At 41.7% G+C, this 72,089-nt stretch overlaps 1 protein-coding gene and 1 long non-coding RNA gene across 2 annotated transcripts; one reads left to right on the top strand and one right to left on the bottom strand.

The window, feature by feature from the left end:
• Positions 1-26,545: 26,545 nt before the first annotated feature.
• LOC120371320 lies at positions 26,546-48,667 on the top strand. Its single transcript, XR_005584271.1, has 4 exons — positions 26,546-26,654; positions 28,672-28,831; positions 44,579-44,663; positions 48,532-48,667. It is a non-coding gene; the product is annotated as an uncharacterized LOC120371320 (long non-coding RNA).
• A 152-nt stretch (positions 48,668-48,819) lies between these two features.
• On the bottom strand, positions 48,820-53,512 carry SLITRK4 (SLIT and NTRK like family member 4). The gene is made up of 2 exons (XM_039486941.1): positions 53,447-53,512; positions 48,820-51,563 (listed from the first exon to the last, which is right to left on the bottom strand). Exons 1-2 carry the CDS (start codon positions 53,463-53,465, stop codon positions 49,000-49,002), a joined length of 2,583 nt encoding a protein of 860 aa, XP_039342875.1. The 5' UTR covers positions 53,466-53,512; the 3' UTR covers positions 48,820-48,999.
• Positions 53,513-72,089: the final 18,577 nt, after the last annotated feature.

Here is a 72,089-nt window from a genome sequence, read left to right as displayed (position 1 = left end):
AGGCCTTTGCAAAGAAGCTACATAATTATCCTTATGCTTTGGGGATAATCTATGAATAAGTGTTGGACAACTAGAGTTTTTAACTCAAATTAACTGATTGCCAGTTCAGTCTAGTTTAGCTAACATGTGTACTTGCAGCCTGGACATTCCAGGGTACATCTCAGTAGGGGGGAGGGATAGCTCAGTGGTTTGAGCATTGGCCTGCTAAACCCAGGGTTGTGAGTTCAATCCTTGAGGGGGCCACTTAGGGATCCAGGGCAAAAATTGGTCCTGCTAGTGAAGGCAGGGAGCTGGACTCAATGACCTTTCAAGGTCCCTTCTAGTTCTAGGAGATTGGTATATCTCCAATTATTACCTATCTGTGTTCTGGAAGGTTGGTGGAGTGGCCAAGCTCACATACAAAGTGTGTTACTTAATGCAAATTGATTGGCAAACAGTTAACTCTAGTGCAGACAAACCCTTAAATAACCTGTTTTAGGGGAAAACCTTTTTCTAAGTATAGGTTATTTCATTATAGACTTTTTTGACCTTCTACTGAAGCACCTGCTGGTGGATATTGTCAGAAACCGTGTACAGGATTTTAATCTAATCTGGTGTGCCGGTTCCTAGGGTCCTTTGTTATTTCAATATTTCTGCTTCTTTTCATGGATGAAATCAGGAAGCGCAGAAGCACACAAAAACTTTAAACTGCCCAAGACAGATCCTTTCCATCTACACCAAGCATGTGGAAAGCTGTGTTGAGTGTATAGCTGAGGATTCCCCTTGAGTAGAAGGGGAAAAAGGGGTGGCATGAAGGTGTTTCATCTGCATCTATACATCAGTTCCACTCCCTGCACTCTCCTTAAAATATGGGGGATGTGTTTGGATAGACTGGGGGAGAGCGAGGATGTGGCCATAGCATGTTATTCTCTGGTTGTCCTGGGCCAGTAAATAAGCACCGAGAGAGCCAGTAGTGCACTGCTAATGTAATTTAGAGCAGCCCCAGGGTTGCTTTAGATTATATCTGGGATTTAACTATTTCCCTCAGGTTTCCCAGGATTGCGGGTGGAAAGGTTGCTTAAACACAGACTTCCTTCCTCTTTGGGGCCAGCACTGAGTAAAGCTCAGTGCTCATGCCCAGTATCTGGTTCATGCTTAGCTCTCTCATACACGTGAATGAACCAATATTTCCTCAAACTGCCCCAAAGTTTGGGCTCAGTTTCAGTGGTGGCAAAGCTTTGGGGAAAGGGGATCTTATTTTATCCTATAGCATTTCACCCCATATTTCCTCTGGATGCAAGAAGTCTAATCTGCAGCTCTGAACAGTTTATAGTTTATCATTGACTGATTGGGCAAGTTATGCCGTTTTAGTTTTAAATGCACAGAGCACTTACTAAGCGGTACTTCTCCCCATGAAGAAAAGTTCCACATATTGATTGAACGAATACATTTGTTTCATAGCATTCCATCTCGTAAGACAACAGATGGACGCCCTAAGCCTTTAGTAAATTCAGAAAAAAAAACCAATATGCCGTCTGTCTGCTCCATCTAAAAACATAAGTCAAACCAAGATAAATGTGTCCCACTTGTTTAAATAAGTGGTGCATGCACAGCTGCAATAAAGTTTCTGGCATTTAGTAATTCTCAAATACTTATAATCCTAGACAGACTAAGGAAAGAAAATATTTGTCATGTTTTAATAGATGTTCAGAGTTTTTGCTAGCTGCACACAGAACTATTTTGACAGACTGCTGGAACCAAGGAAACAGAGTGGACTGCATATTGGAGGGGAAGTCATTAATTGTACAGACCACATCTTTTTGTGTATTTCCATATGTATCACTAAACTAGTTTTGAGTGATGATTTGCATTATTATTAGCATTGCAAGAAGAAATGAACTTATTTGATACAATTTCCCTCTTTGCCTGAATCACAGAGTTAGCACTTTAGAAGGGACTGACAAATAAATAACCATATATTTGAATTGGTAAAGTGGATTGGGAAAAACAAGACTCACAAGTACAAGCCTCCTGATCAGGGGCGGCTCCAGGCACCAGCACGCCAAGTGCGTGCCTGGGGCGGCAAGCCACGGGGAGCGCTCTGCCGGTCGCCGCGAGGGCGGCAGGCAGGCTGCCTTCGGCGGCATGCCTGCGGAGGGTCCACTGGTCCCGCGGCTTCGGCGGACCTCCCTCAGGCGTGCCGCCGAATCTGTGGGACTGGGGACCTCCCGCAGGCAAGCTGCCGAAGGTAGCCAGCCTGCCGTGCTTGGGGCGGCAAAATACCTAGAGCCGCCCCTGCTCCTGATAGCCAGAATACAAAATGTAATGCAGCCACTCTCAAATAAGGCTGAGGATTAAATTATGAAATGTTTGACATTGGCTAATGAGCCATAATCATAATCAATAGGGTGTTAAAGGGAAAAGAGGGAATTGCTATGGAGTGTTGTGGCGGGGGGGGTTCTGACTAATTTTTACATTTTTGTTCTGGGTACTTTTCCCCCTACATACATCTGAATTGCACTTTCTTGCCAGTTTGGAGCTGAAACTAATGACTTGTGACCGTATAATGAGTTGTAATATTTAACTTGGATTCTGTGACCCCAAACATACTTGGAAGTTTTGTTCTATATGTGGGGAAATGGCCTCCTACTCAGCTGGTGTTTAGAATGTAGCCAGCAGTGTCAGATGTTCATTCTGCACTCTCACCCTTTCCTTGTGTTCTGCTCTCGGGAGAAGGGAATATAGATTACTTTCACTTAATTTTTTCTGGGTTCTGTTCCTTTGGCTCTCAGCAATCGTCTAAAGCCTTTTCTGAAAACATCTCTAGCCAGGCAGCGCTGTGTGGGGGTTAGATCAGGGTACTCAAATGCCGTTCCCATTTCTGCCACTACTCTGTTCTGATACCTTGATTAAAGTCACTTAGGAAGAGATTTTCAAGAGTGCTCAGCATTGGGCCATCTCTGCTCCCACTGAAGTCAATGAAAGGCTCAGAGATATCCTAACTCTGCTGCTGTAGACGTCTATGGCAAAACTCTCATTGGCTTCAGTGGGAACAAAGTCATGGTTATCCTGGCAAATCCCAAAGGGATGTAGCCTCCATTAAGATCAAGCACCACCTAGCTCAGCCACTGACATGCAGGGCCCCTCTGGAGGTCAGTACGTTCACGTCATGAGGATGTTTTTACGGAAGCCAACTGCCTGTGACAATTTGATCAATTGCCCTTGTAGCTAAAATGGCGAAGAGTTTGTCAGCTGCTAAGACAAAAATGACCAAGGAAACCTTGTGAAAGGGCCATTCGAGGAGTAAACTTAGGCCGACATTAAATGCTTTTGAAAATCCCACCCTTAGCTGCCCAGGCCTCAGTCTGCCCATCCATAAAGCAGGGCTAATACCCACATTACAGGGGACCCTGCAATGCTGGAACAATTATCCTTTGGAAAATACTATTGCATGCCTTTACTTTAGCTGGAGGAAATGTGCTATGTAAATGCAAATACTATTAATATATTATTCTCTGAAAATATGGACACTGATTTTTCCAAAAATGTCTGCTCGTAGTGATCTCAGTTTGAGATGACAATTTCTCATTAGACATAAGGACAAGTCAGGAAACGCTAAGCAAATCACTCTGTTAATGAGTCTACTCAGTCTCCCTCTATCTAACTCATTTATCTTATTCCCTTATTTTGAACGAAAATTCCCATTAACAGCTCTGCTCATCAAACAATAATTATCCTAGGAACTCAGCTTGAGGATCTCAACAGTACAAAAGTGTAGCTTTTCTGCAGCTCTTTGTTTTCTCTGGCTGGGATGCAGCTCTGCATTTAAATTGGGACGCTACCTGGAAGGATCACTGTTGTTATTCCTTCCTAGAAAGAGCAGCTATTTCTTTTTCAGAATCACTTCCACTCTAGAATTATTTCTTCCTTGATTCAGCTATTTTCTTAATCTGAGAAGACTGGCAATCGCAGGCTGTCTGGCAGAGATGCCCTTGCATTTGCTAAAGAAGTAATTCTGCTGTCAGGTTCAGGTCACACCTCTTATTTTCACCATAGTGTCATCATGGTTCCAAACACTTTTCATTTATTGATGCCCCAAGGTGATTTTAGTAGTGGAGTATCTGCGCCTTCCTTTGCCATCTTGGCTCTGGTTCATTTCTTCCAAGGAAGGTCTCATCAATATTCCAATTCTCCCATTTTTCAGCTCCGACAAATATCCGTTTTTCATCTACTTATCTATGGTACTTAGATGGCCCCATCACTAAAGTATCTGAGCATCTTCCACTAGTGCATTAAGTAATATGACTGTTCTCTCATGCTCTCACCAGGGGGAAAATCATGTGTGCAATTTAGTGTTTTGTTTTGGTAGTGTTTACACACACACAAACACAAACACACACACACACACACTTTTTCGGTGTTTATGTTACAGAATGCAAGTCAAAGACGTGCACCATGCACTTGGCAAGGAAGATGGTGAGGTTTGTGATGGTCCTTTGTTCCTGCTGGAGTTCGTTCCACAGTTTCAGACCAGCTCCTGAGAAAGCTCTGTCTCCTGCACAGACAAGATTTATCCTTGTGGTGGAAAATTCTATTGTGCCTGAGGAGTGGAGCTGTTGAGCACAGTCTTTATCCTGGAACTTCAGGAGATCTTTCAGATACCCTGGGCCCATGCCACAGAGCCTCTTGTAGGTAAGAACTGAGGGCAAGGTCCACAAAGAGTTTGGGCATTAGATCCTTTAGTGCCAGGGATCCCTATGCAATGGATGGGGAGAGTTAGGTGCCTAAGAATGGGATTCAGTGGGAACCAAGTCATGGTTATCCTGGCAAATCCCAAAGGGATGTAACTGAGTGAGGAGACCATAAAATAGTCAGTAGGAAAAGCTGAGGATAGGTTTGGCCCCTAGCTCTGAGCCAGTGGGAGGCACCTATTTTTGCTCAGGATTCACAGGTGTGATCCCTCTCCTGGAGTTAGTGGTGAGCTGGTTTAGCTGGCTTTCTCATAAAAAATGAGACAAAGCCCCAGCACATTAAAGCCAACGCTCAGGGGTTAGAGCACTCAGCTGGCAGATGGAACAGTTGGGTTCAAGTCCTTGCTGCAAAACCGGCAGAGTGGGGGTTCCCCCACATCCCAAGGGAGTGCAAATCAGGATTATGACACACATCCCCAAATACTGCCAGTCCAGACATCCCTTGCTGTCTCTTGTGTGAGGCCTGCTCTGATAAGTAAGCTCTGAAAATATCTACAACATAGGGCCCCACGGGCAAGGTAGATGGGGGAACAGCTAATCTGAGCATTAGGTGGCAGCTAGGATGCCAAGCAGCTCAACAGTGTCAGGACTTAATGTAGTTTTGTGCATGCCCACCGGCAGGAACTTAGATGCCTCTAGGGTTAGGCAGAAGCATAGTGGGGGTTTTGAGGATCTATATTTTGGACTCAGCCCGTAAGTCCTTTTGTTGATCTAGCCCTGACACCTTGGACTCAATTTCTATGAGAAAGCCAATGCAGAGAGCAGAGGAGGCCTTGGGTCTAGCTGAACTGTGCTCATTGGGATAGGGCAAGGAGAACTTCACATAACACATCTGCCTGCTGCCTTGATCCTCCCCCAATGGGCACATTGACCTGGTAGGTTATGGTAGATGGTATATACCAGTAATGACATAGGTCGACGAATATTTGCTCTGCCTGCTCAGGGACTTCTGAATCTTGCAGAGGTTCCCACAACATCTGCATTCATGGTTACCTGAGTACAGCATACTACATTCTCCATAATGCATCTAGTTGCGAGCACGTAGCAATCAGGAGGATCAGCTAGGAAATGGGATTATTAATAGGGTAAGGAATTTTATACGTCTATGTCACTAGTTCACATCCAACCCAGATCAGTAGTGAATGAAAGTCATTAGCACTTAAAGACTGGGGAATGAGGTAATGACCTCAGTCCAAAGCTGATCACGTTACAAATAGAGATCTCCTTTCCCGCATCAACAGAAGTGTCAGTCCTAGAGCCTGGAAGATGCTTTCCCTTTAAAAAAAATGGGCAAAAACCAGGTCGAAGGCAAACTGGTGGAGGAGTGTGTGAAACCTTCAACTGCTGCTATTTCTGCCATATCCATTTTGTGGCTAAATAGAAGACGTCTATCCGGACCTATCAATCCGGCACATCTCAGGAGCGCTATATTCATTTTGAGAAAAGATGGTTCAGATAATGACAGATTAAAAGAACATAGTCATAAATTATTCATGGTAATAAATGCCAATAATTGAAGCGTGCCAAACAGTGAAAACATTGACAAATGACATTGCTTGCCGCATAAACAGATTCCGGATCAATATTAAAGAGAGTGTTACATTTAGATTAGGGAAGTGGGAAGAAGAAAAAAAGGTGAAAAAAAATAATCAAAAGCAAACCACAGGCTAAAATCCATAAATCACTCAGTCATAAATAATTAAGGGACCACAAAGAGAACAAGCCTCTTTCTATAGGCTCTAGAACAGACTGCCTTCGAAACATGTTTGGGTTACTGAGTAAAGTATTTTTAACCCATTCTTTTCCCTAATATTAAAATCACGGGGAATTTAGTTTATTCTAATTTAGATAAACCGCTGGGCCAGACCCTTAGCTGGTGTAAATCAGTGTCATTCCATTGACATCTCTGGGTCTACACCAATTTATATCAGCAGAGGATCCGGCCAATAAATCTGGGCAGAATTTAAAAATTTCCCTCTACCTGCACTATTGAAGTTCCTCATTGCAGGGGAACGTCTCATGCAATTGGTCTGGTCCCTCTTTCCCCTAGTACTGTAGTACCGCCACCATGGCAGCCTATGGGACTTATAAACTCGAGAAGGCTGAGAATCTTTGCTCATGGCTATTCAAGACTTAGAATACTGACATTTTGGCCAAATTAGGGTAATGCACGCATCCAGATTCAGCACAAGTAGTTGCAAATTTTGCTATGTGAGAAATGGATTTCACCCCTCTGGGAGTTTGGAGATGGGGAAGGCACCTTTATAGATAGGCATAAGAGTAAAAATGGACCAATAATGTTTGTAAAACCTCCCTAATATGTTTCTGAAATAAATGTATGTCTCATAAAGGGCACATACTGGGCAGGAGATGGCATAAAAAAGTGGTTCTCAACCAGCAGTATGCAGATGTCTGCCAGGGGATAAATCAACTCATCTAGATATTTGCCGAGTTTTACAACAGGCTACATGAAAAGCACTAGCGAAGTCAGTACAAACTAAAGTTTCATACAGACAATGACTTGTTTATACTGTTCTATATACTATACAATGAAGTGTAAGTACAATATTTATATTCCAATTGATTTATTTCATAATTATATGTAATATGAAGAAGATAAGCAATCGTTCTGTACTAGTGGGCTGTGACACTTCTGTATTTTTATGTCTGATTTTGCAAGCAAGTAGTTTTTTAGGTGAAACTTACAAAGCAGACTCCTGGAAGGGGTACAGTAGTCTGGAAAGGTTGAGAGCCACTGGCATAAAATGTTAAGACAACTGTCTGAGACAGAGTAAATAACTCTCCAAATGCATTCACTCTCTGCGGGTGGATATTTGTGTCCATAATGAAATGACTCCACAGCAAATTGAATGTGTTTAAATATTAGTAGTGAGAAATCTAATAATAATTTGAATCCAGAAAGCCAGATGTGTAACTACTAATATTTGCACCTGCAGTTTAATGCTACAGGCAAAAATGTGAATATAGCTGCAGACGCAGAATTGTGCCTGTAAAAACAGACCGGTGTTTGGGGAGCTAGGGTGAAAGTAGCATTTTAAATTCAACGGAAGTGTTGCAACTGACAGCATCCACTAACACAGCAAGAGTGCTACGAATTCACCCTATATTTTATGTCTGGATAACTGACATTTAGACTTAAATTTTCAAAGTTCCCTAAGGAAACTGATGCCCAGTTCCCACTAAAATTAATGGGAAGGTGACATCCAATTCCCAGAGGCAGCTTTGAAAATCTCAGGCGTGATAATTTTTCATTCAGTGGTTTAAATTCTAGTCCTACATGCTACGAGCAGAATGTGATTTTCAACCATGCAGTTTCCTCTGCTCTCAGGGAAGCGTGTTTAAACTGGCTATTTTCTGCCCGTACATGGTCACTGGGCTCATTGTCATTGCCAATGCATACACTTTTCTTGTTTCAGTTCTGTCCAATGTATCCTTGTTTCCAGCGAAGTACACAGTTTAGTAACAGAGTATATTCCTCGCAGAGAAAGGCATTCGTGCATGTAACGTATCCGTATTGGTTCTTAGCATGGCAGTAGCCTTAAATGTATTGTAACAAGACTCTCTTCTTGCGGAGTGTGCAAAAATATTTCTTAATTTCAGCTGGAGTACGACTACAACAAATAATTCACATTATATGGTGCAGATACACAAGGGGAGCATGCCTCAAAGGAATGTGTCTTTGAGCGTTACTGCAAACTTCAAATATTTTGGATGCACACATGTTTTTTAAGAAGAAAAAGTGATATTTTTAATGTTGTGAAGGGTGTTTTCTTTCAGGTGGTCTAGCTTTTATATCTTATTCTAGCTTGTCTTTAGGTACAGGATACAAACCCATTAATAGAAGGGATCAGGAGATGGGATCAAGATCATTATAGGTAGATTTTGTTTGTGTGTGGGTATAGGGGACATAACTCGTGAGGCTGGTCCCCAAAGAACACTTCCTAGACACAGGATTTCAGTCCCATTTCTTCAAAATAAGATTATGTAAAACAAGTTCAACATCTCAGTCTTGGCCTTGCCCCCCAACCCATGGTCTTCTACTTCTATGCGCCCTACAGATTTATGTTTCGTACATCGTCTACCTGGAGCTAAAATGAGCCTGTCTTCTCACCTCTCCTTCCGAGCTCATGCCTCACAGCACAGGATTACACAAAGCATTTCAGGTCGGTTCAAAAACTAAAATATTCCAATTCAGGTTGAAACGATACATTTCATTTCCATTTTCCTGATGGAAATTTTCCAGCTAGTTGGCTTCTGAGTCATCCTCCTACCCTGCTTCTTCCTTTCGCATACCGGGTAGTACTTTACTGCTGCCCTCCACCAGCAGCAAATCACAATTCCTTCCCTACCACTCACTCTGCCCAGTGAGTAATGGGGGAGCCAATGCTCTGTCCACTTCCTTCCCACCTCCTCCAGGGAGAGAGTAGGCAGGTAAGTAGCCTTACTCCTATACACATGGACCCACGGTAGCCTGTACTGGGGTGTAAGTGTAGGGGCTTTCTTATTGTTACTCCCTTGCACTAGCTGATAATCACCGTATGTGAAAATTCACAGTAGAATTTGAGTTAATGGATTGGGGAATGTGTTAATATTAGAGCTGCTCCTGCTAGACATAGAATCATAGAAAGGTAGGGCTGGAAGGCACCTTGAGAGGTTTTCAAATCCAGCCCCCTACACTGAGGCAGGACCAAGCAAACCTAGACCATCCCTGGCACATGTTCTTAAAAACCTTCAGTGATAGGAATTCTATAACATCCCTTGGAAGCCTATTCCAGAACTTAACTACCTTTATAGTTAGAATTTTTTTCCTAACCTAACTCTCCCTTGCTGCAAATTAAGCCCATGACTTTTTCTCCTACCTTCAGTGGACATGGAGCACACCTGATTACCGTCTTCTTACAACAACCTTTAACATATTTGAGGACCGTTATCGGGTCCCTCCTCAGTCTTTCGTTTTTCAAGATTAAAAATGCGCAGTGTTTTAAATCTTCCCTTATAGGTCAGGTTTCAATTAAGGCTGTCAAGCAATTAAAAAAATGAATCACAATTACAGTAACTCCTCACTTAAAGTCGTCCCGGTTAACATTGTTTTGGTGTTACATTGCTGATCAATTAGGGAACATGATCACTTAAAGTTGTGCAATGATCCCGTGTAACATTGTTTGGCAGCTGCCTGTTTGTCCACTGCTTGCAGGAAGAGCAGCCCATTGCAGCCAGCTGGTGGGGGCTTGTAACCAGGGTGGACTGGCAGCCCCCTCCATCAGCTCCCTGCTCCCCTAATTTCCCTGTGCTGCAGCTACCCAGCAGGCTATCAATTGCCAGCAATTCAGCTGTCCCTCCCTCCATTGCCATGTGCTGCTCCTGCCCTCTGCCTTGGAGCTGCTCCCAGAGACTCCTGCTTGCTGTGCAGGGAGGAAAGGAGGGGGCTAATGTCAGGGTGTCCCCCTCCCCCTGCTCCTGGACCCCGCTTTCTCCATATAGAGCAGGGAGGGGACACGAACGGAGAGAGACATAGAGAGCTTGGGACAGCAGCTGCTGTCTCAACTTCCTGATCCACTTAAAAAGACAATGCACTTAAGAGTGGGTCAGCTTACTTAAAGAGGCAGTGTGCATCTCTCTCTCACACACACACAAGGGGTGTGTCTGTCTCTGTCTGCTATGCTGTCTCCCCTCCCTCGTGTTCGTGCTGCCTTGTGTGAGAGGCTACATTAACAACAATGGGTTAATGAGCCCTTGAGGGCTCAGCCGAGTGCTAGTTCATCATTTATCAGCAAGGCATTCCCTGGGAAATATCCCTCCCTCTTCTACCCTCTAACTTCACCACCTCAACCAAGCTGCACAATCATCATAGCTGTGAACAGTATTCAATTGTTTGTTTAAAACATATACTGTGTGTATATCTATATAATGTATAGTTTTTTGTCTGGAGAAAAAAATTTCCCTGGAACCTAACCCCCCTATTTACATTAATTCTTATGGGGAAATTGGATTCACTTAACATCGTTTCACTTAAAGTCACATTTTTCAGGAACATAACTACAACGTTAAGCGAGGAGTTAGTGTAATTGTGCGATTAATTGCACTGTTAAACAATAATAGAATACCATTTGTTTAAATATTTTTGCATGTTTTCCACATTTTCAAATATATTGATTCAAGTTATAACACAGAATACAAATTGTACAGTGCTCCTTTTATATTTATTTTTATTACAAATATTTGCATTGTAAAAAACAAAAGAAATAGTATTTTTCAATTCACCTAATATAAGTACTGTAGCATAATCTCTTTATCATGAAAGTTGAACTTACAAATGTGGAATTATGTGCAAAAATAACTGCATTCAAAAATAAAACAATGTAAAAATTTAGAGCCTACAAGTCCATTCAGTCCTATTTCTTGTTCAGCCAATTGCTCAGACAAACAAGTCTGTTTACATTTGCAGCAGATAATGCTGCCCACTTCTTGTTCACAATGTCACCTGAAAGTGAGAACAGGTGTTCACATGGCACTGTTATAGCCAATGTCACAAGATATTTACATGCCAGATGCACAAAAGATTCATATGTCCCTTCATGCTTCAACCACCATTCCAGAGGACAAGCATCCATGTTGATGATGAGTTCTACCCAATAACAGTCCAAAGCAGAGTGGACCTACGCACGTTCAATTTCATCATCTGTGTCAGATGCCACCAGCAGAAGGTTGATTTTCTTTTTTGGTGGTACGGATTCTGTAGTTTCCTCATTGGAGTGTTGCTCTTTTAAGACTTCTGAAAGCATGCTCCACACCTTGTCCCTCTCAGATTTTGGAAGGCACGTCAGATTCTTAAACATTGGGTCAAGTGCTGGAACTATCTTTAGTAATCTCACATTGGTACCTTCTTTGCGTTTTATCAAATCTGCAGTGAAAGTGTTCTTAAAATGAACAACATGTCCTGGGTCATCATCCGAGACGGCTATAACATGAAATATATGGCAGAATGCAGGTAAAATAGAGCCGGAGACATACAATTCTCCCCCAAGGTGTCGAGTCACAAATTCAATACACATTTTTTTTTTTAACAAGCCTCATCAGCATGGAAACATGTCCTCTGGAATGGTGGCTGAAGCATGAAGGGGCATACGAATGTTTAGCATATTTGGCACGTAGATACCTTGTAATGCCAGCTACAAAAGTGCCATATGATTAATCAAAGTTTTAATTGCACTGTTAAACAACAGAATATCAATTGAAATTTATTAAATATTTCTGGACATTTGTCTACATTTTCAAATATATTGATTTCAATTATAACACAGAATACGAAGCGTACATGGCTCACTTTATATAATTATTTTTATTACAAATATTTGCACTGTAGAAATGATAAAAGAAACAGCATTTTTCAATTCAACTCATACAAGTACTGTAGTGCAATCTCTTTATTGTGAAAATGAAACTTACAAATGTAGATTTTTTTTCTTACATAACTGCACTCAAAAACAAAACAATGCAAAACTTTAGTACCTACAAGTCCACTCAGTACTACTTCTCATTCAACCTATGAGGTTGAATTACGGGACATAATGCTGGTCACTTCTTATTCACAATGTCACCAGAAAGCGAGAACAGGCATTCACATGGCACTAGGGCTGTCGATCAATGGCAATTAATTCATGCAATGAATTTTAAAAATATAGCAATTATTTTTTTTAATTCATTGCATGAATTAATTGCCATTAATTGACAGCCCTAGTTTCTACACCTTTAATCATTTTGTCTCTCTCCTCCAGGCTCTTGCCAATTGATCCATAACTTTCCTAAAGTGTGTTGCACAAAATCGGACACAGTTCTACAGCTGAGACCTCACCTGTGCCAAGCAGAGCAGGACAATTATCTCCCACATCTTAAATATGTAGCCTATATAGTGACTGAACTTTTTCTGACTGACACTTTTGTGTCAATGGTGAATTCATTATGTCGTTGGCTAGCCATGCACTAAAAACAGCCTCTATAGCAAATACATCCCAGTGGTTTGCTAATGCTATGGATTAGCTGACAGGTTGAAAAGCAAAGGGAAGATAGGTTGTAGCTTTGGTGATGTGGAAGCAGCTATAAGGAAGCTCTCCAAAGTGAACCTAGAAAAAGCTGGATCTTTTTTGTAGAATAAGCAATAAACCCACACTTTTACAGTGCATGAAATTTTAATGAGGAGTAGCTGCTAAGCAGAAAAAAAGCCCTCATTTATATTTCTTTCAATTAAACTACCTGATAGGATTTGCTAAAGACTGTGATTTCAAATATTAATCTGTTTTGTTTACAAATATTTGATGGCACCAAGGCAGGTAAGTTTACTTCTTAAAATTAATTCTTAAAAAGGTTAGGTAATGGTAGTAATGCAATGAACATCTGTGGAAACATAAAGTTTTTTTACACATAAAAGGAATGTTTTGGGGATTCGTTGTCTATAAACACCTGCCTAGTGATAATGCCAAAGACAAAGCCCTTGATTACATTTGACAGATGACAAGGACAACATAATATCCTTGATTCTGACAGACAGCTCATTTGCTTTAACCATATAAAAATCTGTCTTGCTAATTAGAAAAATAAAGCTGAGACTGGCTTTTGAAGACAGAGACCTAAATTAGTTTATTTGTCAGTTTTCCATGCAAGAATGACCAAGGCTTTTGACTCATACAAAAGAAGAACCTTATCCTGTAAAAACTTTAAGCACATCTTTAGACTTTAGAAGTAGAGCTTTAAAGAAGGCACTGTGTTTGATTTTATTTCTTTTTCACATGAAAATATATCCAATAGAAAAAAGTTATAAATATCCCTGCTACTTGTAAAAAAAAAAAAAAAAATGTTATCCCTGGCACTAAAAAGCTCCTGGAAGCATGAGTTATAAGCAATTGCTTATTAGGCTGTTTTTCAACTCAACAGCACCTTTTGAAACGAACGTTAGACAAGCAGTTATGATTTATTCAGAGTTGTGCCTTCAATTTAGTTGACACATTTCCATACTTTGCTTTATGTTTATGATTAAGTATTGTTTTTAACCACTAGAAATGAAAAACTAAAGCTTGTTCAATATTTACATTTCATTTCAGTAGATCTTATTGGTATTCAATTTAGTGATGTCGTTGACTCGTTTTATGATTTCTCACTTGCATGAATATTAATAGAAGTGGAAAATGCCTCAGTTGATTTAAAAGTTTTCAGCAAGACATTATTTGAGCAAAAATACTTTAATCAATAGTGTATTTGTCTTGCAATATCAGTTTTTTGGTGGAAATTGACACTGCTGCCCCACAGGTGTCATTTGAAAACACCAATCCATAGCAACTTCTTCTTTAGTGTTCTAACAGCTAACTTGAAAAAAGAAGAAAAGTGTCTTTAAATATTCTGGTTTCACCATCTTTACTTTTAGTTCATGAGCTCTCTGTTGTTATTCTCTAGCAAATTAGCATTGAAATTTGAGATTTATTGCCAGAGATTATAGACATGTTGGAAGCTTTTAACAGAACAAGTCACAACCTCAGCTGGTGTAAATCAGCATAACTCCAATGAAATGTGCCACGTTACACCAGCTAGGATCTGGCTAAAAGTTTGTAGAGAACACAGCTGGACACACACCCACATTTTCTTCACTATGCTGGATATTAAAGCTATCCTCCCATGAAACCCCAAGCAATACCAAGGCTGGTCCATATCCCCTTGTGAAGTTACAGGTACTCAGTGTCTTTCCAGAATTCATGAACACCACTGTCATTGGTGTGGAAATAGATGAAGATTGCCAGGGGGCACTAGAATGAATTGTCAGTGACACTGTAAACAGGGTCGGTGCAAGGATGTTTCGCGCCCTAGGCGAAACTTCCACCTTGCGCCCCCCCGCACCCTCCCCCGAGGCACCCCCACAGCAGCTACCCCTTCTGCCTTGAGGTGCCCCCCTTGCGGCAGCTCCCCACCCTCCACCCTGAGGCACCCCCCCCGCCCCAGCTCACCCCTGCTCCACGCACGAGCATGAGCACCCTGAGCACGCCGTCGCTGCTTCACTTCTCCCGCCTCCCAGGCTTGCGGCACCAATCCGCTTAGGCACCGCAAGCCTGGGAGGTGGGAGAAGTGAAGCAGCTCACCTCTGCCCTGCCTCCTCCCCGAGCACGCCGTCACTGCTTCACTTCTCCCACCTTCCAGGCTTGCGGCACCAATCCGCTTAGGCGCTGCAAGCCTGGGAGGTGGGAGAAGTGAAGCAGCCATGGCGTGCTCGGGGAGGAGGTGGGGCAGGGGTGAGCTGGGGCGGGGAGTTCCCCTGTGTGCTGCCCCCCCTTCCCCTTACTTGCTGCAGGCGGCCCTCCTTGCACTCCCCTGCCCCAGCTCCCTCCACCTAAATGCCGTCGGCAACCGGGGCAGCCGCAGATCTGGCCGCCGTGGTCGCTGCCGAATAAAATGGCGCCCCCCAAATCCTAGCGCCCTAGGCAACCACCTAGGTCGCCTAAATGGTTGCACTGGCCCTGACTGTACATAGAATCTCTTACCTCTAGTTTTTCATTTTGAAGCTGGCCTAGGTTAATTCAAAAGTTGTTGCTACCATCTGATGGCTGGCTCATGTGAAATGACTTATGGGTCTAGTCACTAGTTTCATACAGGACAACTTCCTATTGATCTCAGAAACCACCATCACAACTGGAACCTTTGTTCACAGTCTCAAGAGATCGACTGTCTGAACATAGAGAGTGACTCACCCTCCAACCTGCCCCTGAGTGGTCCTTTTGCAGGACCAGGATGCAGCAAAGCACTTAGGCATGTGCTCAGCTTTAAGCACATGAGTAGTCCTTGACCTCAATGGGATTCATCACGTGTTTAAAGTTAAGCATGCACTTAAGAGCTATGATGTATCAGGGCCGAATGGAGCTGGGGCACATCAGCAGGTAGCATGGAGAATGCTTGCACTGCTGCCACCAATGCTGTATGTTTTCAGTGTATTGAGGATTTCCATCTTGGGGAATGTTAATCAAGCACCTTTCATGAATGCTGACTTCACTAATATAGAACTATCTCTCTCTCTCTCTCTCTCTCTCTCTGTATATATATATATATATCAGTTCTGAAACTCTGACTTCAAATGAAATATTCTTTCTTTTTGCCTAGTTTTTCATACTATCCTATTCAGAACTTCCTGGGGTCTTAAGCATGGAGAAATTGCTGTGGTACGTTATATCACTACTCCCATAAATTGTTCCTACCTGCTATACATGGGTTTCCTTAATGAAGCAATATTCACCAGTGGAGGCTGTAATTTTCAAAGAAAGCTATGGAGTTAGGTGTCCAGTTCTCACTGGATGCTGATGGGATTTAGGAGTCAAATTTTCTAAAGCTTCAATAGGATCGAGGTTTCTAAATCACCTGGGCCCTGTTGGAAATTTTACCACTAGGCATCCATCTCCCTTCGGCTCCTTTGAAAATCCCAGGTCTTTTTTTTTTTTTTTTAGAGAAGCAAAGTTTGGAGCTAATAATGGTTAGTGCTGAAATTGTTAACCTTTGTATCCTTAAAATGCCACTTACACCAGAGAAATACAATGCCAGATTATTGCTGCTTAATCTGGCTGCTTTGCACAAAGGAAGCTTTGGCTGAGGAAGAGCAAAGCTACTCTGAAAGACCAGTTGAAGTTTCCATCTTGGCATGTGTGGCAGGGAAGGGGTATGGATAGGCGTGAGGCAGAGTCACGCTGCTCCTTGGTTAGCACAAGGTCCCTATGACACTGCTACAGCTGGCATCAGCTGTAGGAGAGCTTAGGACAGCTCAAGTCTGGGGGAGCAAAAAATTGGCTTAGATTCTCTTCCTCTAATCCCCTCTCCAGGATTGAACCCATTCAGGCTCATTTGTATGTACAATCTCTTTGTTTCTCAGAACCGTATTATTATATTGCTTAACTTACACTGAGTTAGTAAATCAAGTTATAAAACGATTTATGGAAATTGCCATTGCCAATGAAGATAAAATTAAGAAGTTCCTGCCTGGAGCTGGAAAGTTTCCCCTGAGTCCCCATTACCTTGTAGCCAGCAGGATTGTATTTTGGCAAGATAACTTTCATTTGCTGTTAATGGAAACAAATCCTTGATACCGCATTTGCTGCAGCTCAGTTGCTATTTTTGAGATGCCAGACACCGTCTCTCTCACAACTTTAGAAATGTCTTTCAGACGCTGACAAATATCTCCCAGGAAACTTAACTCCAAGTGCACTTGCCTCTTATGGAATGAAACACAGACTGCTATTCACAAGCAGATTCCTTTAGTGGCAACCAAATATGCCAAACAAGTAAAAAAAAAAACCAACATGCAAATCTCAGACTCAGCATCCTTTTGGACTCCAGCAGAGCGTCACACATCACATGCAGTATTCTTATAACACATAGTACTAATTCCCCTCTTTTTCCATGTAATGCAGTCTCTTCAGAAGATGTTGAAATGTTTTAACACAAATATATATTACTAAAAATAAGGGCTGTTGATTAATGTCAGTTAACTCACGCGATTAACTCAAAAATTAATTGTGATTAATCGCAGTTTTAATCACACTGTTAAAAAATAGACTATCAATAGAAATGTATTAAATATTTTGGATGTTTTTCTATGCTTTCATATATATTGTATTCTGTGTTGTAACTGAAATCAAAGTGTATATTCAACTATTTTCACTGCAAAATGATAAACAAAAGAAATAGTATTTTTCAATTCACCTCATACAAGTACTGTCATGCAATTGCTTTGTGGTGAAAGTGCAACTTACAAATGTAGGTTTTTTTGTTATATAACTGCACTCAAAAACAAAACAATGTAAAACTTCAGAGCCTACAAGTCCACTCAGTCCTACTTCTTGTTCAGCCAATCACTAAGACAAATAAGTTTGTTTACATTTACAGGAGATAATGCTGCCTTCTTCTTATTTACGTCACCAGAAAGTGAGAACAGGCATTTACATGGTAGCCACCAATGCAAGGTATTTATGTACCAGATATACTAAACATTCATATGCCCCTTCCTGCTTTGGCCACATTCCAGAGGACATGCTTCCATGCTGATGATGCTCACTAAAAATATAATGTGTTAATTAAATTTTTGATTGAACTCCTTGGGGGAGAATTGTATGTCCCCTGCTCTGTTTTTACACACATTCTGCCATATATTTCATATTATAGCAGTCTCGGATGATGACCCAGCACATGTTGTTCATTTTAAGAATACTTTCACTGCAGAGTTGACAAAACACAAAAAAGGGACCAATGTGAGATTGCTGAAGATAGCTACAGCACTCAACCCAAGATTTAAGAATCTGAATTGCCTTCCAGAATCTTAGAGGGAGGAGGTGTGGAGCATGCTTTCAGAAGTCTTAAAAGAGAAACATTCCAAGGCGGAAACTACAGAACCTGAACCACCACAAAAGAAAACCAACCTTCTGCTGGTGGCATCTGACTCATATAATGAAAATGAACATGCATCGGTCCACAGTGCTTTGGATTGTAATCGAGCAGAACCCGTCATCAGCATGGATGCATGTCCCCTGGAATGGTGGTTGAAGCATGAACAGACATAGGAATCTTTAGCGCATCTGGCACATAAATATCTTGTGACATTGTCTACAACAGTGTCATGCAAATGCCTGGTCTCACTTCCAGGTGACATTGTAAACAAGAAGCGAGCAGCATTATCTGCTGCAAATGTAAAAAACTTGTTTGTCTGAGCAATTCGCTGAACAAGGAGATCAGAATCAGTCCTGTTATTTCTTGTATATGTAAATTGTGAAATTAAATTATTTTATATGATACATAATGTCAAATAAAGCAAATAAAGGTAAAAGTAAGCAAGGAACAAAGACGAAAAAGTCTCTGATTGCTTAGTAGTAATGGACCTCAGAGCACACAAGAAATTGAGAGTATTTTTCCAACAATATTTTCAAGAGGTCACCTTTTTTCAGCCTGTTAAGGGCCTGACATGGCTATCCTGAAGTGAATGAGAGCTTTGCCACTGATTTTAATTGGATACAAGATCAGGCTCTTAGATAATTATTGGGTATTTTTTTAGTAATGATCACACCAGCATTCTACATGCTGGGCTACATTCAGATCACTCATGCAAATGGTCCCGCTGACTTCAGACATGACATGCAGTATCTCCCTGTTAGAGCGGGGTTCTGTTCTCAATGCTGCCTTGCCTTGGGCCTCTAGCTGTTGCATCTCTGGGTTGCTCCTTTTCCCCCTCTATAAAGTAGAGACAGCAATATTTGCACACCTGTGAATAGTGCACTGAATTATCCTTGGACAGGATTCTTCCGATGACAAGTTTATTCAACACTTTTGGTCCGATAGTTGTGAATTCAACACAAATCGTTCTGGACGTTTGCCAAGTGGCCAGAAGAGGTCATGCTGCTTTATTCCCCTTATAACTTTTAGCCTAGTCATCAGCGCACTCACTTGGGATGTGGACAACTCATATTTGTCTCCTCACGCTGCAACCGACTGCAAACAAGTTTTTTTCAATTCACCAAAAAGTCGGGCAAAAAATAGATTCTGTTTGATCCAAAGCTATTTTGGGGGGGAGGGATAGAGGGGTTGGAACTGCAGCTGAACTAATGAATGAGTTATTCATCTAGCTCCCAGCTCTACACTGAATTCCCCTGGTGAAAATACTATATAAGTTATTATTTTTATTATAAAAAATAACGAGGAGTACTTGTGGTACCTTAGAGACTAACAAATGTATTTGGGCATAAGCTTTCATGGGCTAAATGCAGTGGAAAATACAGTGGGAAGATGTATATAGAGAGAGAACATGAAAAAATGGGTAATGCAATAAGAATATATTAATTTATTATTATTATTTATTATTATCAGCAGGAGGGAGAAAAAGCTTTTGTAGTGATAATCAGAATGGCCCATTTCCAACAGTTGACAAGAAGGTGTGAGTGACAGTAGGGGAAAAATTAGCTTGGGAAAATAGTTTTTACTTTGTGTAATGACCCATCCACTCCCAGTCTTTATTCAAGCCTAATTTAATGGTGTCCAGTTTGCAAATTAATTCCAATTCTGCAGTTTCTCAATGGAGTCAGTTTTTTTGTTGGAGAATTGTGACTTTTAGGTCTGTAATTGAGTTATTATGTAACACACAGCACTGCACCTTTTAGATATTTTAAAGCTGTTTATTTGCCTTAAATTTGTTAGAAAACACTGAGGGGTTTTGGTTAGTGGCGAAAGTCATGAATCCTCCATCCCAAAGCATCACAATCCAGTGGGGAAGCCGAAGTCACTTTGTGCTTGACAGTAAAGTTACTGCAGTCACATTCTGTGTTGTGCATGCCTAGCAGTGACCCACTGCCTTGTGATGCCCCTTATTTCTGAAGGTGGGAAGAGTTTCTAAATAATGTGACAATCTGACTCTGGCTTTCGTGGCTGTTTTGGGTGAGATGTTTATTTCTTACCTCACCATTGAAACAAAAGGCTTATATACAAAGTTCATCATTTTGATGGTTTTCTGGTTCACCTCCCCACAGTTAATTTAATTCTCCTCATAGTATTTTCAGATGCCAAAGGAGCTGTGCAGAGATTTAAAACCAAGACGTGAAGAAGAAATAGCACAACAACGCCATCATTTACAATGATAAAAGTTACAACCATCACATCAGAGAGAAGGACCAGAATAGTACAGAGAAAGGCACATTCAGCAACCCCACTTACTTCCTGCCTATGGAGGGAGCTTTTCCTTTTCAGTAACTGACAGAAACACTTGCCATCTACTATGCGAATCGGAGGGAGTAGGCCTTCACAGCAATCTAGCATGATGAGTGCAGGAAACGAGATGCCTCTTTTTCCTTCCTTTGTTCCTTTTCTGGGGCTGGAGCAAGGGATTTGAATGATGAATCACCTTCTGGAAATCTCTAGGTAGCAACGGAAATTCTTGAAATCATCCTTCTCTTTCTTCTGGAGTGTTGTAGAGAGCAGGTTGGGGCCCAATTCTGACAACCTTAATTGAGTCCAACTCCTTTTAAGGCAATAAGCCAAATAAAGATACATGATGAGAGGTGAAAAGGGGGAAAATGTCTCAAGGTGCTCAGTGGTCACAGGGCTCTGATCATACACATTAAACAGAGCAGCGTGTGGGGGCAAAGTGTTTGGTCCCTGTTGCAGGTACAGCAGCCGCAGTAATGCTGCACATAACAATGGCCATACGGGGGTCACACGCTAGCTAAGTTTCCTGTCTTCTGACAGTGGCCAGTGCCAGATGCTTCAGAGGGAATGTACGGAAGAGGGCAATTATCGAGTGATCCATCCCATTGTCCAGTTCCAGCTTCTGACAGTTGGCGATTCAGGAGCACCTGGAGCATGGGGGGTCACCTCTCTGACCATCTTGTCTAATAGCCACCGATGGACCTATCCTCCTGTAACTCCCCTTAGCAATATCAGAACCTCAAAGGTGTGCAGTGTCAGTGGGATATTGCTGGAGCCCAGCACTTCCTGATGCAGACATGTGAAAGGCATGGAGCTGGCTCTATCCCCGCCAGAGCTTCCCCTGTGCTGGTGAAAGGGTAGCTCCTTTTGTGTCACTCGAGTGGAGTAAATGGACTGTAGTAGCACTGAAGATCTGGTCCTCTGTTTCCAGATTTATTTATTTTTCTGCTTGTCACCTACTCAAAGAGATATACCGTATTGGTAGACTTGAGCCTGCTCTGGCTGCAGTGAGTACAGGTTTCGCCACTGACTCAGTGGATACAGGACCAGTCCCAAAGATGGTTTTATTTTCCTCATTGAATTCACTGACTGTTTTACTCAGCTGAGGGCTGCATCTTATTGTCTTGCCCATTCAAAATGGCACAAACAGGATGGGAGGAGAAGTAATGAAAGTGGCAGTGGCTGGGTGTGTTGAGGTGCAGTATTCATGTTCTGAAGCTTTCACTCCAGCCGGACACCAACCCCAGGAGCTGTATATACTAACCTGGTCTTTTTTGCCTAATGGTCTTGTATTAAGCTTTGCCAGATGTATTACATTCGTGTTTTGAAACACAATATGCATCAAAAATAGGCAATATAATGTTAAGGAACTAGGCTGAAGCTCTAGGTCCATTCCTGACACAACTGTAGCTTTCCTATGGGATCCTAAGAAAGTCAATTCTCTTCTCTGTACCTTGGTTCCCCATCTGACCACAGGGGATAATTATCCTGCGTGTCTCTCATAGCCATGGGAACTAGGAGTGCAGGGGGTGCTGCAGCCAGGGCTCTGCTGCTGGCTCTGTGCCCAGGTCCCAGCCACCACCCCCGACACACACACACGACTGCTGTCCAACATATGTCTGGGGTCCTGGCCAGCTGCCACCCCTATTCTGGGGTCCTGGCTGACGGCCCCGGGCCTCTGCTCCTGGCCCGATCCCCACCCCCAGCTGGGGGCGAGGCGGCGGCCAACAGGGGTAGTGGAGCTGGTTTTCAGCACCCCACTATTCAAAGTGTTCCCACGCCACTGGTGTCTCCCACTCCTCAAGTGTCCTGTCTATTTTGATGGTGGGCTCATTGGGCAGGGACTGCCTCCTATCATGTATTTTTTTGAATGGATAATCATGGAGTCCTGATCTTGATTGTGGTCTATTGGCACTACTGTAAATCAAAATAATGTTTAAAAAGGAAACATGTTTTAACATTTATTCTGACAGAGCCATTAAGTAGGTGCTTGGTTTGACAGTAACATGTAACCGTTAAAGGATTAAAACAAGATTTCATTGAAACTCCTCTAGGTACCTTGAGGTTACAGTGCACTGTGATAACCAGTAGTTTGCAAATGGTAGCCTGAAGCCATAACAAAAAGCTTGCTTGATTTTGCGCTTCAAAAGATGGAAGAATGAAACAATAAATATGCATTGTGCTTTGCCTCCCTGAACAACAAATAGGAACAGATGACAAAACGTGGGGTAAGGCCTACTGAAACAGAGCCAGATTTCAGGCTGAGGGCAGTCTTCTGCCATCGCTTACCCATGTGCAGTGTTGAGGCTCAGGAATCTTGCTCGGCTGAACAATTAACACCCATCTCTTTAGCGGATGCGTGGACCATATAAGACAAAATGAGAACTGGCTGAACATTCGTCGCTCCTACACTGAACTCAGCTTCCACTTCCAGGAGCGGCACGGAGCCAGGGCAGGCAGGGAGCCTGCCTTAACCCTGCTGCATCGCCAGACTTTTAGCACCTAAATTCTCCTCCTTTGCCATCAGTAGCCTCCAGGAAATAAAGGGAGGGGGAGCAGTTGATCAGTAGGGCCCAAGGACCCCTTGGAGTACCCTCGGGGACACCCAGGGGTCCGCAGACCCCAGTTTGAGAAATGCTGTGCTAGAGGAAACCTTTGATTTTCCATTAACACAGAGAAATCCATATCCTTTCTTTCACACTCATTGGCATATAGAATCATACCCATCTGTTACAGAATTCATTCACACACACTTCCAACTTCCCAAACAAATACCATACAAGGAAGTAAATACACTCTATCTAAATTAAAGAATATATTAGTTTATATTTCACTTTCCGCTTGATATATATTCATGGCCGTTTCCCAGCCTTCCTTCTTTTCACAGGAACAAAAAGGTTACTAAGTGAGTATCTGGAGAATTTACTACAGGAGGAAACAGCTGTATGAATGCATACCTCAAAGCAATTTAATCTGCCTATCCAAAAATAGTTGTAATGCTGCCTAAATTGAAAATGGAAAGATTCAGTACAAATCAAGATTTGGGGCAGAGTCAAAGACAGTCACTTGAGTGGCGTTGCTCTCCCAAGTTGAAGTGCTTAAGATTTCTTAATTCAAAAATATAAAAGCTTCTTTCCTGTGGGCACTGCAGAGTGGGAGACTTAAAATCTCTGAAAGAGCAATAAACAGCATGGGTTTATATCAACCCAGATAAACTCGCTTGCTTTTTATTTTTAATCAAATAAGTGGATTAAGGGAATGGAGTAGACATAATATGGCTGTGCTTTAATAAAGCATTTGAGATAGTATACCACAAAATCTTACTTGAAAAATTAACAAAAATATTGATATCAACTCCGAGGCATCATATCAATTACACATTTTGGGTCTACGTACAACTTTGACTTTCCGACTGTGATGACTGAAGGCTAATGTGATAGGATTGATCATGATGAAAAAATGCTGAGATAGGATAAGAATAACCCAAAACTGAATATTTGTATTGGAAATATTTGTAACGATCAAACAAACGGCAAAAAAACAGAGTACCAGTGTAGAGATTTTATGTTACAGATTTTTGATGGGTGTTCTGCTGCTCCAACAGAGAGATCTGAGAATCCTTTCTGCACTGTAAAGAAACAGAGATTACATTTTCTCAGTCTTTTTTGGCTGTTCTGCCACTGTAAGCCATTGTTACCATTCTTAACTATTACTGAGTATTTCACAGTGCCCAAATGTGTGCCAGATGCCTCACTGTGAAAATAAAAGACATAGAATCATAAATTATTAGGGTTGGAAGGGACCTCAAGAGATCATCTAGTCCAACCCTCTGCTCAAAGCAGGACCAATCCCCAAATCCCTAAATGGCCCCCGTCTACAATAGAATTTATATTTCATTATAACTGCAACAGATATTTTGTATTGTATCATACTGTTGCCCCCACTTCCAACAACAGAACCCCATTAAGACATCAATATAGTCTCTCTGCAGAGCAGAAGAGATGTTTGGGACCTTGCACATTAGCTTCTCATTGGACAAGAAACCAATGATGCAAAACTTGAGTATAGTCTGAGTGTAACTTATTTTATTTACACATATATGCCAGTCCTGGAACAGAGATGGTCAAACAGCATTCAGGCTATCCCTTCTTTCAGAAATTGCAATCCAACACCATTTCCAGAGGAGCAGGACTGCCTCAAGATTTGGCTCCATTGAGAGACCAAGGCAGCCAGTAAACTCCTGCTGCTTACTCTCCCCCAGCCACTGCATCATCACCGAACTCTGCATGACAAAAAAAAAAAGAGAAAAAACAACCACACAGCATGTCTTCCCAAGACTGAGCATTTGCTCGCCTGTTAAGAAAAAGGAAACTGAAAGTGTAACACAACCACCTGGTGATGCCTGGTATGCAGTAAAATCATGATGCTAACTAAAAGTATTGAGGCCCGGTATCTGCAATGGAGTATCTCAATGAGGTTCTGTGTAGGCACAGGAGTCCTCTGGCTTTTTGTCTTCATTGGGGTCCTAATCTGTGAGTGGGGCTCCCACAATACAAATAACATTAATAATTAATAAACGCACAGCGACACTGAGAGCCAGACATAGCTCCATGCCAAATACACAACGTTAATTATTCATATGTTCAGCTTACAAAGAAATTATTCAGGCATAAAACAAAAACAGCAATTTGCTCTCCAGTCTCTGCTTTTCAATGGGCAACATATTTGCAGAACACCCTGAATTCTTCAGGGGCGGGTAGGTCGGAAGGCAAATAAACAAATGTCTTCCTCTTCCAATCCACGGTGCCAAAAGAATTGTTTATGGTTTGGTTTGGTTTGTTTTTGAATGTTTGAAGTGCAAAAATTCTCATTGGCTAAGAGCCATCGCCTGCCCCCTGACACTGCGTATCAACGCTGGCCCTTATTTGCAAATTCTTATGCACATGCTTAACTTAAGCACATGAGCAGTTCCATTGACATCAATGGAACTGGTTACATGTTACAATCTAAGCATGCACAGAAGTGTTTGTGAGTCAGGGACTTACTCTTTAAATAGCCCTATTGATTTAAAATGAGCAAAGGTGACTGGATTTGTTTCTTTGCCTGAATTACACTGGGCTTCAGCTGTTAATTCTCCCTCATTTTTAAAGTTTCAGTCTCCATTTGCTTCATTGTAAAGCCCACAGGCTACTGTTATAAAGAGATGGTCGATAAATTGAATTACTTTTTACTGTTTAAATGTAATTTCTTCATCTGACAGGTTTTAATGCACAATAAATATATTAAAAGCATGCAGTACTCTTTTCCCCTGTATGTGGATGCAGGATTTGTAAGGGTAGATGGGACTTTGTACATATATGCTTACACTTAAAACAATGCGTTCTGTTGCTCAGTAAGATTAGCACGTACCAGATCTACATCTCTGACAGAGCTTCTTTGTTCATTTCTTGGAGGGCATTAAACCTTCATTAACATCTGACTTATCATTCTCTAGCTAAGCCCATTTCTAAGTGAAAATCAAGAACTATTCTGTGCAAAACATAACTGGATACACAGACGTGGCATGCTGTTATATTCTTCTACTGTGCTGCATCGGATAGTCTAGAACGAGAATGAAATTAACAGCTGTGGATCCTAAATATTTGCTCACTTGCGTCCTTGCCTTGCTACAGCTATATAACTTGGGTCTTCTGGAGTATAAGGCTATTTGCACACATGGCTAATGTTTGTATTTTGAGGATTTATTCCTTAGAACACCAAGAAAAAAGTAAAATGTACTGTCATTTCATTCAGTTGCTAATGAAATAATTTGTGCTGAATTATGCCATCTGAAAAAAACTAGTAGGGTCTAATTTAACATGGCCAGATGTGATCTGAGAGGTACCATAGTTATTGTAACGAGAGCTAGTCAAATATGGCTGGTGAACTCTGAATGATAATTTGGCTCAGTGAGAGTGGTGTCCCAGTATATTCACTATTTATTAGCAATTGTGTAAACAGGCTTTTGTTCACAGTGGTATCTGGGGGTGACTGTTCTTCATTTTTTGAACAAGAGAAAAATTTTGCCTTTTTTTTTTTTTTTTTGGCAGGGGGAGCATATTCATTGTTCATAAGTCTCCTCTGTAAAAAAAGGACATCCTCCAACCATGCTGCAGAAACAATATCATGTGACTACAGAGCAGCGACTGAACACTCCAGGTGACACATTTCCAGCTACCAGTTGATTGCCACTTATTCACATAAATTGTTGGTTGAACAATAAGGAACAGAAAATAAATCTGTAAAAAAACAAAACTGAAAACAAACTGAGAATTGTGAATGGGGGAGGGGAGAGGACCAGAGTAAAACACCTTGAAAAATGTAAATTCAACCATCTTCAACTGTAATATTTGTCTCAGCTCAATGTTTTTTTATCTGTACCTAGTATATATTCTAACCTGATAAAAATAAAATCATACCTCATAGACCTTCTCTTCAAGTCACTCAGAGATAGCTTAACTTTCAAGCGATCAGGAGTCAAGAAGGCTGAGGGGAAGATACACTACAGAGCTACCATTGTGGAGACAGTCTTTTAATTGCTCATGATTACTCTTAGGCTTCACTTTATCCCCATAGTCTCGTGATTTCTTTGGCCACCAAAGACCTAATCCTACGCCCAGTACAAATCTCGCTATTGAGTCTACATTTTAGAAGCCAATATTCTGTCCTAGCCTGTAGCTGTAAAATCTTCTCAGAATGCCAGAGTTTAAAAACAATGTATGCAGTGGTGTTGTAGCCATGGCTGTCCCAGGAGAGGTGTTGCGATATTATAAAAATTGAGGAGAAAACGCTGCTCCACCAATGCTTATACCATTTGTTTTCAAATTCATCATGAAGCCAAAGTCCATTTGGTAACAGGTGATACACATTCAAATCTGCAAAGGAAAGTGCAAGAACACCCAAGTTCACCCTCAGTATGCACTGGGAAATATGCTTTCCACTGCTAAATCTTCAGGTCACTGCAAACATGAGCAAAATGGCCACAGTTACGCATCTAATCCTGTTGTATTAGAGATGAGCCTGAGCTGCAACATAAGAGCTGAAATTCCTACCTTTCCTGAAACGTAGAACGTGATTTGAACTTTGGGCTTTGCCCTGTATAAGACTGACCTGGGCCATCAAATCTGAAAGGCCCAAACTTTGAGGAAATTCATCTGCTTAGCCCCATTTGGTTCTGAACTTTGTGACTTGACTACAGTGCTAATGTGTACATTAAAATTAAAAATAGTCTTAAATGTGTCTCTCATGAGTATAAGTACAGTGGGGGAAATGGACAAGTTTAGGCCTGAATTACAAAGTCTCATCCACCTACGTGGTTCATACAGCACTTAGAATCATAGAATCTCAGGGTTGGAAGGGACCTCAGGAGGTCATCTAGTCCAACCCCCTGCTCAAAGCAGGACCAAACCCAACTAAATCATCCCAGCCAGGGCTTTGTCAAGCCTGATCTTAAAAACCTCTAAGGAAGGAGATTCCACCACCTCCCTAGGCAACCCATTCCAGTTCTTCACCACCCTACAAGTGAAAAAGTTTTTCCTAATGTCCAACCTAAACCTCCCGCTCTGCAACTTGAGACCATTACTTCACTTTAACCTATTTTGCTTCACTTGCGTGTTCAACAGATGTGTCTAGGGTAAAATTAAACATACTGGGCCAAATGGTGTCATCAGTTAACACCCATATCACTTCCATTCTGGTCAGTTCATGTGCAAATGAGCACAAAATATGCTCCTGGTACAGTTTATTATATAGAAAGGGCCACATAGGCTTCATATTAAAATACTCATTTTCAAGCATGATAGCGTTAAAAAAAAAAGATAAATGTGTTTTTCTCTGGAGACAATAAAAGTGCTTGCCCTTTTTACATCCTCCTGCTGCCCGTACTGGAATTTTTTCACATCTGTTTCCATGCAGAACAGTTTGATTTCTTTTCAGTACAATCCGCCACCTACTGAACATGAACAGAAACTAATAGGAAGGGGGTAAGCCCACATAAAAAATATTTTCCCCCTTGATTTTGTCTTTTTCCTCTTATAATGAAAACAACCATCTAAACTTTGCAAGCTTTACTTTTTACACACACAAACAGAGACACACACACACACACAGAGTTAAAACAGTGTCTAAATCCTTGAATCTATAGCTAATAAAATTCATTTCTCTGTTGGTTGCCTAGGTAACAGTCACAAAGTTGTTCATATAAACAACCAGCAGCCAGTGAAAGAAAATGTGGTTTAAGTGGAAGAATCTACTTCTCAAGGCTTGCGCATTATTAATGTACCAAACAATTGTCAAACCAACATTATATTCCCGGAGTGTGTTCTGGATGACAGTGGGTGAGTATTTTATACTGATTGACTCCTTGTGCGGGTAAAAGAGGGCATTGGAAGGTTGTGAGCAACTTGAATGTAAGCGTACACTTCTATATCTACCAGTTTTGTTGTTTTTTCTTCTTTCTAGGAGGCTCCTTTTCAGCAAGGTACTGGTGATGTACCTACATGCTGCCCATTAAACAAGGCGGTCATTTAAAAAAATGTTTGTTATTGTTTGCATTGTTCTCACAGTACAGAAGTTTAACTGATCTGCTTAGTTTTAGCCCTGGTCTACACTTAAAACGAGCTATATCATGTGGGGTATGAAAAATGCAAATTCCAAGTCCTGTAGTGAAGCCAACCTAACCCCTAGAGTAGATACAGTGAGGTCAATGGAAAAATTCTTCCACTGACCTACCTATGGCTGCTTGGGAAGGTGGTTTAACCTACACTGATGGGGGAAAAAAAACTCTTCCGTCAATGTAGGAAGCATCTGTGCTGCAGCGGCATAGCTGCCACTGTGCCATTGTGTAGCCATACTCTTCGGTTCCTACTAATAAACCTAAGCCTTGGATCTTCTAAACATCTACAGATGAAATGGACAGTGAAGACAAAGGCAATTGTTTCCATAGCAACATGGACCCGTGGAAGTGTTCAGCCAAATTTCACCTTCACCTCCTCCCATTCTACATGGGTTTCCTGGTTAAGAGTTATCACAGATGCGCCCATGGAAATCCAGCAACGGATGGCTGTTTTCAATGTCCCTCGTGAGTGTAAACATGGAGAGCTGGTATAGCCAAATACAGCTCATAAACCTCCAAGTTTTAAACTTTTCCAGTGCTGCTAACTCCCAGCATTCAAACATTGTGTCAGCCTCCTCCCCCCAAAATCAAGTGATTGGCTCAAAAAAACATCAGACCTAAAACAAGCCTGATTAAACAAAATGTAAAATGGCACACACAGCACAGAGGAGAATGGGGGGAGAGAAGAAGCTGAACCTACAGAAACTGAAGCCACTGGCTTCCAGTGAGCTTAGCAGGAGCAGAAATGAGCCTGCTTCTGCTTCCACTGAAATGGCTGGAGCCAAATATTTGGGGCTGATTGTCCTCCTATTGAATGGTTGGAAGCCATTGACTTCAGTAGCTGCAGGATCAGGCCCCTGCTCAGGGTCAAAGTAGATTTTCAGAAAACACATGATGCAAAGTTCTGAACATGGATATGGAAAATAGGCATGTTATGATTGCAAGGATGGGTTCTGATCCATTAATATGAGGGTTCCATGCGGTTCCCCCGTTGCTCTCCTCAGGATGTCCTCATTCAATATTTATTCGGTCCTTCTTCAGGTATATTTCCCACTGAATGTGGGCACACCATGTTAAAGTAAGATTTTCAAAATCACTCATTGTTCACCTGTCTCTTCTCCCAGTGAAGTCAAAGGGAATTTTAATACTGACTTCAATAACAGTCGAGTTAGGTCTATGCTGAGTGTTTTTGAAAATCTCAGGGTCAGTTTTGCGTTAGTTGAGACTAAAACTGAGGATATTTTTGTTTCCCTGAATACAAAGTTCCCACTGTCACATTTCAAAGCAATTGCATCTGCATTTTCCCTCTGTGGTCCAGCAAGGGCACCCGTTCTAGGCTCCCGGCTCCCTAGCTATCACCTCTCATGGGTGCAGTCTCTCTCCCTCCTGACTGCTTTTTCCCCACAGTTCGCTGCGTACACTGTGAGTTCCCTGAGTCACACTGCCTAAGCGAGCTTGCTTTGCTTTCTCCTCGGCGGCTATAGCCAGAGAAATTACTCCCAGTTAGCAGTTACCCCACAGCGCTTTCTAAACAAGTGCATTTAGTCTTAACAGGGAAACACTACAGAACAAACATATTCAAACAATACAAGAACCTACAGACATTCTAATAAGATTAGCAGAGTTCATCCCCACATCCAACAAGGGCACTGACAGATGAGCAAGCCCACCAAGGGGGTTTTCTGTGCTTACAAATTCGTATCAGCTGTTAACTCAGAACAAGGGCACCCAGGAATCTGAGAGCTCTTCCTTCATACAGTCTGGGCCTTTGATCTTGGGACCCTAGGAGCAGGTAATCATCAGACAATCGCCCTGTCTACAAAGCATAGATTCAAAGGGCTTGGCTTTTGCATACATAATCAGAGGCAGAGGGTGAGGGCAGAGAGAAATTTCCATTCACTTCCTAGATTTTCCCTAGGAAATCCACTTCACATGTACTGTCCCATTCTTGTCTGCCACATCAATCATCCAGGCCCACGATAATATTTAATTTTTTATTTAATACAATGGACTCCAAACATATTTAAACTTAATTCAATAAGGTTTTCCAAGGTTACTGAGGAAATTACCATATTTGTCACACCCACAACACATAGAAAATACAGCATTTTCAGCTGTTTGCTTGCCAGATTCTTGAAGTCAACACAGTTGCTTTATGTATACAAAGATGGAACTACAAACTGATTTTTTCCCTGCAAAATATTTTGAATACAAAACATTCCCCTTTCATCATTTCCCCCCACAAAATATTTTGAGTTTTTGTCCAAAAAGAAAAGCTTGAGATTTGTTTTGGTTTTCAGCAACTGAAAAATGACATTGTCTTTTCCAGTAACTGCAAACTGACATTAATTTGGATTTCAGTTTATAGCTGTTGAGAACAAAACAAAAACAACGACAAGAACAAATAACTTTTGATTTTAAACACAAACCTGAACATCTTTGACAAAAGGAGGCATTTTTCATTTTTTTAAAATGGCAACAAGGTTTCAGCCAGCTTTATGTACACCAACAAATTGGACACTACATTCTTTTACACTGCAGGGCTGGTGGGGCTTTGCTGAGTGAGAAAGTGATGGAATGATGGAAAATTCTGCTGCTCTGGTCAACGTGTGTGTGGGGGGGGCAGGGTGGTTTTAATGTTTCTTAAGGATGTTTAGTGCCCTGACTGCACATTCTATGCTATGTCTAGTTCTTAAATGGAATAATTAAGACTTTAACATGGTGAGTAAAAATTGTGACACTATCAGCTTGAATTCGAAAAGAAATAAGGGCAAGGTTATTATTGTGTTGATCCCCAAATGAGTAGTTCTGTTTGACAGTGCTGGAGGGGAAAAAGGCTAGAAAAGCTAGTGCTGAATATGAAGGACTCAGAAAAGCTTATCTTGTATGTGGGAATTCTAAGACTTTTGTTCAAATAGGAGGTTGCGGGAATGATATGTGCTTATTTTGCTTTAGAGTAGTGTTTTGGGGGTAAGAGTCTATAATAAAGAAACCTCTAGTAGTTATTGCCTACGTTTCCGAGACTACTCTTTTAACAAAGATTTCAACCTATTTCCAGCAATGACTAAGAAAAAAGCAGGCTGTGAATAATGGCATGATTGTACGCCAGTGTTGTTTTCGCTTTGTGGCCCCTGTACTGACATTAAACATGAATTTCAACCACACAAGCCCAAGCCATCAAAGGATATCATGGCCCTGACAGCAAGTGCAAAATTTCATAAATGAGGAATGAAAGTTGCAGTTTTATTTTCATGTCCTGCAGATATAGCACTCCCAATACTGTGATTTCCATTTCTCAAAACACTGCGCTAGACAATGTAAACACTGGGTCTTACACTTACGGAGCCTTGGTTACACAGATATCAAAAGATTTTGAGTTTTGTATCCGGCTTTGAGATTGGTCCTGCTTTGAGCAGGGGGTTGGACTGGATGACCTCCTGAGGTCCCTTCCAACCCTGCCATTCCATGATTCTATGATTCTTCAGAGCTGGCTTATATAGTAGCAGCAGTAAACACCAAAGGCCTGACCCATAGCCTACCAATTGCAAAGGTGAAGTTCCAGTTGACTTCAGTGGCCTTTGGATAAGGCCCCAGGAGGAGTTAGTGACTGTGTAACAGATTATGTGGTTGGTACAAACTCTTTTGGTCCAATATGTATGTGCAGCACTAAAATAGAGAAAAGGACAGATAAGTATCTCTAAGTCCATCTACATCCCACCTCTATGATACCTCATTACCTCCTTGAGATGCAAGTACAATTTATTTTGGTAGACATGTTAGATTGGGGCTGAAGCCCATTAAATTTACAAGGCCTCCAATTACACAATGGCGTCCAGATCCTCATCTTGTGTAAATCAGCCAGTGATGTCAACTAAGCTCCACCATTTGATACAAGCTGAGGATCTGGCTCTAATATTATGGAAGTGTTGGCTGCAGTTCCGTAGTTAAGGTTGAGTTGAGGTTTTCCACTTAAAGCAGGGACTCCTGCTAAATCCATTTCTTCTGTTATCTGTATTGACTTATGTTTGTGATAATTTCTACAGCCTTATAATGGTTTGGTTTTACCCATAAGTAATGGAGCTGTACTTAGCCTTAACTACATTTTCGCTTAGTTTTTATCTGGCAGTATAAGCTTGTTCATATCTACACTTGATGAGACATGCACATGCCAATCCTTCTACAGCCTGCACAGTGGACCTCCTTTAATTTCACTACCACCTAAATGAATTGAACTCATGTCTGTATGTATATTGATCTTTAAACCATACTCTCTCTTTTGTTTTTTTAATAACATTTAGTTTAGTTAATAAGAATTGGCTCTATTTGGGTAAGATCTGAAACATGCATTAACCTGTGGGGTAGTGTGGCCGAACCTTTGGGGTTGGTAGAACCTTTTCTTTTATATGATAAAATAAGATTTACAAAAATGTCCATCATATTTGATGTGAGCACTGGAAGGAGACCTGAGGCTGGATCACTTTAAGGGAACTGTGTTGTTTGGACGTCTGAGGCCTTGGCTATACTGGTGCTTTACAGCATTGCAACTTTCTCGCTCAGGGGTGTGAAAAAACACCCCCCTGAGCGCAGCAAGTTACAGCACTGCAAAGCACCAGTGTAAACAGTGCCCCAGCGCTGGGAGCGCGGCTCCCAGCGCTGTAAGCTAATCCCCTCGGGGAGGTGGAGTACCTGCAGCGCTGGGAGGTGGCGCCGCAACCACACTCGCACTTCAAAGCGCTGCCACGGCAGCGCTTTGGAGTTTCGAGTGTAGCCAAGCCCTGAGTAACCAGGCAGGTAATAAAGAAGCTGTTTTATGCTGGCTTGGTGAATCTAAGTTTTGGAATATCCACCAGCTTTATGGGGATTGTCTGCCCCATTCTTTGCAGTTCATCCCAATTGAGTGACCATAGCTGGCCCCCAGTAGGACCCCAGTCACAATGTGCTTAAGTGCTTTGCTGAATAAGGGCCTGAAGGGGATGATGCATGAAAGTGTTTGTTCTGCTATCCTCACCTCCTCTCGTCCCAGTCTGCCCACCCCTCACCATTAGAAAAGCCCCAGCTCTGTCCAGGGAATCCTGCAGCTTCCAGTGGAGACGTTAATAATGCTGAGGGGGGGGGTCACCTCCCCTTTCTGCACCCACTAATTAGGATCCCCTGTATCTTTGTCCCATCCCCCCTCAGAGACAGTGTTGGTGGGTTTTGGGTGGGGGGAGGGAGGTTGGTCTGTGAGTTGATGGGGTTTTTGGCAGTTTAAATATAACCATAACAATTGCTTCAGTATGACACATACTCTGACAGTTTGGTATCTATCTTTCACTCAAATGAGACGATACATTTACACGTGACTAATTTTTTTTTTCATAAGAAGTTTTACCTTCAGCTAGCTGGTTATAAATACCTTTCAGAGAGAGAGGGGAATAGGGAGAAATATGCTAGTTCTTTCAAACAGGTTCTTATAGACAACACATCCCTCAACCAGCAGCATTTTCATTAGTTAATTAGTACAGTATTAAATATTAAAGATGTCAAGTAGGGCTTGGAAAGTTCGTATCAGTGCAGACCCTGCAAAAAGGCCCTTTGTTTTTGGATTTTACTGTTTTTCACCAAAAACTTCCTTTGTTTCACATAAGAACATAAGAACATAAGAAAGGCCGTACCGGGTCAGACCAAAGGTCCATCTAGCCCAGTATCTGTCTACCGACAGTGGCCAATGCCAGGTGCCCCTGAGGGAGTGAACCTAACAGGCAATGATCAAGTGATCTCTCTCCTGCCATCCATCTCCATCCTCTGACGAATAGAGGCTAGGGACACCATTCTTACCCATCCTGGCTAATAGCCATTTATGGACTTAGCCACCATGAATGTATCCAGTCCCCTTTTAAACATTGTTATAGTCCTAGCCTTCACAACCTCCTCAGGTAAGGAGTTCCACAAAATGACTGTGTACTGCGTGAAGAAGAACTTCCTTTTATTTGTTTTAAACCTGCTGCCTATTAATTTCATTTGGTGACCCCTAGTTCTTGTATTATGGGAATAAGTAAATAACTTTTCCTTATCCACTTTCTCAACATCACTCATGATTTTATATATCTCTATCATGTCCCCCCTTAGTCTCCTCTTTTCCAAACTGAAGAGTCCTAGCCTCTTTAATCTTTCCTCATATGGGACCCTCTCTAAACCCCTAATCATTTTAGTTGCTCTTTTCTGAACCTTTTCTAGTGCTAGAATATCTTTTTTGAGGTGAGGAGACCACATCTGTACACAGTATTCGAGATGTGGGCGTACCATGGATTTATATAAGGGCAATAATATATTCTCAGTCTTATTCTCTATCCCCTTTTTAATGATTCCTAACATCCTGGTTGCTTTTTTGACCGCCTCTGCACACTGCGTGGACATCTTCAGAGAACTATCCACGATAACTCCAAGATCTTTTTCCTGACTCGTTGTAGCTAAATTAGACCCCATCATGTTGTATGTATAGTTGGGGTTATTTTTTCCAATGTGCATTACTTTACATTTATCCACATTAAATTTCATTTGCCATTTTGTTGCCCAATCACTTAGTTTTGTGAGATCTTTTTGAAGTTCTTCACAATCTGCTTTGGTCTTAACTATCTTGAGTAGTTTAGTATCATCTGCAAACTTTGCCACCTCACTGTTTACCCCTTGCTCCAGACAATTGTTATTCGGTTTTTACCACTTTTCTTCTGAATTTTGGACCACTCAAGTACACGAAAATGCTGCTGATGATAAGAAAACCCAATAGATTACCTTTGGTCGATGTGGTCATATTAATAAGCTGGTCTAAGTGAAAATGTGAGGCTGTCTGTTAAAGTAAAACAATGCAGTGGAAAAGGCACACAGATCTACACACACGTGCACATGCGTATGTGTACAACAGTACCAGACGCAGCTGCCTACTCTAAGGAGTGGCTCAGTAATCTGGGGAGCCCAGGTAATGAAGCCACCATTTCTCCTTCTGGAGCGGGCCCACAAGCAGAAGAGATGGAGGAGGCAGCCTGATGAAATGGCACTGTCCCCTTATACAGTATAAATTAGAGTGGCCATTTTTGTCAAAGTTCCATCTACCCTGTCTCCCTAACCCACTGGCTCTCCAGTCCACTGTAAGCTCAGTTCCTGACCTCCCACAGCCTCCCTTCTGTTCCCGTGCTGCAGAACAGCCTTTCCTACATGCAAGCAAGCCTCACAAACGGCTCAATTCTGCCTCAAACCTCTTATGCCCCAGCGCATGCTTAGCTAGTTTACTGTCTTCATTGTGCACTATCATCTCATTCATTTTGTAAACATAGTTTGTGTCTGTGACACATGTTGTATGTAAGCTGCATTAAGAAATGCTGACTGGAATAAATGAAAATTTTGCCAGAGTTAGGAAGGGGATAAAGGTCGTGCAGGCCTGATTTTGATCTCACATCAGTTTTTCCTTCGGGGCAGTTCCGTTAACTCCTGATTTACCTGGTGTAAGGTCAGAATCGGGCCCCATTTGGGGGAAAATTTAAGTAGACTTTAATTTTGTTTCTGTTCTGTGAGAGTGAGAGTATGGAGGTTAGATACTATAGCAGGGGTTCTCAAACTGCGGGTCAGGACCCCTGAGGGGGTTGAGAGGATATTACTTCGGAGGTCACGAGCTGTCAGCCTCCACCCCAACCCTGCATTGCATCCAGCATTTATAATGGCGTTAAATATATAAAAAAGTGTTTTTAGTTTATAAGAGGGGTCGCACTCAGAGGCTTGCTATCTGAAAGGGGTCACCAGTACAAAAGTTTGAGAACCACTGATCTAGAGTGATGGGTCTGTTCCAGCAGGGCCAGATTAGAATGAGCCCATATTTTTGGCAAAGGAGTTTGTTTATGTAGCATGTTGTGCTAGTTGTAGCCTGGAACAGTGTTTAAAACACGGCAACGTGGATATTTTTGTTCAATGGAAAAGACAAAAGGGGAGGTCTAGTTCCAGACTACGCCACTGTGGGAGCTGTTCTTTAGGCACACCAGCAAAGGGACTCTGGGAAGCATGAGACTGCATGGGCTAGGGAAAGCTGAGCTGGGAAGGAGGGCTACATTGAAGGCTAGTGAGGGGGTAGAGAAGACAGGGCCTTTCTACAAGACTGGGGGCCTTTACAGCTTCATTGGTTGAACTATTGAGCCTGAAGAGAAGCCCAGTCCAAAGAGGGATCAAGGCTAATCCAGGTTGGGAAGAGCTCTGTGCAGGGACCAAAAGCCCTGCCTAGGGGCATTAAGGAGACACTAGTGACACCATGTGACTATCTTACTGCAGTAAAGCTCTGTTCAGCTTTCCAATGGAGTGCTTCTGTGCTTGTATCTCCTCTGCAAATCTCTCCTGTAACATCTCTCCCCACGCCCTGCCTGTCTATCATTCTTCCCACTAAGGAACACTAGCTATGACTATCCTGGGAGGCTCACACTGCTCATTAATTGATCAGAGGAGTCATGCCAAGTGATGCAAAATACTGTTTTCATTCCCTCCCACCACTCCGGGGGCTGCTTCTGCAACAGTCCTTGTCAGCACAAGGAACAACCATAAAGGCCTGATGGAAAAACACAAGGAAATGAATGGAAAGACTCCTACTGACTTCAGTGGCTGGTGGAGCAGGCCCCATAACTGGAAATCAAATCTGGGCTGACTGCATAGTACTTTAAAGCAATGTGCCAGCTGAAAAAAAAAGAAAAGAACAATCCATCACAGAAGTGCATGAGCACTGACTGACAGGAGAGACTTCCTTTTTGCAGTCTAGCATGTAAGCAGGGTGTTTTTAAACAGGCATAGAATTGGCTTCCTGACAGACCATATTAGATCCTTCGGGACAGTTACTGTCTGTTGTGGAAATGAGGTTTTTAATCTTGGATTATTTCTCCAAAAAATAAAAAGTTAAACCCTGCTTGCCTGGCTCCCACAAGCAGCCCTAATGACTTCACAAGAGTAAGGTGAGGGTGATTGGGCCCCAAAAGAAAATAGTTCCCCATTAAATAGATAGCTATGCTTGGAGATGTGCAGGGAAAGGAGCTATGAAAAATAATTACTGCACCTGGGTCCAATTACTCAGTGTTCACACAGTCCTAATCCAGGCAAAACTCCCACCTGACCTGAGCAAGAATGTTGACTAAGAGATGGTATAGACATGACTAAAGACTTCAGGATTTGGCCTATGGTCCTACCCAGTTCTCATTAGTTTAGTATTGACTTATATTTCCCCCTTCAAATCCCAAATGCCATTTCACCAAATTACGGAGTCTAACATCTTCTCCCATTCATTTTTTTAAAAACTGAAGCTTTTTAATGTATTTATATGACTGAAACAAGAAACCAAAGCTAGCTAAATTCTAGGTATTTTGTATAATTGACACAAATATGGCAATTTTGTAGGTCCTGATCCTGTAATCAGATGTGTATGTGTGGATCTCTTGCACCAATGTAGAGATCTGCTTATGTGTCAATAGGGCTTCATGGGGGTAGGCTCCCACACCTGTAGATCTCAATGCAGGATAAGAGGATAGGGGAAAAAACAGATTAAAAAACCCCACCTTCCTAGTAAGATATTGCATGATCAGCTACAAGTCAAGCCACATATTTATAGCTGAGTTGTAGTCCCCTTGCAAATAGGTCTAAATAATGGAAACACTGCTACTATAATTAAAACTGTATCAATGTCAGGTGCTGCTACATTAAGCTGACCTTTGGCATTATATTTGCTGAGCTAAATAAATAAATTACAAGCCACAAATCCCAGCAAGAAACATGGGCATATCCTATCATTTACAGTGTGAACTTGTTACTACAGTGCCATCTTCAGTGCATTATACAAAGTGGATTTTTCCTGCACAGCATTGTTCATTGCTCGTTATGAGCTGGAAATATAAAAAGAAATCACTGCTACATTAAAGGAAAAAAAGCCAAAGCCCTCTCCCTAAATGTATTATTGAGAATCGCAGCATTATATCTCAGAAAAAAGATATGTTACAGCCAGATAAACACATGTAATGCCTTGTGTTATGGAGAATAGGAAACACTGCAATTGCATATTATCCAGGAATGTGTTGATCAGGATTTGCGATCAAAACATGTACCTGTATACATGCAAATCACCCTTACCAACGATGGACAGGTATTACATTTTCACTTTGTTTACGATATTGCAGAATGGACAATAAATAGCTCACAGAATCATTAACATTTTTTTCATATAGTTCAAACTGCACATTGTATAAAGCTTAGCAAACAGGAAAAAACAAATCCTATCTCCTGCAAACAGACACAAGCACTGGGATTTGATAGCAGCTGTACTGCAAAAAAACCAAAGCTAACAGTTACAAGAGGAAACCCTTTCCCCCAACTTTTTGTATAGTTGGATAGAACCTAAGGGGGCAGGTTTTTCCCCTTAGTGTATAACCCAGGCAGATGGACTGTATATTGAGGTATTCTGTAGGGTTAAAAGGTGCCAGCCCTGAAGACCTGCTGAACAGTTTCTGCCGTGGTCCTGCTCCCACAATGCCTGTGCCCCTGGTATTCCTCCTATGAAATAGTTTGTATGCAGATAATACTCATCATTTACATACTGCTTTCCTCTTACGTTACAAACCCGAATGAATCCTCCCAAGCGCAGCTTTTAAATGTGTAAGCCTCACTAGCCTTGTTTTCAGATGGGGACGTTGAGGAAGAGCATTTAAATGTCTTGCACAAATAGCAGGGAACGTATTTGTGTGAGCTCAGGCTTAGAACCCTTGAGTTCCTGGTGTCAGTTTCTCTGGCCGCTGGAGCAGGCAATTCTCATGAGGACATCACAAAAGCATACCTATGCCACTATATAACACCGTCGTAACTCCAGTCACTACAAACTCCTCTGACCTTGGGGAGCCTAGCCAGAAGACAAAACTTCCCTTGCATAAATGGAAGGTTTGCCTGCAGAAAGACTGCAGGATAAGTATGTTACTCCTCAGTTAAATACCAGCTCATTCAAACTACTCGCTGTGCTGTATTACCTTTAGATTTAAAGGACATTTTCATTCAATCAAAAGAGGTCTTGAAATGTAGATTACTCATGATGCGGTTGCTCTATATGTACTTTTTAAGGCATTGTGTGTTGAGAGAATAACTATTGGCCATTTACTGCTTACTCTTGGGCTCCGTACTGTAGCCCTTTCCCCAACGTGTACTCTGACTGGCTTCAGCAGGACTATTCCCAATGGTAATGCCTGCCTACCTTCAAAAATTAGCTGGATAACCAGAACTGCAAACAATGCGGTGAAAGGGAGGATTAATGTAAAAAAGATCACAGTTACTCGAGAGCCTGTATAAGAAAATAACCTCTTTCGCTGCATACACTGCTTGCTGATTGCGGAACAGCCCAATTCCAGCACTCATGTGATCAGACAAGGTTTCAGTCAAATCAGGAAGAGAAAGGAAGAGAGAAACATCAGAACCCATCATCACTGGTTTCCAAAGGAGAGTGGAAGTTTTCCAACTTTGCTGTGACTGCAAAAGATAGAACATGGTGGTCGACAACCTTCACATCAGAAATGTCACTTGAAGAAGGACGACTGCAAAACCAGGCCCTTATGATGCTAATTTATCACAATCCAAGGCAACATGCCGTTGAGTAAGCCAAAAATTATGAAGGAATCCATGCCCCAGTGAGTATTTAAAATGATTATTTCCATTCATTGTGGGTGTAAAAGGCACGTCCCCTCTGACCCCTTTGCAGCTCGGCGTGGCACTGCAAATGTGCCCCACTTCAATTTCCTCCAACTGGGCATCAATGCTTTCACTTTAAAAGGGTCTGGATGACGAGAAGCCAAAACAAACAAGCAGTAATTCTCAAGGAAGGAGCAATTGTAACAAACGTTTATATAACCCTCGCCTTAGCACCCAGATTCAGAGATGTTCAATTTAAAGTCTACAAAACAAAGTCACTCAGTCTGGTCAGGCTAGTCTCCTGGACCCTGAGAGAACTCACTACAACTGAATACCATTTAATCTATTTAAGTAGCCCAGCCCCTCCTTGATTACCTCCGGCTGTCTTGGTTCTTGGCTCCAGCCTGGCCATTAAAGGGGTAGTACACATCTTTACAATGGGCCTGATCCTGAAAAAATCTCTAGTCAGGTTACTGAGGTCTACTCTATTACTCACACCAGCAATCCCAGAGATTTCACTGATACCACTCACCCCAGTTTCAGGATCTGGCCCTAGGGACCAATCCTGAGAGATGCTGAATGCTCTCAACTCCCACTAAAGTCAACGGAAGGTGAGAATGCTCAACACTTCACATTTCATTTCAAGGCAAAATGAAGAGAGATGATGAGGACCTATGTATGCAGATAAATACCACACTCAATTGCACCCATGGAATCCGACTGGTTTACGGGGGGCTGCCTATTGCAGCAAAGGGCAGAATTTAGCCCGTGAAGTGAAAAGGCATGAAACCTGTAAGCACTATCCACTACCTGCTTTTTCTCTCTGTTAGGAAAATACTTTCTAAATATAGGTAATTACCCACCAGTGTAGCCATTCTTCAAACCTGTGTATTTTTCTTATTGTAAAATATAAATCTGAAATGTTTTGTTTTTATTTAAAGTATGTTATAGATGAGGGTTTGGGTGGGGGTTGGTGGGGAGGGGGCTGGATTCATTTTTTCTCCCAAATTATTTTTGGGTACAAATCAACACACAGCAAAATAACCACCAGCAACCTGAGATCTTGTGTCTGTGGTTTTTAAACAATAGACAAGAAAAATATCATGCAGATAGGGACTCTCAGTCTATGAAATCCTTCCAGGAAGCAAGGAAATCTGCTATTCAGTACATTGTTTCCTGCAGTTTCTCGCATTGAGTGATTTGCAAAACCTGTCAGAAAGCTATGCATTTTGTTACTCTCCTCATGGAGATATATTTATAGGGCTTTGGTTCACATCCAGGTCTGAGTGCGAATACACCTGAAAAATACATTCTCTCCAAAATTTTGGCAAACAAAATTTACCCTGGTACTCAAATACAAATAATATCCACATACGGAAATGAATATGATGCAGAAAGGCAATATTAGCATAAACATTTGCCCAGCACTCCTGACCTACAAATGGCACCAAATTTAGGAGTAAATCCTAAAAATAGATCCATATGGATGTGATTTAGCCCCTAGTTTGACTTGGCAGCCTCGAAGTGCTGGATCACTTCTTCTCCTTCTACAGTACAAATCCCCTTCCAAATAAAAGATCTGTGGAGGATCTTGAACTGCCACTTTGGCTCTGCCTAACATCCATCGTGCCCGAAAGTCATGAACTTAGGACAGTTTGGGCTTCACAGGCTCAACCCGAATCTTCCATAAGGGAAGCTAATATCATCTCCTTTTCATAGCTTGGTTTTCACCACTTTTTGCACCATCCATTATCTGACAGGCCTCTGAAACTACCCAGAGGCAAGTCTACTACAACTTGCCTTATTTTTTCCAGCTGATGGTGGGTGAAACCTGGGCCTGTGGCTCTTTAGAAATTGTCTAGACAAACACTGAATGGTACAGAACTGAATAGATACAAGATAAAAATTGAGATGGTTTAGTGGAAGGGTACCCTGAGAAGTAGGAGGACACAACTTTATGGACAACACATAAGATTCAGTAATGAAATGAAACTCCCTTGGACAGCCATTTAGAGATATTTGTTTGTTTTGGTGCAAGAGGCTGGCAAAGCTCCACTTAAGTCACCCATTATTTTTGGATAAATAGGGACCACAGGCCAGATGCTCAGAAAGTGTAAACTGTAGTGTCTCCATGGAAGCTGATTGGGATTGGCCTATTTATATCCGAACGATTCATATTCAATACAAATTGGGTCTCAAACAAAAAAATGAGCTTCTTTGTCCTTGCCCTATATATATTTGTGTCTTGGAGAAATTACTCAGTGTTAACTTATGACACACTTTATATAAAGTGATTGAAAAATCAATACAGTATAGCACGGGAGTCAGTGAATAAGGATTGATATTTTATACATAGTAAAGTACTCAAAATGCATGGCTTTCAGACAATATCTAAAACAGGGTTAAATATTATTAATGGCTATGAAAAAATCACTAATAAAGTAAAGATCTTTACATAAGGCCCTTATTTATCTCAGGAGGAGTGGGGTTAGGATAAAGGGTTACTGGTATCCATAACATTTTTATCTAATCCAGGATCATCACTTGAATAATTTTTAGGTGTTTGGGGTTCTATTATTATTAAATATCTACTACCCTCCAAATACATGTTTGTACTGTAGCGATCCTGCGAAAAATGCTGTTATAGGAAAGGCAATTTTGTACATACTAAATGTAGGGATTCAAAACAGCAAACTAACATGTTTGGGCATCTATATTATTATATAATGTCTCACAGCACATAAATCAATGAGAGTTTTGCCATTGTCTTCAGTCGGCATTGGATCAAGCCCATACTAGATTAAATACCACTCTTAATTAAGTTAATCTTAGCTTCACCACTGACTTAATGGCAGCAGAAGCAAGATCGTGTTGTCTTTACTCTAGGGACTGATCACATTCCAACTAAAAGCAATGACCAAGCACCCTCCTGACTTCAATGGGTCCAGCCCTTACAATTACAGAACCAGTTTCGGCTGTCATGCTCACCAAAGTAAATCTGGAGAAACTCCAGTATCGTCAGTGGAGATACACTACATTAACACTAGTGTATCTGTGAGAAGATTTTATCCCTGAAAATTGCCTTTGTATTTTTATTTTTCAGCACAGTATCAGTCACTGCAAAACATGTTTAGTAAATTTGCATTGCAGTTAAAAATACAGTACAGCCAATGCAAGGCATACAAACGCTACACCATCAAGTTAACAAGCCTGTATTTTTAGAAAACAAATGTATGTATCTATATGATTAATAACACCGTCATAACTACAAATGAAATAATTTTCAAAAACTACTTTAGGGCTTAATCTTCAAGTTATTACTCAGCAGGAACTCCCATTGACTGCATGACTGGGCCTATACTTTTCATGACTAGTGCTTTTGGGTCACTTTCTAGGTTTCACTGCTCTTGCGCAATGAAAAGAAAAAAAAATCAGCATTAAGTCCTGATTTCTTAGTCTGGATCTCACTCTGGTTCCCATATTTGGCTGCCATGCTGCATGTTTAATCTAGGACCGCAGGGGAATGTTTAATCTAGTTGCTCATGAAGATTTTTATTAAGATTAGTAAAACATTTTTAATACAAAAATCTAAATTTGGAGCCTAAGCTACCTGATGGTCTCCTCTTGACTTTCAGCTACAAATGCTTCTAAGCTATAATAAAGGCAGGTGGATGGATAGTTGTAGGGAATTCATTAAACATAAATTAATTTTGATCCTTTGCAAAATTGTCTTATACAAACTGATTAATGAGAGGGGATCAGGGTCAAGACAAATGTCCTTGACATTGTATGATTGTACTTCCAGGCATTTCAATGTGGAAGAGATCAGAAACTGACTAGAGGCTACGTTCTGCTCATGCTACTAATTTGACTTCAGTGAGACTATTTGGGTGAGTAAGCAAGTAGATTTGATCTAAACACTGGATAGTGGGATAAACTTTCACAAATATTTTAAAATATTTGCCCTAATATCTATGAATATAAAATAATGTCTAATTACATTACAGTTTTTCTCTCTCTTCTGAAAACAGACTCAAAGAGAATATTATAGACATTTAACAAAGTCTAGTTTCAGAAATATGATTGTACCAAACAATTTTATTAATATTTCCATACAAATCTTTTAAATAAATTCTGCCTAATATTTTGATGTTGTTGAAAGCAAACAAAGGTCACTGAAACATTTTTTTCTGAGTTTTACATTATACTGGATATTATAAGTTGACTCTATTTTCTTTATAAACTAATCTAAAAATAGGAATGATCAAGGCAGGGTAAAAATAATATATTTTGCTTTACTTTATTTCAAAATAGAGCGATTATCAATACATTCTTGTTATATTTCCTTCCCAACACTTTGGATGCAAAATAAAATTAAGTAAAACAAAAAATAAAAAATAAAATATCCCACTGTGCTCATTTCATACAATAGCAATGTACAAATCATGCAAAAAAATATAGATAGTATACCACCATCAATTTCTAGATGTGTTTGTTAACTCTGAGACATTTGTTAACATTATTCACAAGGCCATGCCTTTTATAAGGTATACCCTTATGGCTTTAAAAATTACCTTTTGGATTATCTTTCGATTTATTTACTCTCAGTCTGGAAAACTAAATGCAAAATGTCAATTGATGTCTGGACTCAAATTGCTGCATTATTATAACAGTTTTCTGAGAAAATTGCACAAAGTTTTTCTCTTTCAAATAAATGATTACACTTTATTGATTTCATTAAAAATGTAAACTTGATTTATAATACAAAGAACACAATAAATTATGTTAACACCTTCACTGCTTTAGTGCTGCATGTATGTCATTGCAGCCACTGTAACGATATAGCCACTCAAATCAATATAATGCAAAGACTGACCTGGTCTGTTTAGCCACATGGAAGAGTGCCTTTCCTGGCTAGACTAGCATTCGATTGGAATGACCATTCCACTAAACTGTTATCCAGACACATACACTGTCCTTTAATACTGGAGGAAGTAAACTAACATCCAGGTTGTCATTTAAATCAACAGCATCAAAGAAATATAGTGGTTTGCCCACTTCTGCAATTGATTTATTTATTTTTTACTCACACTGCTATGCCTAGGTATTACACCATGTATGTAAAACGCTATTAAGAAACCTACACGATATGCCCAGACTGAGCAACCCTTATTGACACTGGTGAGTATACATTCCATTGACCCTGTTGAATTCAGTCAGACAACTCATGGGAGCAAAGTGATCACCACCGTGAATAAGGGTTCTACAGCAGGGACGAACTATGTAATACACAACAATGCTCCTCCACCTGCTCCCATTTAAGTCAATGCCAATGCTACCATGCCTTTAGGCCCTGATCCAGCAACACGCTAAAGCCTGTGCTCACCTTTAAACTCATGAGTACTCTCATTGCACATGATTAAAGTTGGGCATGTGATTAAATGCTTTGCTGGAGGGGGACCAATGAGGGCATAATGGCAAAGTTATTCTTCTCTTAAACAGTCAATGGGAGATTTCCCCAGGCGGAAGAGGGGAGGACCGGACCCAATTCATGTAGTTGAGGGAGGCATATCAACCTTAACTGTTGTTCTGTTAACTCTGATCAATATCAGCCACAAATATATCACCTTTTAACAACACTCACAACGTAGCATTTATTTATTAAATCGTTGCGTATTCTTTTTAATGCACCTCTCGCAACAGAAGGATATGAGACAGAGGCTCTGATGAGGCTTGAAGTGTGTCAAATGCTCTCTGCCGTGGCAAATCTCAGTGACCCTTGACGCATTCTCAAAGCTGTGCAGTACGGAGTGGAAGGCAGCAACCTCAGATGGCTGATGGTGCCTTTATGGTCTAGCATTTCAGTACATTGTTAAGATTCCTTAATCCATAGGCTCTTGACACAATAAACTAAAACACTTTCCTCAGAGCCTGTGCAGTGATTTGGGTCAACAGGCAATTAGGAATCTTTTAGGCCAGGAATACATGCATGCATAGTAACCATATCCAGAAAATCCCTCTGACATTTTGGATTAAATAAGTTAGTGCGCATGTGTAATAGCAGCTTTTTCAAAGACGAACCACTCCATTGTTTATTTATTTAAAAATGTCTAAAGTCCTTCATACATTTTGTACCATGGGGAAATTAGAAAACAAACAAAAAAATCTTTTGAAATTACAAGTAGAAAATATCTCTCACTTTCTTTCTTCTCTCTCTCTTTAAAATAAAGAAGCGCTGATGCTTTTAAAAAACTTTGTTAAAAAAATATTCCAGGCGTTATGCCAAGGATCATCCCAGAATAAAATTTTACAGCAGTGTTATAAAGCCCTGAAATTAGAGGTTTAGGCTGGAAAATGCTGACACAGCCTTAACCATAGTAGTGCTATCGGGCTTTGTTGTAATAGCTGCCACTTGGAATTCATGAAAATATTAATGTTTATTTTCTATTGCAACTTGATAGACTCATGTATTGATTTTAAAAGGCATGTGGGGGGGAGGGAGAATTTATGGCAGCAAGGTACTGATCCAAAGTCCATTGACATCAGTGGAGAAGCCCCTATTGTCTTGAATGGGCTCTGAATCAGGCATGGAGAATAGATTTTCTGTATGATGCTTTACCAATACATGCCTACTGTGATCTTAAGTTACCATCAGTGAGAAAAAGGGGGTGTTTTCTATTTTGACCATTTGTTGCTATCAATTGAGATTCAGCTTTCACAAAGGCAAGTTTCTATTCTTTATAGATGTGGACTACAAAATACTCTGAACTAAACCAAGACCATTAAATACATTTTACAATGTGGCTTTGATAGACACATGATTGCCATATGGTTTCCTGTTATGATTCATTAGCTGACTGACAGCAGTCAAATAGATAACAGGGTCAAAAAATTGACGCATATACAATTAAACTATTACCCTTATTCATTAATGCCTGTAAATACTTGTAGTGAAAACTATTTAGATTAAGCTGCAGGACCCTGAAAAGCAAGACAACTGATGGCAAATAATTGCCTGACACACAATACTAAAAAACTAATGAATCTATTTTAAAATGCACCATTGGTAACAAATCTGAAATAAGATAATAATATACTAATTTCACAAGAATAGTACAGAACTTTTTTTTTATTATTATTATTATTATTATACCTGATCACGGGATCCCGGATAATTCTATACAATTTATCACCAGTTTTTGTTTGGTATATTGTTCTGTTTTTAATTTATACTGAATTATTAATACATTGTGATCAGGAAAACAAGTCAGGCATATTAAATACATATTACGGAGTACATATTTTCCTATTTAGTATACAAAGTATTTCATAAATATGAATTATCTTACAAAAATAATTTCTGCTACGCTCACACAGTAAGCACTTTGAAAAGTCTGGTCAACCTTTTGGGGTTGGAGGAGTTTCACATAACTGAGAAGGAACTCTAGTCTTAATTGGATTTGAGTCTTACATAAGAGTCTGCATGAACATCAAGTATTTTCTTCATATCACTAGAAATGCTGCAGAAGTCAGGTTACACTTTTTTTTACTTTTCTTTTTTTTTTTTAATTTTATGTATAGACAGGTATACTTCAAGGGTCAAATTTATTTTATAGGTATTTATGCATGGTATATTTTAAACAAATATTTGCACAATTTAACATTATAAATCCAGTGGTTTCAAGATGCAGGCCATAAATGTAACCGATTTACACATACTATTGAATGTTCTCTCTTTGCATGCTTTTTACTTTTCAGATAATCTTTAAACAGTGCTGTTACAACACCACAAATCAAAGGATTACTCCAGTTCCACCAACTTAATCCACGTGCAAGATGAAGGACCCAGCTGAGGTACAAACACTGGTACCAGTTTTCTTGTGTTTGCTCTTACAAATCACAAGGAGACAAAGGTTTTGCATTTAAGGTACAAAACATATATGCCTTTTGAGGTTAAATTCAGTGTAATATGTGTCTAAAGCATCCCTTTGGCAATAGAGTTTGCAGTATCCCTACAGGATTCCAGAGGGTATCAGCTTTATGTAGTAAAATCTATTAAGGAAATTCTCCTCTACTTGACGAATCATATGCAGCTACAGACAGATACCCTTGGATATACCTGCCTCTATGCCTACCAATATAATATAGTATTCGGAAGTTAAAAGTCAACAAAAGGCACTTTTATCATTAAATAGATGTCCTCTGTAAGAAATAAGTTTGCATGACTTATATTTTATTCAAAGCTGTTTGTTCTTCAAGGACTTGTAAGTAGTCAGGTGAACCTTGAAGTTTAGCTTTCAGTTCAAAATATTCACTCTTTCTTTGCTCTACTACAATTTTACTATGATTACCACCTATTAATGACTTCTTGATTTTTTTGTCTTGTTGTTTCTCTGGATAACGTATTTCAAAGCCACTGACCCCTATGCTGTTGTATTCCTTTTTACTTTCAAGAAAATTCTGAATAAATACATTGGAATCCCTCCCAGGAAACAACTCATCCAGTTCATCAATTGTGCTCAGTCTTTTTCTGGCATCCATATGCAATAAATCCTTTTCCTTGTCGGTAATATTTCTCAGAATGACTTTTTGCCCTTGTGGATCAGCAAATGTGAAGCCTGTTTCGGATTCTTTTAAGCCACAAGTGTGACTTTTGCTCATCTGCTCAATGGTTTGAGGAATGAAGGCCTCTGCGCCCAGTCCATCTTTTTTGTTTGATTTGTGGTCGTGCTTTCTTAGCTGCAGTTGCATGGAACTGCACTCTTGGTTCCCAATTCCTTCGTGCTTTACTGTTGGTTTCTTGTTGCGCCGAAGCACAAAGACAAGAAGGCAAAAAGCAACAAACACTGTTAAAATAAGCACAACTAGTATGCTTAAGATTAGGATGGACAATGGAACTGGGCCACCAGGAGGACTTCGAATTGGACCCAACGGTGTAGTAAAAGTGACAGCAGGCACAGGACTAGTGAACAGAGCAGATGGCTTGTTTAAAAGTTTAGGACATAAGATCTCATTTTTGAGAGACTTCAGTTCAATGTTAGCAAACTGAACAGGTGTTTCACATTTTAATTCCTTCACCACAATACCTTCATTTAGTTTTTCCAGCCATAGCTTTAAAGCAACCAAATCACAAGTGCAGTCCCACGGATTACCTTCCAAATCAATTTGTGTAAGAGATTTTAGCTGATCAAGAACGCCACTTACAGGTAGATACATGAAATGATTGTTCCTCAGATTCAGTCTAGCCAGTGGAGCACCAGCAAAAATGTAAGCCGGCAGACTTCTAAGAAGATTGTTGTTCAAGTAGAGCAACTGCAAATTTGGCATTAAGTCAAAGGTGCCTGCTAAAATTTCTTTGATAACGTTGTATTCCAAATACAGATATTGCAAATTGTGGAGGCCAGCAAACATTTCTGGACTCAGCCGCTCTATCTGATTGCCATTAAGATACAATCTCCGTAAATTTGTAAGGTTGCGGAAAACCGCCCCTTTGATTACTGCAATCTGATTGCTGCCTAAATGTAGTAAATCCAGCCCTTCAAAGTCAATGAAATCTGAGGTGTCCACATCCTTAATATAATTGCCATTTACATGCAGTTTCTTGGCACTGAAAGGTTTTGGTACGAGTTCGGCCAATGATTCTATATTTCTTTCTTGGCAGTTTACACTTAATCCCAAATCAGAAGGATGAGTTTTGCAGACACATGGGCTTGGGCAAGGAGTTAGAGGAGGAACCCTGGTCTGGTAAGACACAATTTGACTGAGATTGCGATTAGAGAGCGCTTTTCCTGCTACTATCCCCGAGATCTTGGAAGGATTTGTAGTTTTCGGAGGCTTTGTGACTAATCTGTGCATTGACGTTTGCGTAGTGTGGCCATTAGGCGTGCTGTAACCAGGCTCCAACTGGGATGGAGGCAGAATGCGCACATCAAAATCACTCCCAGTCCCCATGGAGCATAATTCTTGCTTATTGGTTTCCTTTAAAAGCCTTCCATACAAGTCGCTGGGCGTTTCACAGATAGCTTCTCCAATGTAAATGTTATAGGGCATATTCTCCAGCCAGGCTTTCAAAGGCAACAAATCACAGGTACAATTCCAAGGGTTATCTTCCAGCTGCAGTTCGACAACTCGACCAATGTGTTCCAGAACTCCAATGTAGGGAAGCTTCTGTATTCGATTCCCTCGTATATCCAGATGGGTTAGAGAAGCGAATCGAAAAATATTATCGGGCAGGAACGAAATCAGATTGTCATTAAGGATGAGGACTTTCAGCTTGTGAAGCTTATTGAAGGCTCCCCGTTCAATATACTTGATTAAATTGTAGTCAGCTTGGAGATACTCCAAGTTCTCTATGCCAAGGAAAGTGTCAGCTCGGAGAATCTTTAATTCATTGTTGTTCAAGTGCAACTGTTTTAATGCACTGAGCCCAAGGAATGCTCCTCCCTCAATGTTCTGCAATTTATTGTTACCCAGTTGCAGGGACACTGCATGTGTAAAATTAAGAAATGTATTTGGATATAGAATAATCAGGAGGTTGTTCTGAAAATTAAGATGGTAAAAATTAGACCAAGGTGGTTTGAGCTGATTTGGTCGGTAGACTGCAACCTTCTCGCAATTGACATACAGTACATTCTCAACTGACACACACGAGCAAACATTGCAAATTCCCACCGAGATGTCAGGATCTGCATTTGTAGAAGAAACCTGGGCTGACAAAACCAGAACGAGCCACAGCAACATCTTCTTGTGATCAGCAAGCAACCTTATGCTCCTGAATAAAGATACAGAATCTAAAGAAGAAAGAAGTAAAAAAAAGAAAAAGAAAAGATTTTTTCAGTTGTCATTATTCCAAAAAGTCATTTGGGTTAATATTGTACTCTACTGAGCTACTGTACCTGACTAGTATTACAGATAAAGTATAAACACTAAATATAAAGTACAATGAAAGGTTGTTTTTTTTTAACAACCCCACAAAATAATTACAGATCTAGAATGTAAACCTATGTAGACACACACACAAATATATGTGGGGCTATAACATATCTCATGTACATGAGAAACATGCATAACTAACAAAGTAAAATAAGCAAAGCAGGTTTAAAGTTTTACTCATATGAACTATCCAAAATTCTGTTACTGTACATGTATTGCCATATATGTCAAGGATGTTAAACACACTTTGATATTAGGTATGTTACACATATGCGGGTTGAGATAATACAATAGATAAAATAAAGACGTGGGGGAAAAGAGCAGTGCCTCTATACAAGGTTATAGCTATATCTACATCTACAACTATCACTACACAGAGAGTGAGCGAACACACACAGAAATACCCCTACTGTGCTTATTAAACGTATTGCAAGTAACATACTCTAAAGCGGTCACAGAGAGACTGCATTGTCCATACATCAGGATGATCATCTATATGGTAATGATGGAGGAATGGGTCAGGACCATCTACAGACATGCAGTCCCATTCCCAATAACAATACCCTGATTGGCAGTGCAAAACAAAGTCGTAATCCGCCAGCGTGACATCACCAAAACCTTATAGCAACTTTCATGGAAGAAACTGATCTCACGTGCCCTGGTCCCTGCCATGAAGGTAGCTTGCAAGAGCCCCTCTCCCGTAGCCAGGCCATGCTCAGCTGCCATTTTTCACTCGGCGATCGGGAGCCCCTGTCTTGTCTCGGGGTTGGGGGCTGGTGGGGATGTTTTAAATCAGCTCCAGCCGAGTCCCCCCGGTTGGGAGGAAGCGAGCTGGGGCGGCCTGGAGCCACTGCAGGGAAGGGGGAAGCAGGAGGAGCCCGAGCTGCAAGGGAAGGCAGAGGAGGGCCGAGGGGGGACAGAAAGGGGGGCAGGAGGACACGAGGGAGGCGGGGGCAGGACAGAGGGAGCGGGAGGGGACGGGAGGAAGGAAGAGGGAGGTGGGAAGAAGGGGGGCAGGGGATTGGGAGGGCGCTGGGGCCGGGAATCCAGCGGGCAGAGCCGAGCCCCACGTGCTGTCGCTTTCCGAAGCCTTCCCAGGGCCGCCCCCCAGCCCGCGGCTGCCCCGCAGCGCCCGGTCCATGCGGGTCTCCGCCCCCGCCCGCGCTGGTACCCCGGGCTCCCCCCAGCAGCGAGCCCCGGGCGGTACCTACGCCGGGGGGGGGGAGAGGGGGGGCGATTCCGCAATGTTTTGCCGCAACACGGTGGCCGCAGCCGAGCGGCTGGGCTGGTGCCGGCTCCAGCGCCCGGCGGTGGGCGCCCCGTCCCCGCGGCTGCAGGCTGGGGGTGGGGGGTGGGGGAGCGGGCGCGGCTCCCCCCCCGAGCCAGCCCCCTTTTGCAACAATGCACAACCCCGCCCGCCCCAGGGCACCTTTGCGGAGTCCCCTTCCCCGCGGCCCAGGGCTGCCCCCAGCCCGGCCCCGCGGGGAAGCGGGCGGAAAAGCCGGGCAGCGAGCGAGCGAGCGAGCGAGCGCCGGGGAACTTGGGGCCGCTGACCCCGGTTCCCGCGAAGCCGGCGCCGGCTCGCGGGGAGAGGCGCTCGGGCCGGGGCCAGGCTGCCGGTGGGAAGCCTCCGCAATAAATCCGGTAAAAGCCACGCACCGAAAAAGCAAATCCCCGGGAGCCACGTTGTGTCCGGCGGCGGATCGCCCGGCCAGGGCGGAGCGGCACCTTCCTCCCTTACCTTTGCCATCCGGCTCCATCTCCGGCTGCGCCGCTCTCTGCTCTGCAGTTTCTGCGATTGTCTCTACGTGATCTGGACTTCTGCTGCTCCGCGCACACACACACACACGGGGAGGGAGACACACACACACACGAGCAACACAGGGAGAGACACACACACACAGTGAGGTCCCCCCCCACACACAGCGGTTATTACCCCTACAGACCCAAAGCAACGGAAATACACTCAGTGACACAGACTAGCCCTAAGATACACACACACACACACACACAGTCGCGCACACACACACACATTATCCTGTACACACACAGAGATTTCCCCTTCCACACAACCACTGAGATTTCCCCCTCCATCGCACACACACACACACACAGAGCTCTCACCCATCCCTTACATGCAGAAACACACACACACACACACACACACACACACACACACACACACACACACTCGGGCGCTGCTCAGAGGGACGGGAAAACCAGAGGAAACGAAGGAGAGCGAGACGTGGATCTAAGGGACCAATGTGCCACGGAACACGAACGACTCAAGCCAACCAACCCACCGACGCACAAATGCATAGCTGCCCCCCTCCCCCGGCTCCCCTCTCGGGCTGGGCTTGCAGGATACTGCACCTTTCGCTCAGAGATGCCCCCCTCGCAGACCGAGGAGATGGCGAAAACAGCGCTCAGAGTAAAACAAATCCAGCGACCCTGAACGGTGCCGCTTTGGAGCCGACTTCCGAGGCAGCGTCATTCCACCTCCCCCTGCCTGCCCGTGCTGCAAGGGGTTAGGGGCTGGGGGAGCAACCTGCCCAGGTATTGCTGGGGCTTCGGGTGGCCCCTGCTGTCCTGTGTGGGCTATTCTGCATCTCCAAGCTAGCCCCAAAGTGGGCATCACTCCAGCTCAACACCAACTAGCATCACATTTTGCAAAGGAACAAATAAAATAGACAAAGTCTCCCCCCTGTATCTTCTCTGACAATTTAATCTCACTCCTCCTTTAAACAACCTAGAGGTTGAAATCGGGTGGGCAGCAATGGTAACAGTGGATACAGTTAATGTGAAGACAGTTATGAAACAACATTGCTCTAAGGAAACACCAGCCTACCCTTTCCTGAGACAACACAGATATTTGGGTAGCTCATTCTTTGTAGTTGGGTGAAATTCTTCCCCTGCCTAGGTAACAGCTGCAGAATGATGAAAATAGCCTCCCTCTGATGCTATGCACTGTGCAAATCAGAGTCTGCTAATTAAGAACTCCCATTTACTTTACATTGTATAATATCATTTAAAGTGGTAATGAATACCACAAACAATGACACAGCTCTCCAAAGCAGAGGAATCAGTTCACCAAATGTGATCTTATCAAGAGAGTTGAACTGTTTTTCCTTTGCTACAAATGTTAACATGATTCAGTAGGAGAGAGAAAACTGTATATGTAAATATCGCACACATTCCAGGTGTGAGTGAGCATTCTGGGTGGTAAAAATCAGAGATTTTAAGTGAGCAACAAAATTTCTTCATTTATGGAAATGAAACAAACAGTATGCTCTGAAGGCTGACTGTATCTAATTGAAACAATTGTAGAATGTTATTTTGCATTAAGCAGATAGCTTGATACCTGAACACAAATGCAGCTGACATCGGTGATTTGCATATCACAACAGATATGAAGTAATCTGTGGTTAATATTCACCCAATTAAAAACTGAAGTCTTTAAAATGAAAACTCCTTTAATTATTGAACCATTAACAAAGCACTATGCTCATAAAAGGGAATACATGTATATAAAAGGCCCAGTTCAAAAGGGGATGTGCATAGTTTGGCCTGAATTTCCCAAACTCTTTCTCCAAATACATTTTCAAGATGGGGAACTCAGGACTGCAATAGAATGCAGTCAGTAAAACAAGGTAATACCAGACTGAAAAAGCTACCTAAAGTAGCTTCATATACAGAAGTATAGGTGTGAGGATCAAGGTGTTGGTTTTGTTTTATCTATTGTTTTAAACCAGATGTTAGACTAATTCTTTGCTTCTTTAATAGGTCAAATTGAATCAGGCATTTTTTAGTGTGCCACTACTCCACTGCCATTCAAATAACTGGCTAGACACCTAAAGAAAACTTCAGACCTATACAACAAAGAAACAAGCTTCAAACTGTTAAAGCATGAAATGAATAAGCATCTAACTAAAGGGAATTAAAAAAGCAACACAGACTTCACAGCTAAATTACTTTTGTTGTTTGCATTATAAACTGCTATTGACAGTGGTTTATATTGTGCTATTGTAAATCATGTGTCAGAACAAAACTTGTGCAATATGCATTTGTTGGTAGAGAAGGATTTAATATATTTTAGCACTCTTTCTACAGTGTAGCAAAAGAAAAGAGAAAAGAAAGCTCAAAAACTTTTTAAAGTGATTTCTGAGCTATCACTAAACTATATAATGTCAGATCTGTTGAGGCTTATTCCAACATTTATATACAAAGAATTGTACCTTTTGGTATTAACCCCCCCGCCCCCATAAAAACCAGTTCTAATTTTGAAAAGTAAAACCAGAGCATGAATTCAAGATCAAGATCTAAGACAATGGCACACGTAAGATATAAAATGGTTCCATCTTATGCTGGGTCATATTCTCCCTTGAGGTATGTGCAGAATTTCTATTGTCATTGATGGAAATTCTCCATAGAGACTGATGGTAGACCATGGCCTATAGATAGAAGAGAGAGAAAGGGCAACTTGGGTTATCTGGTCTGAATCGCTGCACTTTACAAGATAACTCCGGACCACCAATCATTCTCGTTATTGTCTTGTCTACCCTGTTCTCAGATATCTGCACTGATGGTACTTCTATACCACCTCTAGTTACTTTTCTCCCCTCTACTCAAGAGTGTCTTTATTGGTAAGAATTTTCTGGCACTGTCCAGAATAAACGTTTCCTTTTTTTAAGTTTAGCATCAGAACCCATTTTAACAGCTAGAATAGTAAGAACTGTTCACGGAAAAGAGAGAGGTGGTCAAACAGGGAAATGTGAGATATTCTACTCTATGAGAGGGGTAGCCGTGTTAGTCTGGATTTGTAAAAGCAGCAAAGAGTCCTGTGGCACCTTATAGACTAACAGACGAATTGGAGCATGAGCTTTCGTGGGTTAATACCCACTTTGTCAGATGCATGTGTCTCTTAGTCTATAAGGTGCCACAGGACTCTTTGCTGATTCTACTCTATGTATTTGGAGATGCATACAGGGTGGCATTCATCAATGATGAAATTACCATATCAACAGATGTCATCACTGCATCTAAATACGCGTTCCTGGGCTCACAAGCTGATTCGTTGTTTTTGGCTAAGGCAACTTGTCTCAAATCTCAGCAAAAATCAGACAGAAGTTTACATTGATTTCATTTAGGTCATCACAAACACCATGTTCATAATCTCCCACCCACCCATATTTAGAGGTAGGTAGAAATAGAGGAAATAAAAGTGCAAGACTTTATGGGCATTCAAAATCTGCTATCAGAAAAGCACTCCTATAACAAAGTCCTCTAAATGCAGAGGCCAGTGGAAATGCTGAATCCAACATTCATGGCAAGCTCATGTGTCAAGGACCCTTGAGTGCCTGATCCTGCTTCCTACACACAATGCTCATTGAAGTCAACGCGAGCTCTGTGCGGAGGGTTTTTGCAGAATGGGTTCTTGAGAGAGAACTGGAAGAAAGGGTGATCTGAGCACCCTACGCTTCTTTTTCTTGGAGACGTTCTATTTAATTTGTAAATGTGGGGTACTCTGGGCATTGTGCTGTAGTAAGACACAACTACACAGCTATGCCTCTGTCTCTCTCTGGGTACACAGAGTTTTGAAATCAGAGACTGCACCAACAAGGATTGTGAATATCTTTACACAGATGGGGTTCATAAGGGGATCCTTGCACCTGTTCCCACACCCACTCACTACCAGCTGTGATCTAGCCCATTTTATTATATCTGGCAACTGCAATGACAGCAGTGGGACCTGTGGTTCTGGTCCAAAACTTACAGAAGTCAATGGGAATTTCAATGGCATTTGGTTCAGGCCTTAAGTTATTAAAATTATTTTTAGCAATGTGAGTTTACACACCACTTTAGATACATTTCCTGCCTTGAAGAAATTTAGAGAAGGAACTACAGTTAAACCTTGTGGTTGTGTGTGGGGGTAGGAGAGGGAGGGAATTGTTTAATTTTAATACTAAAAGGGACTGGTTAGCAATATTTTGACATAGAAAGCACAAGTTGTTGTGGCCTCTGTCTGCTCCTGGCGTTTCCCTGGTAAAACAATTTATATTTAACAAGGCTACACCATCCCTCTGCTACAATTGCAACCCTCAGCAAACAGCCAAACACAACAGTGACTGCACAACACTGACTAGTAATGATTCTGCAGCTGGCAGGACATGTCCTGTCTAAGAGAAGTAGGAATCAGTAATTCCACCTGTTGGTCCTCTCTTTAGATCTGTTTAGTTGAACTGTCTGCCAGAGGAGAAAGAGAGAGAGAAAGAGCATAAGCATCCTTGGGAAAAAAATGTATTAGAGTTACTCTCTGCATGTGCAACTTTTAAAGATACAATGTGATAGGAAACAGTGTGAGTCTGTAATACACTGAAGACAGAACCACTGCAACCAAGTGCTGTGCCAAATAAAGTGGAAGAAATGCTGTCAAAGATATGGCTCTGCACGGTTCCATATCATTTCCAGCTAGCTTACTCCAGTTTATCCAGGAGCCCTCTTCAAGCTGCAACTAGTAACCTATCACCTGCTACGGGAATGCAAACATCAGCTGAGAATACATTGCCGCCTGTATTCTCTGAGCACTGGGAAAGGTGTTTTTTGTTTTTCTTATTTCATCCATCATTCACAACAAGTTGTTACCTTTAAAGTTGGATAAAGAGGGAATGCTTCTGTTAGTGGGCTTTCTGCAAACTCAGCCCACATGGGTCCTTGTCCCTGGCAGTACTCTAGCCTACCTGCACAGTCAAGGCACACTGAGCAGGCATTTGATTGTACTAAATTGGAGATGCCAAAACCACCTTGTCAGTGCAAATGTTTACACATTTCCTTTGCCTACGTTCAGTAACCCAGGGATCACTCATCTCGCCAGCTCACTGTCAGAGGCCAAGAGCTGAAGCCAGGCTTGGTCAAAAGGCAAAGATAATAAAGACTGTGAAATCCCAAAATAGACAGCTGACAGTCACAGAATCCACTGTGGGTATCACTGTATGAGGACGTGTCACAGCAACAACAGCATAGTCACAGACATATGATGTATCCAACATTTGCTCAGTTATTGCTACATCCAGGATACCTGGGGGAACTGAGCAGTAAACTAACTCCTCCCGAAGAAAAGCACGGATGAATTCCAAGCTAGAAAAGCGCACATAGCTAAATTAATGCTCCTGCAGCCAAGATCTATTATAGAAATACTAAGGTGGAGGAAATGTCACTGGCAGCTGGAAATGGCAGGATGACAGGGAAAGGGGAAATCGTCCTGTACATTTGGCAAGTTGTTTTTTTGTTTGTCTCCGCTTGTTTTGTCTGATCTTTTAGACAGTTGTCTTCTCTGCTGTGTTGGGATCTTTAGGAGCTACAAATAATTTACAAATACAAATAACTTACCTATTATACTCCATATTAAGGGGCCCATCCTGCAAACCCTTACTCATATGAGTCGGGATTAAAGTTACATAGGTTACAGGCTGAGCAGAGAGCCCTCTAAGCTAGTCAGATGTGAAATGATGAAGGGAGAGGCTTAGGTACCTAAGGTACTCTTTCTAATGCAGCTAGACAGACCTGCACTAGCTGCGCTTGAGCTAGCATGCTGAAAGTAACAGTGTAGCTGAGGGACAGCACAGTCAGCAGCTAGGACCAGCTGCCTGAGTACAAAGTCACCCAAATGCCCTTGGGTGGCAAGCCCGAGCCAGTGCCCTTACTCGAGCTCATGTGTGTCTGTCTGCTAGTGCAGGGAAGCACGTTTCCAGCTACAGTGCAGACATATCCCTAAGAAAGGGATAATCAGATGGCCTCCTGAGGTCTCTTCCTACCCTAATCTTCTATCATTCTGTGATATCCCAAATGGCTGACCTGATGTGCTTGGCTGACAGGCAGAGATAGACACCTCCTTCCACTAGGGATCTTCAGCCATGAACCTTCTCCTGGCCAGGCCAGGCCTGCCACTTAAGCAGTCCTAGCAGCTGAAACTCTCTCTGCTGTTTGTGCATGGATACTTTGCTCACGCTCACCCTGGTCGGTACTCCCATTTGTCTTTTGTGCATGTGCTATACTGTCCATCCCGTCACGGGGAGCCTGCATCTGGCCCTCCTGTTGCAGGGTCTGACAGGTATCAAGTCTTAAGTGTGTCCAAAACACACCCCCTCCATTGGGTCCTGCTGCTGAGATAGGCATTCTTCTGCTTTGACTGAGAATCTTGCGTCCCGGTCTCCACGGCTTTAGCTAGAGCTCGGAGCAGCCCGTTGGCAATGGAGTGCCAGCAGCAGTTCAGCTGCTTTGGAAATGCTGGCCAGTAGAAACTTTGGCACCTAGGAGACTTAGGCATCTGCAGGGTTAGGCAGCATCTGAGCAGTAGCTGTGAAAATGTCAGTGGCACTTAAATGTTGGACTTAGGAGCCTAAAGAGGAGGTTAGAGGCCTACGTACTTGTACGGTTCTTGGGTCCATTGATATTCTCCCTCTCTGTAAACTGTGAGATTCACTCCTGCAATTTCTCTGCTGCTGGATAACTGGCTAACCAAACAAAACACTGGAATATGATAGATATGGTCATCCATGTGCATATGCCTCAGATTTGTTGCTTTGTTAAAGGGGACTTGATATATTCGGGAAAAACGTTTGCAGCAAAATTAAGATATTCCACTGGCTATTTGCTCATTACTCCACTTTCATCTCCTCTCTTATTGCTCCTAGGGTTTTCTTTTTCAGATGCCCTAATTTCCTCTACTTTCACATATTCTATTAATTTCAATTAAGGCCTCTGTAGGCTCATGAGCCTGACAGGCTTTTTTTTGTAATTATTGCTTTTAAAAAAGCAGGGTTGCTTGCCAGAATGGCTTTCCCATGGCCTGTAGACCATTGGAAAGGAGAGTGACCCAGAATATTTTGGAAGGAAGCAGAAGCTTATTATAATATGAAGAAGTGAGTTATGATAGGATAACAGGAGGCACTCTTTCCTAATGACTGTAGGCCAGAGCCTCATCTGGTGTGAACTGGCTTCAATAGAGCAAGCCCGACTTACAACAGCTGAAAATCTGGTCCAGCCACTGTAGATTGCTTGTGGGAAAAAAGCCTTTAAAAAGCAAACTGGTTTACAGCCGGTATCAGAGAAGAGGGAATCCCAAAGATGTGGAACAATACTGTTGTGCTTTAGTAGACAAATGTGCTAATGGAGATCCAAAAACTACCGGGCTTCTATTAATAGGCTAGTCCTGTGTCTAAGAATGGAACTTAGGGTACGTCTTCACTACCCGCCGTATCAGCGGGTAGCAATCGATTTCTCGGGGATCGATATATCGCGTCTCATCTAGACGCGATATATCGATCCCCGAACGCGCTCCTGTCGACTCCGTAACTCCACCAACCCGAACGGCGGTAGCGGAGTCGACATGGAGAGCCTCGGACATCGTTCCCGCGCCGTGAGGACGGTAGGTAATTCGATATAAGATACTTCGACTTCTGCTACGTTATTCACGTAGCTGAAGTTGCGTATCTTATATCGATTTTCCCCCGTAGTGTAGACCTGCCCCTAGATGGGTGGTATAGAAAATGAATGATCACGTGATTAATAGTTAAGGCCAAATTCTGTGCTAATTTACACCAGCATAAATCCAGAGTGATTGCATTTAAATCAGAGTCCTCACTAAGGAAAAGAGAGGAGCTCTTCTCCTGCAGATTTGAGGAGGTCTATTTGAGTAAAGTTGCAGAGACTTCTTTTGCCAGTAGAGTTTCTGAGTTCCCTGGGAGTGGAATGTCTGGATTTCCTTACTTGGAAAAGGGCTCTCAGCCTTTTAACATTTAAAAAGAAAAACGTCTTGTCCTGCCCCATCTTAATCACAAGTAATCTTCAGAAGAAACATTTACTCCTGTTCACTGTTTGGGGGAAGGAGTGACTTCAATTACAGAGTCTTAACTGAGCCTGCATAATGGGGACATCATTGACTGTACAGAAGATTTCCTGTCTTGCTCTGAATCCATGTCAGGAGCTGAGCTACCTCCATCAAGAAGGAGCATATTCAGAAGAACCAAAGACATGGCAAAGCATAATCTGTCACTTAATCACAACCAGCCCGTGCTTCTGGTAAGGACATCAAGTTGAAAGCCTTGGGTCTTCTTCTAGATATGGAGTTAGAAATTAGTGAGGATTTTTTAAAATGAAATAATAAATTAAATCAATGGGCTTGACAAGAAAATAAAGTAACGAGGATGACAGAGGGGGAAAAGAGAGACATATCATAGCAATAACCCCATGCCCCTTAGGAGGGGTCACAGATAGAAACGTCTTGAGAATAGATATTAATGTCTGGCAAGATCAGCAAAAGGAATGTGGTCTTAGCTAGGAGGCAAAGGAGAAGCATGAATGGGATCAGTAGAGAAACAGGGAATTTGGCTAGAAGACCATGAGTGATGCTCCTGGAGGCCTTTATCCTGTAATGGTGCTGACAGAAGCTGACAATAATGACACCAATAATGAACCTGTCTTATCTATTTTAAGATGCTTTATATGAAGAATTCAGAGAGAAAGAGGGAGAAAAAGCATATTATTTGAAAATAGAAAGCACTTGGCTGAAACATCATAAATTCCCTTTCTCTCCATTCTGTCTGGATAATACACAAATATGCCATAATTGTGGAGCACTGAAATAAATCATTTTTTATATATATGAAAAAAAAGAGAAAGAAAAAAGTTTTCCTCCAATCATTTTACTGGGGATAAAAAGAAAGCATCATTTCCCATTATTTGCACTGCTTTAGTAGGCCAAACAGACTGTAGATTTACAGATTGTACTGTTACTTTGCCTTGGGATCCTCTGAGTCTGTTAGTGATGCCTTCTGATTGTTGTCTATAGACACCGAGAGACCTTACTCTACTACTCTCCTTTTTTTCTCTCTCTTTTAATTTGCTCTGAAAACATACTGATATCATGGTTGTTACTTCCCTCAGTTTGCAATTTTCCCTCCCTGCAGGAATTTTTGTATGATATTTTTATTTGGATTGGAGCAGACATCATTGCATTAGAAGTTTTCATATAATAGCAGGGTTGGAAGGGACCTCAGGAGGTCATCTAGTCCAACCCCTTGCTCAAAGCAGGACCAATCCCCAGACAGATTTTTGCCCCAGATCTCTAAATGGCCTTCTTAAGGATTGAACTCACAACCCTGGGTTTAGTAAGTCAACGCTCAAACCACTGAACTATCCCTCCCCACACGTCAACAGTCATGTTGCCAACGCTGTGGCTTTCATTGCGTTAGAACAATCTCTATGGCAAAGCAAAAGAATGAAACCTTACCAAAATACCTTACCGAAATCAGCTTCCTGACCTGCTCTGTAAATAAACCACCACCAACAAACACTTTGGGGCTAAAATTTGATGTTCAAGTCATCAGCATGCAATCAGGGCCCAATGCATTTCCCATTGAAGTCAATGGCTTCCTTCCCTTGACTTTAATGGGAATTGGATCTGCTTATGTATTTATTTTAAGTTTGCCCTGGTTTCTGCATCTTGTTTACGACATGAGCGCCAATCTTCAGTGCTTGTGCCAACTTAAACTTACATTCCCTGAACATCAGCCATTAACTGAATTAGCCAAAACCAGCCAACCAATGCCACATGACATCGTTCCTTTCCCAAACTAGATAAAGAACAAAACTCTTCAGGGCATGCAGTGGTCAGTCTTCACCAATAGGTTTGGATCTTAAAAAGAACAGTTTGGTTTTTTTCATTCTGCAAACTGTTTATTAGTTTTGACAGGCTGACGATGAAATATAATGTAAGAAAGGAAATATACCTCTAACATTTTGGCGATAAATTCTTTTTTTCAATTATACCCCATTCAACCTGCTTAAAGCCTACAAAGGGCTTGGAAGGGCATAACTGAGGGAAGACTTTGGTTGTGTATATAGATGTACACACACAAACAGGAATATAACCCCAGTCTCAGCTGACATGCTGTGCCATTGAAACTGCCCTACACATTTTTAAACAGGTCACAGCTTGGCCTCAAATTTTGTGGGTGCAATTTTGTACCATCCATTAATTATGCCCAGGTTTTTGCACACACATTTAATTGGACATTTAAAAGTACAGACTCATTGACTTCAATGTGCTTAGGATCAGGTCATTAGCAATCTGCCCTTATATGTAGATGCAGTTAGATCACTCATCTCTTTCGTTCCTGTTCTTAAGTGCTTTTGTCACATCCTACTTGGCAACAACTCACTAAAGTTTTATTACTTCTTTTTATATATATATATTGGCAGGATACTGTCTCAGTTCAACACATTTAATGAATAGCCATCTGGGAAGGCGGACTTTTTTTTAGAACTAAGAAGACATATCATAGCATAATCATGGCGACTTGCAATAGGAATCAATACACTCCAAACGCATCAGTCAGATTTAGGACCAAATCTTTCCATCTTCGTTCAGTGAACAATCAGCTCGGGGTCCCTGCTGGATTGTCTGACAGCTTTATCATGTGAAAAATGACTACCCAGCACTTAATCATTTCATGCTATTTCCCTAGTGAGTTATTATTAATTAAAAATAATTATATATTTTTTAAAAAATCCTTTCAATTTGCAGCCATAGTTAGTGCTGCACAGAGCTGATGCCCCTATGCTGAGTATCGGCAGAAATACAGTACAAAGGAAGTAAAAGCGAGAATTTTTTTTCTGCAAGAACATTTAGCCCAGACTATTTCTCTGGGTCATGGACACACTGGCTATATGGTATCTTTTTCCTAGCCTAGGGTAGAACTGAGCTATCATTTGTAAACAGAGAACTCGACTTTCTCTTGGCTTTATTAAGTTTACTTTTTTTTTATGTTTAAACAGAACTGATTGAAAAAATGAGAAAAAAATCAAGAACATTTTGTGCAATTTTGGTTCCCTTTTTTCATTAATGTTTGAAATTTCAACAAGAACATTGTCAAAATTTCAAATTTTGAAAAAATTTCAACCAGCTCCGATAACAGACAATCAAATAAATAATACAAATCTCAGTAATCCCAACTGGTAGCATTTTTCACTACAAACTTTAAGGAATCCTCAAAATTCCCTATAGAGGTAGTTAAATAGCTATTGCTATCCCATTATATAGATGAAAAAACTGAGACACAGGAGCTAATGCCTGATCCAAAGTAAATTGAAAGATACCCCTGGATGTAAATGAGCTTTGGATCAGGACTTAAGCCACAGAGTGGAGAGTCTAACTCAAGGGTCCCTGGCTTTTTGCTCAGACCACAGCATCCTCTACAGGACTACATGGGGATTTGCCTTACTGGTAAATCCTATCCTATCACAATTCATTGCAAATTACTTTAGAAGATTTCAAGTGGCAAAGTAAAAGTGCTGTAGTTTGAAGAACTGTCATGACTCAGTGCTTCTCTTTGAAACACATTGGACTCACATGTCTTAGATTTCATTTCAGCACCTTTGTTGTATTGCTCTCCAGCTCATTTGTCTGAAGCATACAGAGGCAAACAAAGACACACAGACCAGCAACTGATAAGAACATTCATTAGGCCCAATTCTCATCTCCATGACAAAGCTGCAATCCCCTATTATTATGTATATGTTAATCAAAGACAACCCAGAGGCTGTGCAGAGTCATTGCCATATAGTTCTCTTCACAGAACTGGGTCCTTCTCGTTAAATAAGTTAAAACACAGAGTCCAATTTTGCTTCCTCAATATTAAAACTTCCATTATTAGGAACAAGATGTAGGTTCAAGCTCCAAGAAAGGACAAGAACCATTTCACGGTGGAGAAACTGGTAGCCTAGCTACTCTTTAAAAATGATCATTATAGATGACTTTGCATTGCAAAATTTGGACCTGAATGTGGATCCTAAGCTAAAGTTCCTCCAAGTTTAGTTGTGTTCAACTCCTGCACTCTCCTTTGGCCTGTGGGCAGACTTGCCGAAGCCACAAACCCTGGCTCTGGAGCCAAACTTTTCCTAAATGAAGAATGGGTTTGTGCCAGTGTTCAGCCCCATCTCTAGTTATCAGAATTTCAGATCTCCATGGAGAACAACAGAACTGAGACACAGTGGGCGTGGTTCTCCTCTTCAGCTGTACATCCAAGTTGACATCAGTGGAGTCATTCTTCAGTTACACGGATGTGAGTGAGAACAGAATAACACGCCAAAAAATCATCTGGTTCCCTTCTTAGGTGTTGATCATTCAGGATTCTTGATAGTCTCAGTATATATACATGCTAGCCTTCGGTTTAATTTCGAGCACCTCTGCAAAGATTACTTCCTCCCACTGATCTAATACAGTACAGGTAACCTGTAGCAACAACCCTATTCTGGGGCTTTGTAATTGCTATATAGTCACTTAACCCTCTATGTGTAGATGAAGAATAAAGTTGTTGTGTGCTTCAATGTTGTTGTAGCTATGGTGGTCCCTGGATATGAAAGGGACAAAGTAGGTGAGGGAATATCTTTTACTGGACCATCTTCTGCTAGTGGAAGGTACAAGCCATTGAGCTACATCTCAGGGGTCTTCTGCAGGTCACCTTGAAGTTTGCACATTCCACCAATGGGAGTTGGTCCAGTAAAAGATATTACTCACTTACCTTGTCTGTCCGTTGTCCTTCAGTTACATTTAGTATTAGGGATGGATATTATGGATTTCTTTCTCCTAAATCTAGTGCATAGGCTGTTGGTCATAATGTTGGATGGCAGTTTAACACTGGCGTATACTCAAAGCCCTTGGTTTTCTGTTTTTATTATGTTTACAATTCCTCAGGAGTTTATCAGTGTCCATTAATTTTTTTAAAGGGTGAAAATCAGTGCAAAAATTGACTTAAGCATTTTCTGGGTAAATATCGGTTTTACTACCGTTGGACAGGAGGACAGGAAAAAAAACAATAAATAGAGAAAAGTAATAGTATTGAAAGTAAAAGTAGTTTCATGCTGTGGTGTATTTAATAAACTGTACAAACACCTATGCACACAGGGGTGTGTGTGTGTGTATGTGTCTCTTCCACTACATTGCTTTATGTTAACAGGCAGGCTTGCATTTACAGTAAAACTAACTTATTATTAACATAAACACATCTGCCTAATTTAATGCATTGGATTTTCTTAACATCATCAGTATTTTCATGCACTTGAGTGCTCCAAAATTTGGGCAAAAAAAAAATCTGTAAAAATTGAGTAATAGCTTTTGTAAAACCTGGGAAATTTTCAGTAAAAATCAGTAAAATCTGAAAACTGGGGGCCTTACATATATTGTGAGACCTAAGGCAACATTTTCAAAAATGCCTATGGGCATTAGAAGCCTAAATCCCATTGATTTTCAATAAGACTAAGGGCTTGTCTATCTTGCAGTTTGAACTATGGGGCGTGAATAGAAGTGGGCACCAAAGTGCTTCACTGTAACTCCCCCCGTGTGGAAGCTGTGGGCACAAACTAGAAGGTTCCTACTTCCCGTTAACATTGTCCTCTTTGAACATGACTACTAACTGCCCAAAGGTATGTCTACACTGCCATCACGAGGTGTGATTGCAGCTTGTGAAGACAAACCTGAGGAGTGAAGTTGTGGCAAAATGGCCACCAGTGCAGGCTGGACAAAGCTGCCTGGAACCCTGGGGTGTTACTCAGGCAACAAGCCCATACTGCTATGGCCCCAAGCTAATAGATTAACACTAGCTCAGGTATGTCACCCCAAGATGTGGTCACACCCCAGGATTGCTGAGTAGACAGACCTGAAGCCTTTTTTGAAAATGGTCTTGGTACTTTTATAAAATTTACCCCGGTCTCCACTTGCTGCATGCATGTAATTCCCACTAAAGGAATACATATGACCTGCCTTTATTAAGCCCACTCCTGCTCGCTTCAATATCAACGGAAAGACTCTGAGATCTGGATGAGAGCCGTTAACTCCCTACAAGGTGAAAGGGGCATAAGAGTTTATTGGGAAAAATATTTTGTGGGGAAAAAATGCTGGTTCCCTGCAGTTTAGACTAACAATTTTAGATACAGCTTCTTCTATCACAGCTGATGTGCTGCAAGTGAGAAACATTTAAAAAAACAATTTTTTTAAAGAGGCGTATACATATGTTGTGCATTATGCTTCGCCAGCTTGATTGAAGAATAAGACAATAGTATTGTATCTTTTAATTATCTTCATTGCTAAAGCAAATAGGAGATTTGTGTGACTGCTGGGAAACGTGCTATGATTTCTTAGCTCCTGTGTGGGGTGAAGTAGTGAAATCTTTTCAAACAGGGCAAACACTGTTAATTAGCTGAGAGCTTGTAAAAAGGTACTGATTAAATAAAAAAATAATAATTATAATTGGTTTTAATGTACTTGGAAGCCTAGGTGGAGCCAGCAGACTTAGATCTGAAAGGGAGAGGAATAACATATGGAGATATAGCTATCTCATAGAACTGGATGGGACCCTGAAAGGTCATTGAGTCCAGCCCTCTGCCTTCACTAGCAAGACCAAGTACTGATTTTGCACCAGATCCCTAAGTGGCCCCCTTGAAGATTGAACTCACAACCCTGGGTTTAGGAGACCGATCCACAAGTGAGCTACCCCTCCCCACGCTGCTCTAAGTTAACACTGGCCCAGCACCCACAGCTGGCTGATTAATCATCAAAGAATTGATTTGAAATATTTTGCAAATCCGTTATTTGATGAATAGTTGAAGGGCAATTCTGTCCACTCCTTTGCTGTTAATGGAGTTGCACCAGAGAAACTGAGTGCGGTGTTTGGCCAATGTCTCACAAGCCTTATGAAGATGAATAAGTGTCCTGGACTTTTAAAGGCCACAAGGATCTATTAATGTAGCCCCTTATTTTGAATCCACTTGTTAATATGACCGCTGGAATCAGAAATCTGCAGAACAGCTCACAGGTGCTGGTATGCTGAGCCATTAGACAAACTCTTTATGCTTGATTCAAGAGGGCATGTTTGTGCAGAGTCTTCTCTCAGTCTGTGTAAATCCAGAGTAATTCAACTTATTTGGCAGTAGAGTTACTTTAGATTTAGAGGAGAGTAACCTATCATTCAAGTGCACAACTACCTGCAACTTATCATTCAAGTGCACAGTTCCCACATTCCTATAGGAAGTAGGGGTCTGATAATTGCCTCCAGATCCATGTGAATAGGGACCGTGGTTTTAGATGTCTTCATGGCTGTTTCCATTTTCCTGGGATGCTGCAGACATGCTCTCTCTGAGTCCAGATCTGTGTACTGAAAGGGGGAGTCACTCGTGGCCCTACAATCAATCAACTCAGAGTTCCTTATGTGCTACGAAGCCCATTTTAAATGAGATCGAGGAGCTAGTGTGGGTCCATGGCCTATGTGCACATAAGCAGTTTGGGGTCCAAGCTCTTGCTTCTTACTTTGGGGGAAGAGAAGGGAATGGGGGCAAACTCCCTCTCCTATTCCCCAAAGAATACTTCAGATGAAACTCCACCAGAGGAGTTTCCTTCCCCCATAGCCGTAGGAGGAGATGATCTGGCACTGGAGAATGCCTTGTGTCACCCAGCTCATTCAGGCTAAATACTTTGCAGTGTAAAATCATATAAAATGCACAAAGCTGTAGCATACATTTTCACTTTTCATTTAAAAGCAAATCTACAACAGCAACAAAGTACCCGGATCTCTCTGATAAGGTGAGGGTATTTTTGTTTTCAGTGTTTTGTTTTGGAGGGAGCAGTGCTTGCTGGATGTTTCATTTAGCACCTGATGACGTTGGTCCTGTATTCACTATTCATATTGACTAGCAACTAACTTTAAAGGGATCAGAGTTCAGCCTATAATGTAGCCATATACTCAAGGTTTTAGTGAGGACAGAGATGTGTTGGATGTCATCATATGACAATCCATTCCTGTTCCGCTAATTTCTGGCTGTATGAGCAGGGTGCACGGTAACATGCCTTACCTTTGTTATTGGCTAATAAGAGACAGACATCACTGTCACTGTGTCCTTCCCCAAACTGAATTAGAACATAAGCCATTTGGTATGTTCATTAACATGCAGGTTTGCCCTAACATAGCTTGTGACTGATGTTCTCAGCATCCAGAGTGTTGCAATTAATTACCTGCTATCTAAAACATCATGCAGCAAGGGAGAAAATGACACACAGCTGGAAACAGTCCCATATCAATACAACAATACGTGCACATATGCTGAGACAGTACAAGCTGCACACCTACCATTACGTCAGTAGGGCTCTGATTCAACATATTCTGTGTCAGGGTTTGACACTACCCTTAGTTACATTCCCAATAGGAATTGTTCCTGCATAATGGATGGGGTTAAAATGCACTCTAGGTGTATTCAGTTTGATGTATTTGACCCCAGTCAAATCACGGGAGTTAGAGGAAAATCAAGCCTATTACTTTTAATTTGTATGTAAATATCTCCTTCAGCCACCAGGTGGCAGTCTATTTGCCACTTCTGTTCCATATAGGATAGGGGTCACAACCTTTCAGAAGTAGGATGACCAGACGTCCCGATAAAATTGAGACCGTCCCAATATTTGGGTGGTTGTCCTGTGTCCCGACCAATCTTCGGTCGGGACGCAATTTGTCCCGATATTTCACTCTGCCGGCACGACTGGTGGGTTGGTTTTTTTGCTCCGCTTTTGCACCCTATTTCAGAAGTGGTGTGCCCAGTTTTCATTTATTCACTCTAATTTAAGGTTCCGCGTGCCAATAATACATTTTAATATTTTTAGAAGGTCTCTTTCTATAAGTCTATAATATATAACTAAACTACTGTTGTATGTAAAGTAAATAAAGTTTTTAAAATGTTTAAGAAGCTTCATTTAAAATTAAATTTAAATGCAGAGCCCCCCGGACCGGTGGCCAGTACCCGGGCAGTGTGAGTGCCACTGCAAATCAGCTCATGTGCCGCATATGGCACGCATGCCATAGATTGCCTACCCCTGACATAGGACTATGGAAATAAATACATTAAAGAAAGCCTAAACAAAGCTTTTCCTTATGTAGAAAACTATGCCACTACAGCAATAACAGTGCTGGATTTCATTATGGACTGATGCAGAGAAATGGCAGATTTGGATGGGTTTTATACAGGGGTGAAAGTAACTTACAGGACTTACCGGTACTGCCGGAGTCCTGAGGGGGGCGTGGCCTCATCCGGAAGAGGCGTGCCCTCTCAAGATTTAAAGGCTCTTGGGAACCAGCTGTGGCAGGGAAACCCAGAGCCTTTAAATCAGCCAGGGGCTCCCAGCTGCAGAGGTGGCTGGGAGCCCCCTGGGGCTCAGGGGCAAATTAAAGGGCCCGGGGCTCTGGCCGCCAGGGGGAACCCCAAGCTTTGCAGGGCTGGGGTAGGAATTTAAAGGGCCCAGAGCTCCTGCCCCTGAGGGAAGCCCGGAGCCCTTTAAATCCTGGCCCCAGCCCGGCCGCCAGAGCCATGGCCGGGATTCAAAGGGCTCTGGGCTGCCCGCAGCTACGGGCAGCCCAGAGCCCTTTCAATCCTCACCATGGAAGTCGATGTGATCCAGCACGGCGTACTGGCTCTTGCCAGTACGCCGTACCGTACTGTACCGTACTTTCACCTCTGACTGTATGTATGTGTATGTGTATGAATGTGTCACAAACAATGTAGCTGCAGCCTGCCACTGACCAGCAGCAACCCCAGCAACCGGCCCCTGTGGGCTGCTGCCTGCAGAGAGCCAGCAGGTGCCACTGGTCTGGTCTGCCAAGGAGTAAGTAACCGAGGCCAAAACCACAGCCAGCCAGGGAGGGAGCCGGGGGTTGGGGGAAGGGGGGAAGTCAGGGGTTAATGAAAGACAACTGGAATAGCCTTCATGAAATATACAAGATATTTAGAGAAAGTTTTGTCAATTTCAGCCTCTGCACTCTGCAGGCAGGACAAAACAAAAAGAGATTCCACCAGATGTCCTAAGGATATTTCAGGTGTTTAAATCAATATATAAAGAGGATGGATTGGAATGAAAACTACTATTTCTTTCAAAGGAGGCACAATAATTTCCCTGAATATTCAGTTTTCCCCTCCAGTCCCTTTGTGGTTTTGTCTATGGGGGCTATTTGCTTTCCCTGTGAATTTTTAGTTGCTTTAGCAAAATTGCTTTGCCCAAAATAAACCCTAATCATCATGACACATCTTTCCACCATGTTCTCCATGTTTTTTGTGTTGTTTTTTTTAAAGCAGTAACATTTCAAAGAGGATCTGCAAGCAGTTTGGACATCACAACCATGATCCTCTGCTGGGGATGGAATGGGGTAGATTTGAACTTGGAAATGGTTCCTGATTTTGATTGTGTTTAGGAGATCCCCTCACCCCGGGGGCAGAAAAGGACTGCCCCTCCCATGGTCAAACACACCCTCCCCTCAACCTCCTCCCCCCAGCTACTGTGAGTGAAATTAACAAGG

This window comes from Mauremys reevesii, linkage group 9 (assembly GCF_016161935.1).
Source record: "Mauremys reevesii isolate NIE-2019 linkage group 9, ASM1616193v1, whole genome shotgun sequence".
In the NCBI taxonomy this organism is placed as follows: Eukaryota; Metazoa; Chordata; order Testudines; family Geoemydidae; genus Mauremys; species Mauremys reevesii.
This window is presented reverse-complemented; position numbering and strand designations above follow the sequence as displayed.